The following is a 63271-nucleotide window of genomic DNA, read 5'->3' as shown; positions in this document are numbered from 1 at the left end:
GCTGTGTTACAATTTAACAACTGCAGTGATTGACTTAACAACTGTGGCAAGGACGGTGGTAAAATGGAGCAAAATTCACTGAACAAATGTCTCACATAGCACCAAAAATTTTGGCCTCAGATTTTGGGCTCAGTTGTGGTTGTAAGTCAAGGACTACCTTTATATTCAAATTACAAGATTCAGTTGCAACCACATAGCTTAATAAATCAGGACATAATTGTTTTCTTAATGTTAAACAACAATTCTGGACTACCACTAATGTCTTTATGTAGACCAGCATATCATTGTCGTAGAGTATCTGCAAGTGGTGGGGTAACAATCCCAGCATTTATCGACATCTTTGTAAACTAAGGTTTATAAAACACACAATTGGCCACATTTGGACAACATCACTTCTAACCATTGTATCTACATTTAGATTACCGGATTGTAATAGAAGCCAGCACTAGAAAGGTTTTTTTGCTCTAGAGCAGCGGTTCTCAACCTATGGGTCGCGACCCCATTTGGGGTCGATCGACCATTTCACGGGGTCGCCAAGCAAGGCTGTCCGCCATTTTTTTCCCCTTTTCCGGCGGGTACCTTACCTCCCTTGGGCTGGGCCAGCTGGTGGTCGGCCTGCTCCGTCTCTGCCGCTTGCCAGCTACGCCTTGGCCGGCGCAGGGGACGGAACCACGCATGCGCGGCGCTCCCGGGCAGGGAAAGTCCTCAACTTACGACCGGTTGGGTAGTCCTCAACTTACGACCGGTTTAGTCCTCGACTTACAATTGGTTTAGTCCTCGACTTACAACCGGTTTAGTCCTCGACTTACGACCGGTTGGGGGTCGCGGCATTAAAAAGGTTGAGAACCACTGCTCTAGAGGAGGGCTGGGAAACTATGACCCTTTATGACTTGTGGACTTCAACTCCTAGAATTCCTGGCTCAGGCTGACCCAGGAATTCTGAGAATTGAAGTCCACAAGTCATAAAGGGACCATAGTTCCCCACCTCCGCTCTAGACACTAATTTGTTTTATCAAATTATTTTAAACAGTTGTTCAGAATGTTCTTCTAGTAATTTCAGGCAGTGTTATCAGAAGTGTACTTCTGAATCAAGCTACTTGCCTTGATAAATATATAATACTTCAAAAATCAAAAGTGTCAAGTCTTAGGGCAGACATGTCAAACTCGCACGGGATAGTTTTGCCATTGCCGGCAATGGGGTGGGCGCGGCTTCCGGATGACGCGTCCAGCCCGTGGACTGGCAGTTTGACATCTCTGCCTTAGGATATCAGTTGTTGGATGGCAACGAAAGATGTTTTGTACCAAAGTCCTGCTTGCTAATTTCCTGATGTATCTAGCAATGAAGAATTCAGTAACATAGAATACTAAATTAGGCTTTGGACCTGATACAGATGGCTCATCGTACGGTAGAACCTTACACATTTATTTGGAATCATAAGCCTTAATGGAGGAAGATGAACCTTTGGTAAAAGGATGTGGAAATGAATAGTTGACACAGATTATTTATTCGATTCTTTAAACCACTGAAAATTGAAACTTCAGCCATATGAAAGGACATTTTAGCTAGACAGGTAGTCCTGATTTAGCAATTGAGACTGACAACTTGGTTGTTAGTGAAAGCATTCACTAAGTGAACAATCATGTGACCAAAACTGTGCTTATGATTTTACACAAGACAGCATGTACCAACTGACATGACACAGAGAGATAGGGAGAAAGATGGAGAGAAAGCCAGATGCTGTGAAGGTTGTATGTATGGGAATTGGTCACAAAGTTACTTTTTCAGCATCGTCATAACTGAACAGTCACTGTTCAGGGCGGTTGCTAAGTGAGGACTATCTTGCCTTCCATAGTTGGCCAACAGGATCTGAATGTATTAAAGTTGATAATCTGTTATTTCCGCCTATTTATAGATCTACATCCTTTTGCTCAACATTGGTTTTTATACTGTAAATCTCAAGTCTAGTGAACATTAAAACTCCACATTAAAACACGGAAGACAGCATTTTGTATTTATCATACTGCTTTACCATTCTTTACTTATGTTTTTATATTATTACCATTTGCAGCAATAGTTTATGTGGCAAGATTCATTGTACATCTTTCAAACACGAGAATCTCCCGTCCCAGTTGTATTTCCAGAATATAGATGGAGTTTCATGTGTGTCTACTGAATTTAATCTAGGATCAGATATTCCCGATCCAGCACTGGTTCATAAAGGCACTTCTTGTGCTGAAGGAAAAGTAAGAGTTTTCTGCATCTTACAACTGTGTAGCCTATCCGGGTCACACCTTGCTTATTGACCGAATCATTGGCTCAGATTGCACTTTGCCCGGAGTCACAATTTGTTATGTTAATTTGTTACTCCTAGGCACGATTTACATGCAGCAGCGGCTGAGTATTTTCTTTACGCTAAGCCAAAATCAAGAAGCTATGTTATTTAATATAAAACTTTATACAGAATTCAGCAAACGTTTCCAGTTGAGAAGTTGTACTTCTTCCTTCCCTGCTGGGAGTTGTAACAAGCACATCAGCAACATTGTTACACTTTCCAAGAGATGGGGGGTTAAAATATTTGGGTTTCAGGCAAAAGTATATTAAGTATATTTTATTCATTCATTCATTCATTTTTCATTTTCATTCATTCATTCATTCACTTTTTAATGACACATTAGCATTCAACCTCTGCAAGTCTTAGGTTACCCATGTTTTAATGTCTCACAAAGAAGACCATCAAAGTAATATCCTCTGAAATTTATAATCCTGCCCACATGATTCTGGAGGCGGAAGTACTGGTGACATCCTATTCATTATAGGTTGCCTGTTCACTATGTTGTATAAAACTATCCAGTGTTGTTTCTAAACTGTCTCTATAGCATAATGTTACACTAACAGTCGGGGAAGTAATGATATGTGCATAATGACATAATCATGGAAACATTGCAAGTTTATTTGTAGATTGACACAAGTACATAATTGTATTTGCATGCTGACATTATTGTACATGGGGCATCATTTGTCATCACTGTGTTGGATTGGGAAGAGATAAAGCTTAAAAGAACCTATATTACATCATTTGGGACTTGATCCATGCTTAATTTTAAACTGTAAGCCCTAAGTTCCAAATCATAGTGTCTAGATTCATACTTATATTAAGCTGAACCCAGACAAATTATATTGTTGCATGATGACAGAGATACAAGATTCACCTTGGTCCCATTTCCAACATCATCATTTTAGGCTTAGATTTGTCCATCTTTTTTGACCACGTTCTTTAAGAGGCTATAATTCAATATTAGGTAACTATCCATCTTGGGGAAGACCAATATGCTAAATTTGGTTTAGAGTTACTCTTGAACCTGACAGTCTCTTCTTGATACCTTTGTGCATTTGCAGATAAAATGTGCTTTCAAAGACCATTCTGAAAATTAAAAAAAAACTATTTTCCCCTCCTTTTTAGGCTTGTATTGATTACAGTTGTGTAGATGCAAGCTTGCTGGGTTACAACTGTGACATAAAGAAAAAGTGTAATGGTCGGGCGGTAAGTTAAAATATTATTACGATAATAATGTTCGCTATGGGACAAGATTATAATAACCAAGTATCTTGGCATATAGTACAACTAATGAATATGTATCATTGCTTTCTTTAAAAATGCTGAGTGGTAGTTCTTTGTAGTATTTCTACCCATTTATTTATGGGACATTATATCACAGCCAAAGTACTACCTCATCTAAAGAACATATAAGTTGGTCATGTTTATCACCAGTATCTTATTCAAGAAAATATTTTGCTTTGCAAAAAACATAGGCATATATAACACCTGGAGGTTTTGTCAAATGAAAAAAAAATCTGTTTGGGCTTGCATGCAACATCCAAACATAGTACAAGAACAAACTGGATGAATCTGTATGACAATGTCCAATACGCGCTTTGTCATTTGCTTCCTTTTCCCTCCCTTTGTATGCCTAGGGCAAGTTAAAATGTTTAAGTTCTGCTTTTTTCCCCTCAAAGAAATAAACACTTATTTTCAGGAAGGTTAAGTATGCCCAGTTCAGAAATAATGGGAAATCTAATCATACAAGGAACAAACCTTATGGGAAAATTAATTTCTACATTGTCATAGGAAAACAATTATTTTTGTTTTCCTATGACAATATGGGAATTATTGATATTAACAAGAGATGGATGGAAACCAGATGTCCTATCAGTGGTGTGCTGGAGCTGATTCATATTGACTCATGAGAGACAACTGTTACATTTCTTGTAATTTTGCATGCTAGTTGAGAGATGAGAGACCTCCAATGCCGACTCAATCACCTGTTTAGAGGCCAGTGGTGTAGTGCTATACCAGCAATGGAGCCAATAGAGCTGATTGTTAAATATTGATCTGCACACCACACCACATCACTGCTTCACATCCAAAAGAGGTGGGAGCGCAGGTGGGAGAAACCCACACCTGAAGCCCGTATAAACAGAAGAACATTGACATCCCCTAAACTCTGCTGAAGATGTTACTTAGCCTGGTAATGAAACATTCAGAAACCAACCCACACATTTGGAGAACGAACCTTCACCCTCATAGATCTTGCTGTTGATATTCAACTGTTAACAGAATTCTTTCATAATGGCATTTGAGTTTTTCTGCAATAAAATTCCTTAAGAGAAGTGCATGGATTCTTACAATACCTGTTTGGGGGAGAAACATAACATTCTAACCCTAATATTATTGTAATGTCTATAACTTCTTTAAAAGTTGTAATTTCATTACTTTGTTTCTTTTTTTGCTCTTGTAGGTGTGTAACAACAAAGGCAATTGCCACTGTGATCCTGGGTGGGCACCTCCATTTTGTGATGCGTCTGGCTATGGTGGCAGCATAGATAGTGGCCCAACTCATATAGGTATCAAGAATCATTCCTCTTTCTTACATTCCATCTGGTATTGCTCACTTCTGAACTCTAATTTTGCACCTTTTAAGGTAGCTTTATGTCTTATTTGTCGAAAGTCACTTTTATCTTTAAGTGAATAACTGTCACTTATTTGAATAACTGTCCAAAAAAAGAAATTCTAGTTTAAAAATGAAGACCAGGAATAAAAGGCAATGTGGCCTTTCCTTTAATGGATTTTATTTCCATTAAAATTAATTATTTTTAAAATCTGAATCTATAGCTGTAAGTTAGCATATGCCCATTTTAGCAGTTTGGGTCTTTTATTTTTGGAAGATGCGCTTCTTTTTTGATATTTTTTTATATATACAATGGTGCTTAAATGTTTGCGAACCCTTTTGAATTTTCAAAATTACTGCATAAATTTGACCTATGATCTGTTCTCTGCACAATTCCTAAAACTAGAAAAAGAGAGTCCAATTAAACAAAGGGGTCAAAATATTATACTTATTCATTTATTGAAAAAAATGATCCAAAAAATGCATATTTTATTTTGGTGAGAATTCAAACCTTCCTTCTTGTAGCACCACGGTCCAAATTCTACATTTAAATAAGTGTACAATGCTTATTTTTTTTCTTAGATACATCCCTTCGTGATGGTCTTCTGATATTTTTTTTACTTGTGTTGCCTATATTAATTCTACTTGCAATTGCATTTGTCAAGAGGAAAGAAATTAAAAGGCGTCTCTTCAGAGAACGTAGAAGACAAGAAAGGTACAAATTTCATGCAACTGATAATATTGAGAATGGAACACTGCAAGGTTAAGTCAAAAACTCAAAATAGAAACACGATCGGTAGTCCTAGTGACAGACAAACTAAATGTTGTGGTGCAAGCCATGCAGAAGCAACCTTCACTGAATTCAGTGGAATCTACTAAATAAATAATAAATAAAATATAAAAAGATTGAAGCCTTTAGAAATTATACCCTTACATGATTATCTATAGATGACAATGGGAGCAAGTTTTGTAAAGATTTTTAGGAATGTTGGGAGTGAAGCATGAAAAAGCAGATAGAGATCTAGAAAAATAATGGTGATGTTTTTTTAAAAAATCTAGGTTGTATTGGCAAGCCTGAAGAAGCAAGTTCTGTTCAAGGTTTTAAATTAGACTTTGTCTGTATAGGAGACAGGGAAGAGGTGTTATTCTCCTAAACTTGAAATCGATGGTATTCAGACAATTAATTACCTATTACTAGTAGTTTGCAATGTAATGCTTTGGCTTTTCATTTTTTAAAGAAAAATGTCTTAGAAAAGATTAGGGAGTAATTTCTCGTTAGTCACAGAACCAGCACGAGTAGAAGAAAAACTCTGCCAGTATTCTTCAAGAGTGGTTAGTTTTTCTCAGCTCCTGGTTTTGTTACTGATTCTACAAATTATGATTCCTCTAATACAAACTATGATCATTTCAGTAGAAAAATATATTTGCTGATTTTTTTACTAAATAATATTTTAGGCCAGAGGTTCTCAACCTGTGGTCTGTGGTCCCTGGGGGGGGCATGATATCATCAGAGGGTTCCACAAAGGCTTGAAGAAATATTATGATTTAAATCTTGCATTAGTCTTGGGGGTCCGTAACCGTGATCCAGGCCCACAAAAGATATTTAAAGGGGGCCCGTGGTGAAGAAAAGATTGAGAACCACTGTTTTAGGCTATTGGTAATGTTTCTTACTAAAGTAGCTCTTTGCTTTGCTTTTCCCTCATCCATTTTGATTTTTCAATCCTAGACTAGCTAGGCTAGACCCCTTACCTTATCAGACCAGTTATTTATGAAAACCAACTAAGTAAGGCACTCCTGAGGTCATCATCATAGTTCTTTTCTTAAACTGTTTGCCTGAATCCTTCTAAAAGAGTATTTATCTAGTTATCTATTTCCACATTTACTAACTGGGAAATTCCTGAGTTTTAAAAATTAAATTGAAAAAAACAACAACAACCAAAGCAAACATTGAGCATAGGAACTTAAACATTCTAATGTTCTAAAACTGCACCAGAATCAAACTCAAGTCTGATAGGTTGGGGGATGTACTAAGCCCATTTTTTGCCAGTTGAACTGAAACCAACCAACAGCTGAAAAATGTTTTGAGTTGCTTTGTTTCTGTCATCCCAGATCGTTTTCTTTCCAGGGAAAACAACATTTATATGCAAGCAAATACTTTTTTGTTTGTTTGGTTATATGTGCCATCTGTACCCTGCAGTATTTTTCAAGCAGGAATTGGTTGATTAGCAAAAACCTATTTCACTGTTATTGTGAATAATATAAAGGCACCTCTATGTGTCTTAGCAGTGATTGTCCTCCTTTCAATATTGTTATATACCAGTGATGGCGAACTTTTTAGAGACCGAGTGCCCAAACTGCAACCCCAAACCCACTTATGCATTGTCGGGTGCCGGGTGGGTGTGGCCCATTGGATGGGTGTGGCCACTTGGGTGGGTGTGGCCCATTGGGTGGGCGTGGCTGCGGTGGTAACGGCAGACTGGGTGGGACTAAAAAGTTCAATCAATCAATTCCAACTTTGCGAGAGCTTTTTTTTTTCCCGCGAGAAGTTGAAATTGACTCATTGATTGAACCTTTTTTTTTTTTTTTGCACACGGCAGCGGAGGCCTAAAGCGAAAAGGTTTTATAAAACCCAGCTGAAGGCCTAGGACTGGGGGAAGGGCGCGTGTGCCCATAGAGAGGGCTCCGAGTGCCGCCTCTGGCACCCGTGCCATAGGTTCGCCACCACTGTTATATACTCTCTCTGCATCCACAATGAATTTTTATCTTCTTGGTTTTTAGCTATGTCTGCTGATTTGGGGCAAGTAATGCAAGATGAGCATTTATGTTTATATCCTTTTTAACTATTTGTTTGAATTTCTTTAAGGACTGAAAATGCGCAGCAAAGAAGACCGCTACCTGCACACCAGAATAATACTCCAAGTAAACCAAATCCACCAGAGCCAATAAATAAAAAGCGGGTAAGAATATACTTTCAATTATAATGTACTTTCAATTATAAGTATTTTCCACCAGTAAAGGTCTTTTAGTACAAAACATCAGCTGTGCATTTTTTATTTATTTTTATTATTTTAGTTAATTATTTCCTATTCAGAAATTCAGTTTGCAAAATTTCGAACAACAGCATTTTGCTGGATTGTAAACATAAGTATGGGGAGTAATGGCTTAGCAGTTAAAAACGTGGAGCTTGTCAGCTGGAAAGCTGGCAGTCCGGGTTCGAGACCCAAGCGCCACGCAATGGGCTCAGCTTCCATTACTTGCCCCAGCTTCTGGCCACCTAGCAGTTTGAAAGTACGCAAATGCGAGTAGACAAATAGGTACCACTTCGATGGGAAGGTAGCAGAGTTCCGTGCACCTTGGCATATAGTCATGCTGGTCACATGACCCCCAAAGTGTCTTTGGACAATGCTGGCTCCCTTAGCTAAGAATTGGAGATGAGCACCGCCTCCTCGAGTAAGACATGACTGGACAGGGGGAAATCTTACCTTTTTAAACATAAGCATGATTTTATTTGTTTGTTTGTTTGTTTCTTTGTTTGTCTTATCTTTTTCAGCCTACTTCAAATTCGGAAGTCTTTACAATATCTCACTTTCCAACTCCAAGGTTTGTACTTTTTGATATAACTATATAGCAGAACCACACAGAGTATGTAGATGTAAATACAGATAGAACATGGGTCGGGACTGCATACTCTAAAGCAGGGCTTTTCAACCAGTGGTACGGGTACCACCTGTGGTACATTAGCACCTGACAGGTGGTACACGACCATCTTAGAAAAGTGGTAGCGGAGGAGGAGAATGAGCTGAACCGGTGGCAGCACCGCACAAGCCTGAGCGAGAGATGGCTGGAGCTGCAGGACTGTCAGGGCTCAGCGGAAGCACCAGGATCAGCGCTTCTTTGGGGCTGTCATGGCTCAGCGGAAGCGCCAGGATCAGCACCAGGCTCCAGCTGGAGCTCGGCGCTGATCTTGGCACTTCTGCTGAGCCCAGGAGAAGTACTGATCAGCTGGAATGTTACAGCATCTCCAGGGTCTTGTGATTTACATTCAGATGCTTGGCAACTGATTCATATTTATGACGGTCAGCGTCCCAGGGTCATGTGAAGTGACCAAAACCTGCTGCAACCACCCAGCAGACAGGGGGAATAAAAACCAAACACCCCCCACCCCTGCTGCCAATCCTCAACAGAAATGCTCACAACAATGAAAACCTCGGACAGGAGAAAGAACGCTGCTGGGTGGGCAGGCAGGTGTCTTGCTTGGCTGTGGCTTGGGGGGCACTTTTTTCAGTGCCATTGTAACCTCCAACGAAGCGAACTGTTGTAAGTCGAGGACTACCTGTACTTCATCACTTTTTTCCTTTTTTGGGGGGGGTTATCAAGTTTTTGACACCTTGCTAGGTGACTGGTGGTAGTCAGATATTGCCATATCCTAAAAGTGGTACAATGGGTGAAAAGGTTGAAAAGCCCTGCTCTAAAGCAATTTATTGCAACCACATGAGAGTAATGGCTAAAAATGGAAGCTGGTGTTCACCATTAAATTCAAACTGTCTCCAGTGATAAGCACACTTTCCCCATGTAATGAAGTGTGGTGATTAAGGAGTAGGAAGCTTTGATCCAATATCTTCTCTCAACCACAGAGTTCACTGGGTGATTTTGGGTCAGTTACTCTCTTTCAACCCCACAGGGTTTATATGGGAGGAATCTGAAGGCCTTGAGGCCTCAAGGAAACTAGGACTTCAGTGAATAAATAATAGTTCATATGTGCAGTTCATACATTCATATGCTCTAGTTATCTGAATGCACTTCATTCATGTCCTGCACAATGGTTTAGGTGGGTTTTATTTCAATAACTAAAATTTAAAAAAATGCTTAAGGCAGAGGTCCCCAACCTTTTGGGTACCAGGGACTGGTTTCGTGGAGAGAGGTTTTTCCATGGAGAGTCCGTGGTTTTGTGTGCTGCCTGAATCTCGTGGATGGGGCTTTGCTTGTTTGTGCTGACTGGTTGCTGGCATGCCGTAGCGCAGTACTGGTCCATGGACCGGGGTTGGGACTCCTGGTTTAAAGTAATTTAAAGATGAAGGCTTAGCTCAACTAGTGGAACAAATTCGTACCTGTTTCTCAGTTCAGATAGGGTATTGCTGAGTGCATGTGGTTACATCAGGTCAACTTCCTTGCACTTCGGTGCTCAGTCTCTTTGAAGGAGATGAGCGGTTCAGAAATGTGAAATAGAAATAAATATAAATAAAAATAAGTAGTTCTTTTTCAGGGCTATTTATACCTGCCAAAATCCGAAATCCTTATCCACATACTGTTTTCCTCTCCTTCTTTTAGGCCACCAGTACAAAATCAATTTGTTCCACCTCCACAACGACCTCCTGTACGACCACCAATATCACAAAGGCCTCCTTTAAGACCGCCAATTCCACAAAATCCTCCTTTAAGACCGCCAATTCCACAAAACCTTCCTTTAAGACCGCCAATTCCACGAAACGCTCCTTTAAGACCACCAATTCCACAAAAACCTGTTTTCTCTCCTCCATCTTGAAGAATTATGATGAAATGTATTGTACGCTACTAGGAAAAAATACTGTATTAGTGAACTGAATTAAAAGTATTATTTTTAGAAATATACAAACAAAGACTTCAGTTTAATTTCTAAAACAGTATTAAATTAAATTAAATTTACTTCAGGGTCTGCTGCCCTACCAAATCATTATTTAGGAAAGAAAAGGCCTTAATTATTAGGCCACAGGATATTGCTTTTATAAGTAATACTGGTCTCATCCCAATAAAGTTAAAGTCATTTACCTTAACATAGGGCCAAACTAGATGTTGTAGTAAATGTGATCAGAAACAATGTCAGACTTATAAAATGTAGAACATGTATGTGCAATTTTTATTAGGAGAAAAGGTGGTTAGGACTTTTCTTCTCTGGTTGAGGTTCCTCCCTTTCCTTTTCACTTCTAACATAGATTAATTATTAATATTACAAGAAAACACCTATGGAGGTTAGTAGAGAGTATCATGCCCATAAGGTCATGATTGGGGAAGGAATACTTAAATCTGTCACACAAATTCCCTTCTTGTACAATCATTCTAGTAAACGTTGGGGGAGACTGCTGCTCTTAACATCAATGACAGATTCACTAATTATACAGTTGCTCTGATTTTTTTAAAATGGGCAGTTGCTTCTTTATAGTCAATTGGTTTATTACATTAAGAAACAATGTGAAAGCACAAGACTCATTACAAAATTAATCAATCATTGAAGGAAGGGCTACAGTGTACTATTATCTACCTGAACAAAGATCAGAAAGTGATTTGTATTTGTCTAAAATCAACAAACATGACTTGACAGCCATTGGTACACTATTGTTGATCCACATGTATACTGGTCACAATTGCACAGGAGTCACACTATCCTTAAGTGTTCTTGTAGGAGATTTCTAAAGATTCCTTCAACTTCCCAGGTAAATTGTGAATATATTTTAAATGTTTCTAACACAGAAATAGATGATACTTCTGTTTTCATATTATACATCTGTGAAGGTTATGCATTTTTATTAATAGCTTTATCTGGCCATTTTGATAGTCCATTTTGATAATGAGGCCAGTCAATTGTGGTTTATTCATTAAATCATAGTTAAGGAAACATGTCTTACTATCATGTTTCAGCATGCAGTTGAGCTTTTGTAATAACATGAGCCAAAAGGTCAACTATATGCTGACACATGATAGTAAGACATGTTTTCTTAACCATGATTTAATGAATAAACCACAATTGACTGGGCTCATTAAGCATGTCAGATCATTTCAGGTTCATAATAGTAATTTGCATCATTTTTCAACTGCATTAAAGTGCAACAATTCCGCATTTCTGACATACCAGCCCTGATGGTAATTTTGCTGGAAACAGAATGACATTTCTGCACGGATTCATTAAACCAAAAATTTGATTAAAGAGTACTGTTTTCTGGTGAGCAAAAAACCAATTTGTATCCTGACAGTGTTACTGCTTTTGTTTAAAGTTACTTACATCATAATTGCAGCTTGCAGGCATATTATGAATAACCAATTCAAATTTGTAAATCAAAACTAACGTATATGGTCCACTAGATTTAATATATGCTCTTTTATGACAACCTCGTTCCACTATCAGGCATATATGAAATTCTATTCAGAGTTGATTTACAAAATGTTTTTGAGAAGTTTTTAATATCTGCATTTTAGTAATATAATTGTGTTGATGAACAAACCAATAGTATTATGCTGGGTACAAATGCCAAAATTTAGATATAAAATGATTTTTAATGTTTACATTGTCTGAAAATTTATATTGATATGTATTTTAGGGACTATTGAAAAAATTGAAATTTCCTGTAATCAATCAAATTTGTTACTGGTGCTTCCACCTCTAAGCTTTTTACATATATAAAGTTATTTGCAGTTTTGCACAAATCACTTTTGTAATTTAGTGGTAGAAAAATCAGTTGCACAATTTCTGTTAAAATGGCAAATGTTGTGAACCATTTTGTAAAATAAAATAAAATAACTTGACCTATAAATGGCATATCTTTAAAAAAAATAACCTGATATTTCAATGACATGAAAAATCGATTACAGGTTTAATTCTTTTACAATATTATTTTCAGCATGATTGCAGATAAATAATGTATGGTGTATAGGTGATTCTCACTTAGTGACCACGCCTTCAGCAACCTTTCAAACTTTCTGAGCCAAGTGGTACTGATCATTGTACCTTGAATTTGTAGCTGTTTTTGCAATGTCCTAACAGTCACGTGATCCCCATTTGCAACCTTTTTGCTAGCTTCCTACAAATGAAGTCAATGGGGAAGCTAGCAGGGTATTAAAAATGATGACTACCCAACATCCTTGCTTAATGACCCAGGATGATTCACTTAAGAACGGTAGAAGTGCCAGACCTCCATTGGTAAGTGGCATAACATGATGTCACGCTTTACAATTGTGTTGCTTAGTGACAATAATTCCAGTGCCAATTGGTATCATTAACAGAGAACTACCTACAGTTGAAGTTTTTTTAAAGGAATTTCCTCTTTTTAATTTGGCCTATTGTCATTAACTTCTTTGCCAACCAATTATTTTGATTCTGATTATTATTGCATCTATAAACCACTTTACTATTTTTACAATGAAAAAGGAACAATATTTCTAATAGGCTTACAAACAGGCCGGCAGATGGGTGAGTGCTACAAAGTGCAAGTAGGCAGGTGTTCAAATGTCTTCAATAGAAAGAATGCAAAGATAGTTTAAGAAATTAAAGACATATTTGTTAAAGCCTCATAACTCCTACTGAATATAGTTTACAGAAGGATTAGTCACAAATTCCAGTTTGGTTTCAAACTATTTCAAGTCCATTCATTCAATTTGTAAAATAGCTTTCATCAATTAAGATCCTTAACAACATGTGAAGTTTATACCTCATTTTTTAAAAACCTCCCTGGAACCCTATGCACAGAATTATAGAATTAGTTACTAGAATTATTTCTAATTATAGAAAAGATCTCTACATGACATTAAGAAAAGTCTCCCTCAAGTTGAGCTAACCTACTGTAAATTAAAGGATAATCTTTTGCAATGAATTCTAACCATTTATTAACCAAATTTGTATTGGAACGTACATTGGTTTAACTCTTTATATTGACAGTTCCTTTTTATTACCTGCCAGGTTTATAGTTGCAACATTTTCCGGTGTGTCTCAATTATTTAAATGAGTGGGATATTGCTCTGGTTAAAAATTAATCCTGTACAATAAGAGTTTGAAAAAGTTTTGAAATGCTCTAGAGTCTAGACTGCAAAATAAATTTATGCAAATTCAGTCATTGTACTAATAATACTTTTCCTAATTCATCAGTACAAATTCTGCATAAAATATTTAAAAATAGATTTTTAAATGTTTCCTTTTAATGATCCTATTCCTTTAATATCTTCGTCCTAGCGTTACTCCTGCACTATGGCAGGTTTCACTTATTCATTTAACATGATGCACATCGATATGTGTATATTTATGTAGCTTTGTGTACAATTCTTTTTTTTTTTACTTTACTTTTTATTCTTAGGTTGCTCTTTTTCCTTATCTTGTAGATTTTCTCTTGTTCCTCATTTTTAAAATCAGAAGCACTAGAAATTGTCTAGCTAAAGTTCCTCAAGTTGTTTCCACCATAGATCTGAATGTGATTCTTATTGTCAATTCATAGCAACTTCCTGCACATCTCTGCAATGAGCTACACAGCAGGGTGAGAAAACAACATTCTAAACACGCTGCAGGAACTACAGATCACAGGTATACAATTTCTAAATACCGATCCCATTTTGAGCCTCGAAAATCATTCCAAAGCAACAGAGTTGCTCAGAGCAAACACATAAAGCTTTATACCAGTGTTTCTCAACCTTGACAATTTTAAGGCATGTGGACTTCAACTCCCAGAATTCCACAGCCAGCATTGCTGGCTGTGGAATTCTGGGAGTTGAAGTCCACATGCCTTAAAATTGTCAAGGTTGAGAAACACTGCTTTATGCAGTGTTTTCCAAAATTGGTAACTTATAAAATGTGTGGACTTCAATCTCAGGAATCCTGCGAGTTGAAGTCCCCCTATTTTCAAGTTGCCAAGTTTGAAAAACAACTGCTTTAGTGTATATCCAACTGCAAGTAATTACAACTCCGCAAGTCCTAAGATCTTCCTTCGAAAACGGTTGGGTGGCGGAAGGGTGTTACCTCTAAGGTCAGCCCTAATCTTCAATCTTTTGCTTTTCACCCAATCAGAAGCAAGTTGGGCGCCGCGGATAGAATAGCTGTGGGCCAACAAACGTCTCTTCCCATTGGCTCTTCGGCGATTTTTTTGACTCCGTGTTTCTCAACCGTGACAATTTTAAGGCATGTGGACTTCAACTCCCAGAATTCCACAGCCAGCACTGCTGGCTGTGGAATTCTGGGAGTTGAAGTCCACATGCCTTAAAATTGTCAAGGTTGAGAAACACTGGAATTCCTGAAAATGAGCAAAGTTCTGCTTTGGTTTCGTCACCTTAATGCCGTTCCAGCGGTGTTCTCAGCTGATCGTAGGTCAGGTTGTGTGAACGTTGGAGGCAGGCAGCCTTTGGGATAGCTGCTTGTTTCCACGCCTTCGCTCTGTTTGCCAGGGAGAAGCAAAGCAGGCTATAAAGCTCGAAGTAGAAGACCGGCTGGGTTACATTGACTATACCAGGGGTAGGCAACCTCGGCTCTTTTATGACTCGTGGACTTCAACTCCCAGAATTCCTGAGTCAGCTGTGCTGACTCAGGAATTCTGGGAGTTGAAGTCCACGAGTCATAAAAGAGCCGAGGTTGCCTACCCCTGGACTATACGGAGCTGAAAATTTTATAATATTCTTGTTCTTATTCCCACTGCAGCTGATTGATTGATTTAGGTTTCGAGTTAACATCACATGTGTAAGCATTTACGTGCAGTTCCCCTTTTATATTCAACGGTATTTGTCGCACATTAAAACTAAATAGTGATTTGCTCATTTGTGGCTTAGTGCGCTGGGTGAATTTAGACCGCGTGGCTTATTGAAGGAAGAGGAAGCCACTTGTGACTATGATTTCAAATTCTAGAGCAGGGGTTCGCAGGGTAGACTTCAACTCCCAGAATTCAACGCGTACACTCGTCTGGACTTTCATAAGCGGATGATAGAGTCCCCCCCCCTTTCTGAAGATAGAGTGTCGCTTGCAGAAGCTCTCAAGGTAGAGACCGTGGTAGGAACAGCTGTTTTTTCTCCTGGCTGGGAAAAAGGGAAACTGCTGGCAAGGGAAGGTGGACGATAGAAAGCACCATCGGCGACTGCGTAAACAAGTTTGGGAGAGAAGGTAAGTGGCAAAGGGAAGATTTTAAACACTGGCTGGGCGATCCATTTAATCTGAATACTGAATTGACCCGTTTTCTTGTGTTTGCCCAATGCATTAAATAACCAAATAGGCTAAATCACGCCCGCCCGCCTGCCCCTGGAACCAGGCTTAACATTGAACAGACATGGTCTGATTGTGACAGCCACTGCCTCATTTTTCAGTGGCTTAGTTCAGCGAGTGGTTTGAACTGGGGACTCTGAAAATCCGGGGTGGGAATGAAGAAGACGCTGCTACCAAAACTCAGAGAGATGCCTACGGTCCTGCAAAATATTCCAGGGCGTTTACTCCTACCCCATAAATTCAAACATTTTAGAGTATTTTTTAAAAAAAAAAAAAGATAATGGCTATTCTGTTGCACATGCAAACAAGATAGATTAAGATGGTACACATTCCTGGTATAAATTCACCGTTTTACTGAAAAGTTTTGAAATTGCTACATCTGAATTCCCTAATAAGAGCATAAAGCAAGCGTCCATCCCATTAGTTCATAAATCTATCAAGATTCATCTTTAGTACCAATTTAAAAAAAATGAAATGCTCAGTAGTGAGGGTTATAAGACTGTGAAATATTTTTTTTCATTTAGCGCTGTTTTTAAATCACAGTAATTGGTGTTACTGAAAATTTGTTTTTTTATTTATAGATAACATCAGTAGGTGGCAGTAATGCCCATCTTATTTTAACTTTCTTTAATTTCTTTAAATTACTTTAAAAAAATTACTGTGGGTCATTGCACAAACAGTATGATAACAGTAAATCACAGTTCGTTATTGATTTTTTTCAATACCTATGAAAAATGATAAATGTGGGGAAAATAGGAGGTGGAAGGTGTCTATGTTCACCACCTTGAATTATTTACAAAGTAATAAATAATAAATATCAAAATGTTATTATTTTAAAAAATAGATCACCCTCTTTTCTGGTGTTTGCATGTGTTTTTTTATGTTCTGTCAATTATCTGCAACAGTATCAACTCAGGTTTCTCTGTTATTTATTATGAGCAATTGTCCTTGTTCTTCTAACTAGGAAAAGTGTGGAATGTTTTCAGATAAAGCAATTGTCCCTTCAGTTCTGGCATTTCTGATCATTCTTCATGTGAAACAGCAAACATGTGCAAGGTTAAGTTAATGCAGAACATCAAACAGTCAATTCCTTTGTCTCACAGAGGTTTCATCCAGGGGAAACCATGGAGCAAGAGAGAGTTGGAGGCCATCAGCTGGGATTGTGTGTGCTTTGTGGTTTACCAGCAGCAGGTAAAACTAGGACAGCACAAGAACTGAGTTCCTTCTTGAGGACGCGCAAAGAATGGTCTTGCATTCTTCTCAGTTATGACAATCTCATTCCTTTGGAAGCATTCAGTCAAACAGAGGTAAGATCAGGGCAAGAGATATAGCAGAGTTTATTTAATGAAATGTATTGTCATTTACTTCAGAAGACTCTGGGCAGTTAGAAGGTTTTCTCACTACGTGTTTTTTTTAATGCAAATTCAGTAAGTTAATCAACCAGAAATGGTTAGCAAATTATGAGAATAAACCAGGGTTAAATCCCAGCTTGATGTTTACAACCAGTTTGGTGTAATGAAGGCATTAAGGGTGTGTGTACATGTGTGCGTGTGTACACGCATTGGTTGTTGTCATTGCTCTGTTAAATTTTGGAGTTATTCATTGCCCTGTGGCATTTTCAGATTTCATATTAACTTTATACTTCAGTTAATTCAATATTTTATTTTTAAAATTAACAGGGAAGCTTATCTTGAGTATATGCTGTCCTAAATTTGCTAATACAAGTCTAATCTGTGTATAAAAGGAGCATATTAGTTTATCACTAATTCATTAAATCCTTAACATTAATAAAATGTCATTTTAGTTTTAATTCACATTTTCTGTGACTTTATTTTCATAGCAAATGTTTTACATTAATAGAATATATTAACATTTTCCGTAAAAATAATTAAAAACACATCAATCTTTTAAAATGCTTCTGTATATTTAATAACATGAACATCAATACTAGCTTGCATTTTTAAAGCATACAGAAATATGCTATTGGAAATAGTTTTGTATCTGAATTTTACTGTTTTGTTCTTTAATTGTAATATTTATATTAATCACCAGCATGATGTTAAATTTTGATAGTATTTTTATATATGATTACTTTGAGGGAATAAAAAGTAATGTTTGAATAAATGCATAATATTTAGCAGATTAACTGATACTGTTAGGAGAGTTATATTAATATACTGAGAGAAGTAAGAGTTTTACAGTACCTTAAAACATTGCTGTGTAAGCTTTTACAGAACATCTTCTTATGCCCCTTTTCCATTATTGAAATTAATACGTATTGTATACATATTAATGGGGGGAGTGTGGCCATCATAACTTCAAAAATGGGTATTAAGTAGCTCTGGAAGGTCTGTTGTAACTTCAAATGGTTGTTAAGTGACTTGTCATAAGTCAAGAACTACATACCGTACATACATACATGTGTGTACAGTGTTTTCAGAAAGTATTCAGACCCCCTTCACTTTTGTCCATTTTGTTATGCTGCAGCCTGATTCTACAGTTGTTGAGATTCATTTTTTCCTCATTAATCTACACTCAGTACCCCATAATGACAAAGTGAAAACAGAATTTTAGAAATGTCTGTAAATTTATTAAAAAGAAAAAAACTGAAATATCATATTGGCATAAAGTATTCAGACCATTCACTCAGTACTTTGTTAAAGCATCTTTGGCAGCAATTACAGCCTCGGGTCTTTTGGGTATGATGTGACAAGCTTTGCACACCTGGATTGAGGGATTTTCTGCCATTCTTCCTTGCAAATCCTCTCAAGCTCAGGTTGGATGGTGACTGTTGCTGGACAGGTCCCTCCAGAGATGTTCAGTAGGGTTCAAGTCAGGGCTCTGGGTGGGCCACTCTAGGACATACATAGAGTTGTCCCTAAGCCACTCCTATGTTATCTTACCTATGTGTTTAGGATTGTTGTCATGTTGGAAAATGAACCTTTGGCCCAGTCTGAGGTCCTGAGCACTGTGGAACAGGTTTTCATTGAGGATATCTCTGTACTATGCTCCATTCAGCTTCCCCTCAACCCTAACCAGTCTCCCAGTCCCTGCTGCTGAAAAACACCCCTTCAGCATGATGCTGCCACGATCATGCTTCACTGTTGGGATGGTATTGGGCAGGTGATGAGCAGTGCCTGGTTTCCTCCAGACCTAACATTTAGACTTGAGGCCAAACAGTTCAATCGTGGTTTCCTCAGACCAGAGAATCTTGTTCCTCGAAGTCTGGGAGTCCTTCAGGTGCTTTTTTGCAAACTCCAAGCTGGCTTTCATGTGTTTTTCACCAAGGAGAGGCTTCCGTTTACTCACTCTGTCATAAAGACCAGATCAGTGGAGGGCTGCAGTGATGGTTGTCCTTCTGTAGAGGTTGTTACAAGAGCTGTACAAAATATTTGAAGAGGTGTTTCCCAAATATGGACATAAGCAAAACCATCCTTCCTCAAAGAATTAAAGCCGCCGCGTATTCCAGAAAGCTTAGCTGCACTGCTTTTTGCAAGTCTATGCATACACAGCTTGCTTCCCAGACTGTTTCAGCACACATGTACATGGAGATAATCTGAAAAGGCATTCAAAGCAATTGAGCCGAATCTTCAGAAAGATGCTTCTGTGCTTTGAGGGAGGGCACTTTCTTCATGCGCGTGCACTTTGCAAAATGCCCCTTTAAATGCTTTGCATTGAATCCTTTGTCCAGTTGTGCATGTGCATTTTCAGAGGGTTAGCTGCTAATCAGTTCCAACAGGAACAAGAGTTTGGTGGTTTCTCTGAAAAGACTTTAGCAGTACCCTTATGGTGAAATTGAGTTTTCTATCAAAATATGTATGTGGGGGAAGGTCTAAATTAAATAGAATGAGGTGGCTAGACAGAAAAAATTGCCAGTGACCAAAATATGATGAACACCGATCTCCATTTTACACTGAGGTAAATAACAGTGCGTTTGTTGCTGTTGATAGCTCCAGATTGCAGCCAATCTGTAATCTAACGTGAATAATTGTCTTCTTACGTTATAGATTTCTCATTGGCGATCATACCGGCATGAATTATTATTGTACCTTGAACACTTCCTTCAGGCTCTTATTAAAGGATGCCATTACTTTCCTCCTTCCAACAGAACTGAAGCAATGTGGAAAAGTTTTGTCTCCTGTTTGATGGAACAAGGATTAATATCTGCAGGAACAAAAGACTCTGCATCTTGTCAATATTTAATAGATTTCATTCCACTCAGGCCAATATATTTTATTTTAGATGACAACTTTTATTATCAGAGCATGAGATATGAAGTGTACCAGTTAGCTCGCCAGTGTAAGTTTGATTTTATATTTTACACCAACGATTCAACCTTACAACTCAGCAATGGAAACCATATGTTAAGCTATTGTAGTTAAAAGGTTTTTTTCAGAGAGTTTGGATGGTTTTATAACTGCTGAGCAAATTCCCTGGCCAGCAACTAACTAGCTTGGTTTTTCTCTGGTATTGAAACAAATTTGGCCTTAGAGACCGACACCAAGCTTTTCTCATTTGAAGGAGAATGTAATCCACTCACTTAATCCACTCACTCAGGAGGGGAAAACTGATCACCTGTGGTCCTGTTCAATACCTTCAGTATTCCAAAACTATTTTTCATGTAATGCATATATGCATTTTAAAATTCTCTTGCTTGCATATTGACAAAAGAATTAACCTGAAAAACTTGTTTCAATAGCTAAGCAGATTTTTGTGTGTGATTACATTTAATAAATATTTAATTGCCCCTTAACCCATTGTTTAATTTTTAATTTCAGTAAAGATTTTTGCATCTTACACAGTCTATGTGCAATGAGTTTTAAATGACTGTTTTTGATACACATATTTTTTTTATTTTCTAGATTCGTTGGGCTTCTGTCAATTGTTCCTAGACTGCCAGGTTGAAATTTGTTTAGAGAGAAATGCTCAGAGAAAGCAGCCATTACCTGAAGAAACCATATTTGCAATGGCACAAAAGTTAGAATGTCCAAATCCAAAGAAATACACATGGGAGCAAAATAGCCTTATTCTGAAAAGTGCTGAATTTTCATTAGAAGATAAGTATGTGATCTCATTGGAACAATGATTTATATTCTTTTTATAATGGTCTCTGGGCATTCTCGGTAGAATTCTTGCTTCAGAGGAAAGGAAAACTTCTCACATAGCCTACTAAAAGTCACTTTTGGAAGCTATGGGGGAGGGGGAGGGGTTCTCCTTGTAGAAAAATTCATATTCCTCTGTACTGAATTGCAGTTTGTACATTGAACTTTTTCAGGGTTTAGCTTTTTAGATGAATGTTATTGACCCCATTGGTCTCAGACATTATCCTTGATGCTAGTCATTCATATGCGTGCATTTGCAATTTAATTTTATATTTCTTTTCAGTCTTCAGGTGTTTAATTTGTTATCTTCTGCTTTGGAAAATCCAGTAAAACCCATGGAAGTGAATACAGAAGAAAAGGTACCTTGGATTCTGTGGGTAACAAGTTCAGGAGATTTTCTATACGTAGGAAGCCAGTTATGGGGATAACATATTTAGCCCCTGACATTATGGGTAGAAATAAACAAGAGAGCTGAAAAGTTATTCATTGTTTTACACCAGGGGTGTCCAGTTTTTTTTCTAAAATGGAGGATTGCATTTTTATTTATTTATTAAATTTATATGCTACCCATCTCACTATAAAGTGACCCTGAGCATCTTGTAACATCATAAAAGGGTAATGTAGAACAAGTGTCGTTGACACTTAAGAAGCAGGTGAAATGGGATAGATGCAAAATCCAGATTCATTTTAATTATATTGTATCTAATCAATGTTTTGCATTTGTGTCACGTGTTTGTTCAACTAATGGAGAGGCTTTAGAGGCCACACTCTTTGAAGGCCACAGATTGCACACTCTATGGAAGCCAAACATTATTTATATAAAAATATAAATCTCATTTACTGTTTAATTTTTGATTCCCAAAACCTGAGTAGAATAAAAAAATGATTACAACTCGTAAGGCTCTTAATACACTTCACCTTATTGCTTAAGTGGGTGTCAAACTTGCTGTGTCATATGACGTGTCGCGGCGTGTCACGACTTTCTTTGCGTTGCCGGAGCTGGGGTGGGCACGGCCTCTGCATGATGCAACTGGCCCACGGGCCGGCAGTTTGACACCCCTGCACTAGAGATTCGGATGTGTTCTGTTCTTTCAATTCAATTGATAGAAAGTTGCCATGAGAAAAGATTGCATTATGTAATTGTATGTGGGAATAACCTTGAGAGAAAAAAAGGAAGAGCTGCAGCCTAAACAATGATCTGATAAACAGAATTTTAATCTGAAGCAGGAAGATTGGTGAAAATGCCTCAGAAGTGCACCTCCCTAGTTCTGGGCAGAGAAAACCACCCAAAAGTTGGATCTTGGTATCTTTCCCCCTGTTGCCCCATAGCCTTTGATGCCATGAAACTTCTACTTTTTCTCAAAATTGAATAAACAAATTTCTGGACATCAAATGAGGTGGAAAGGAATGACAGAATTTTTAAGGCTTTAAGAAGCTTGTTCATCATTGGCAAAAATATGTAGTGATTATGTGGAGAAGGAATACAGGTAACAAAATGCCTCATTTCAAGAATTATTTCCCGTTTTGATTACAATATCCTTATTTAAGCTAAAGTTACAGAGGTGAAGGCAATACTGTTCATTCAACCCTTGTGTATAAAATTAAATTGTGAAGGGAACTTGCTGCAGAATTGGAAGAAAGAGCAGACACTTTGGGGCTATGCCAAAACTTGGCAGGGAAACCGAGTAACTTTCAGAAAGTAACCTGGAATTGTTCCGGTGTTATGGGAATACAAACTAATCTGTATTGTTAATTCTTAATTTATCAAATTTATACACTGTCCATCTTACTGTCCAGAATTCTGGATACCTACGATGGACCAAGAATCAGTAACTTTTATTAAAACAATCTTGGTTGATCTTGGCTAGGAGATGGATCGGGCTATATGTGCAGGCAATGTTCTTCATCAAGCTGATCAAGCTCTCAGGCGAATAATCTCTGAAACAATGCAAAACGCTAAAGGTATGTTGAACAAGAGATGACTTCACTAGAAGCAATATAACTTTTTTTTTTTCTTCTGAGCATTTTATGCAAGGGCAGGGTCCGCGTTTTTTCAGATTCACTGAGTGTTGATCCATTGGTTGCAATAGGAATTGACTGACTGGCTTGTCTCTTGAGCCTAATGTCATGGGCTGAGGGAGGGTGACTGTCCCAAAGTCAGCCAGCAAGCCAGCTTTCACGCCTAAGGAGGAACTAGAACTTACAGATTCCTGTTTTCTAGCCTGGCACCTTAGCCACTGGAGTGAACTAGAGGGAATTTAACTATTGCTCTGAATGCTAATAAATGCTAGTGCTAATAAATGATGCCTATGGAACATTTTATTGCTGAGTGTTTTCATACACAGAAGAGATCATATATATTATTGGCAATAGAAAAGTACTTGGCACATCACTGTTTTGCAGTAGCAGATCTGGTTTATATATTACGCTAGACTTTTCTAGCCAGAACATCAGCCCGCTGGACTGGCTATAATATACTGAGAAGGATAGTAATCTCACAGCTGAAAGGTTGGTTGTTTTTTATTGGGAGGTTGGGTATTATAGGAATAAAATTAAGCCTCAAAAGCTTAGTATATATTGGTAGTACCCTATGGAGTTGATAAGCTGATTTATAGACTAAGCCACAACTGGCTGGCTTTATACAACACATGAAACATATTTTTTATACTACAGTGGCCGATTGTAGAACCTCCAAAGCCAAAGGAAACAAACCACATTATGACCTAGTTGATCTATTTTATAGTTGTAGCCATGTTTCTTTTTAGATAATAGCTTTTCCTTCTCAAATGTTAAGATAATATAAAATTTAAACTACAGCATTTCATCGTTTGTTTTGTTTTCCAGCCAAAAGTCTTACTCCAAGCGAGATGAAGATTTTGTCAGAGGAGCTCAACAAGCAGAAAATAAAATTCTTAGAAAATTTAAAACAAAAGACTAATAAAGAAAAGCAGTTCTATGTAGAAAATAGCATATTTAATATAACTTCTGTATTTTCCCAAGAGACAGATGATATTGTTAAAAAGTATTTAAATAAACAGTAGCATTTTATTTTGCTTCATAAAGTGGTATCAATTGTGTGATGGAAATTTAACAACAATAAAACTATAATAGATACAGTTTCCCTGTGTAATTTTAAAAGCGGTTAAATTTAGTTCTGAATGGTAGAATGTATTGTTCAATTTGAGGAAGTGTTATTTCCTGCTTGAAGATGTTTAAGGGGCATTATTTTTTTTCTGCCGCCTTTCCATATTAGTGGCCTATAATTATGGCTCTTGTAAAGATAGACAAGTCTAATTCTAAGCTCCTCATAAAAGCCAGGCAAACAGGCTGAAAGATCCGGATACCTTGCTAAATAAAAGCAATAAAGTATTAGGATAATTTTTAACATATGTGTACTACACCAATTTGTTCATAATGCCTAATGGATTCTGGCTGATCAGAAAAAACCCAAAACAATATTAGACATGCTTAATACCTGCAGGCAAATTCACTAAGAAATCCCAGGAATTTTAAAAAAAGGCTGAAAAAGGCAGTGATCAACCACTTCCATATTATTGCCAGGATATCTACATGTTACCAGATGAGCTTAATATGAATAAATGTACTTTATTAGCGTCCTAATCAAAATAATGTTTAAAGTATTGTGGTTCGATTTTTCATCCAAAATGGCTTCCTTTTGTTGGTGGCAAAAATAGGAAATCCAGGTTAGAATGTATTCTTGCATCCCCTTTATATTTTACCATATATAAAAAAATACATACTTTCTGATTTCAGGCAACTCACTATTCTCTGTGGTGTCCTACCTGCCCCATTTTCCTGCTTTCAGTACGATGTCTAGTCAAGGTTGGTGATCATTAATGCTATTTATTCTTTTGATATTACTGTACAGGTAGTCCTCAAATTACAATGGTTCATTTAGCAACTGTTTAAAGTTAAAATGACACTGAAAAAATTGAGTTGATTGTTTTTCACACTTATGACATTGCAGTATCCCCATCGTCACATGATCAAAATTCAGACACTTGGCAACTGACTCGTATTTATGATGGTTGCAGTGTCCCGAGGTCATGTAGTCATCTTTTGCAACATTCTGACAAGCAGTCAACTTAACTGCAGTGATTCACTTAATAACTGTGGCAAGAAAGATTGTATAATGGAGCAAAATTGTCTCACTTAGCAACAGAAATTTTGGGCTCAATTGTGGTCATAAGTTGAGGACTACTTGTACATAATAAGGATGTATTTTTTTCCAACCACATATTTCTCAAGCCTGAGCGTGCATGATCTGCAATATTCCTTATTATTGACATTTTTCATCATATATTATCTGTCCTAAATACAACATCCATCTCTCTCTGCATTGTCTTGCTTATATATGTTCAACCTTTATTGTAACAGCTTCTGTTCTTTTGGTCATAACTTAGTCATTGTCCATGCTTCTATTTGCTACGAAAGTACTGGCAAGACTTAAAAGCAAACAATCTGTCAACAGTGTTTTAATTTTTTTTTAAAAAGCCATCATCTGTTTAGTAGTTTCTTCATTGCTGCATGGTCATTTGTTGTTGAAACCTATAATTGTTGCACTGACTTTTTTTTTGCCAGTTAACGTATCTAATTCAGTTATTTGATTGTGCCTACCCATCCATGCTTCTGAGTTATTTCAGTTCTTAAGTTAATGAATTAAAGAGAAAAGAAATAGGTAACATCCCATTTTCATTTCTTGGGCTTCGATATTTTAAAATACAAAATTCATAAGTGCAGTAAGGCAGAACACACCCAAATTGTTTATGAGTGAAGTGCTAGAATGGGACAGTACTGTCAATGATCCTGTCACTTGCTTCCCTAGTATAATTGGCACCAACTTGCTACTGGCATTTTTCTGTTAAATTTGCCCTTCTTACCACCTAGCAAAACAGGAGGAATGAACTGGTTATCAGTTAGTAGATTACAATAATCTAATTGACAAGTTGTATTCTGTATTTATCCATTATTGCAAGTGATCACTAGTAATTATATAGATAAAAGATGTTATATGAGATAGATGGAGAGGAAACAGTGTGGATATTCAATAGTACAAATTATTCAAAATAATTATCTGTTGTAAGAAGATTATATAAAAATATTTTCCAAAATCCAGGTTTTTTTGTATGGTTATAGAAACAGCCTTTTTTCTTTGGAATAGAAACTAAATATTTTTTTAGAAACAACGGCAAAATATCATTGTGAGAAAAAATATTTTGAGACTGAAAGAACTTCCAACAGGGAATTTGCTGAGGTTTTGAATTTATACAGATGGAAAACCTGGCTAGCATTTTTTAAAGTTATATTCTTTTGTCAAAAAATTAAGAGTGTAACAAAACAAAACAAGGCTATGTGCTTCCTGACTAATACTATAATTGGGTTAAAAACAGCACAGCATTTTGGTTCCTATTACAAAAGCACAAACATACTGACAGTTCCGGGGAAGCTGAGTGCTTTGATATCTCATGCAAATATGGCTTTTGTTATTGAAATCATGGACTTTAAATAAATTTACTGATTTCTCACTATTTTTGGCAGTTGTACCCCATTCAGCTTTAAATTAGATCTGTATGACGGATTTCATGATCCCCCCCCCCAGCAATAGCAATAGAATTTACTGTAAGCTTATATACCACCCCATGGTGTTTTATAGCACTCTCTGGCAATTTACATTTTTTTGCATTGTGCCCCCAACAATCTGGATCCTCATTTTACCGACCTCAAGCTTAGAAGGATGGAAGGCTAAGTCAACCTGGAGGCTCATCAGGATCGAATTCCAAACTGTGAGCAGAGTTTGCCTGCAATACTGCATTCTAACCACGAACCACCAGAGATCGTATCCTACTTATCAGTCTTTGTGTTACAGGCAGCAGTTCACAATCAATAGGACTGCAAAAGGCATCAGGGAAACTCTAAAATAAGTGGAATTGTCCCTTGGGCAGCACTGCCACCTTAATGCCAAAGTCTAAACTCATTTGAATAAAACAAAAAAAATGATAACAGAATATTAAAAGTATTAGCATTTATTGAGCTTTTGCTGCAATTTTATTGATGTAGAACCCAATTTTTAAATTTCTACATTTCCTAAGGACCTATTAATGAAGATATTTCATGTAATGACCCTATCTGGAAGTTGTACAGATAATCAAGAGATCACAAGAATTGGTACCTTAGACTTGCACTGTCTACTTAGTGGAGTCCAGTATAACCTAGTCAGTAATTTTGGCCAGACTGGTCCAAGTAGAAATCTTTGGAAGCTGCAAAATTATGTAGTGCTGTTATAGGGATCCAAAATATCTGCAGATCAGCTTTCCCTAAAGAGATCATCGATAAAGACTTTCTCATAAATTCCTATGCACACACCCATATGTACTTTTAATCCTCATTAAAATGGTAGAATATACCATTTGTATTTTAATTTGGAGGTAAACCAGAACATTAACTCTTTCAAATGCAAGACCTGCAGAAGTCTTGGATCCCTGTATCAGCACTACGTATTTTGAAACTTCCTAAGGTTTCTGCATGGACCAGTGTGGCTATACAAAGACCAAAATCACTGACTAGATTATAGCTGACTTCTGAACATATGTATCACTGGAATCTGCTAGAAAGGAACGTCAGGTAAGTAGATAATTATGTGCTGTTAAAAAAAAACCCTGCAAATATTTAATGTTTTACTCAACTGTGAAGCTATTGAATATTACTTCTCATAAAAACATTTACAGCATTTTTTGCAAATAAAAGTATCAATCACTCAAATCTTTACCATCATAGACGAGCAATGCAAATAAGACTTGAAATATACTTGGGAGATACCCCCCCAAAAAAGAAATAACTCCCACTCTGAAGAAATATATGAGTCTGATTTGCTTTAGGCAAATGGGGTCATCAACAGCTATCCTGCCTGAATCATAGCTACTTACCAGATGCTTCTACCTTTCATGGTTTACTGCAGATGGGCAACATCTAAACCCAACATTGATTAGCAGATATGTCCAGCAGTGATGGGAATTTCAGTGCCAGGCTGTTTGTGACATCCTTTTGCAAGGGATTTTAAACACCACTGGTACCTGTGGTAACCAGCAAAACCTCTAATAAAAAAAAAACACCAGGAAATTCTAAAAATGCTGACCAGAAACTGCATGTAAGAATATCTCTAAATAAATGATACCTTCTTTCCTTATACCCTGTACTCCTCCTTCCAAAGCTTTTCCTCAAGTTCTGGAAAGATCCATTTTTCAGAGGGACCAAAAAGTTTGAAGATGAAGCTTGTAATCACATTCCCAAACATGAAAAGAAGCAGGGTTTTTAAACAGTTCAATAAATGCACTCTATCATATTTGAAATGGGTTTGTATGTGCATATTTACTTGTTATGCAAGGGATAGCAATATAAAGTATATTTTTGTTTCCTGTGAAATAAAAAAATATACAATAAAAGTGCATTTCAGTGTTTTTCTTCTGTATGCTATTAAAGAATTATGTGCTATAAACTAGTATTCTGTAGTCTCTACTAGCATAATTTGTTTAAAGTGCCTATTTTTTTCCTAAGTATTTTTTAAGACAGAAGTATTGTACATCTTATATCCACTGCAGTTCATTAATGTGATTCTGTATATTTGCATCTTGCCTTACCATGTCCACAATCTTTCAAGAAAACCAAAAGTCTAGACTATTCTTTGTCCATTGTTACCACTATGACTAGACTGCTGTTTCCAAAAAAAGAAACGGTTTATGGATAAAATGACCACACAAAACCTGAATGGGTCATTGAAATCATGTAACTTTCTTGCTGTTTCATTTCCAATAAAAGACGTTACTGCTTAGAAGGCAAAGGCAAAATAGCACAGACATCTGCACTTAAAGGCAATGAAAATATTTGTAATGTGCTGCAAAGCTAGTTAAAAAAATTATGGTACATTCTTTTAACACATTATCAATTTTGTTCTAAAGTTTTCTTTTTCCACAGTTTTGAAAAGTTGCAAATGTTTTAACACCAGGCATTGTTTGGTTGTATTCTGCCCCCCACCCTCAAGAACAGAATAGTAGTACTGGAAGGTGGATATTTTTGTACTCTTATTTCACATTATTACTTCCACAATGTACTATTACAAAAGGAACATCATTAAACACCTGACTGCAATTACAGGATCTTGGGTGTAGGGAATTCTAGATTTTCTTGTAGACCTTATATTTGCTGGTAATGCTTAGAGAATTTTCTAGCAGTTTAGCATGTGGCCCCACACATAAAATCTTATAGCCCCCATACTGACTGTATTAGGCTAATTTAAGAAAAGCAGAACTATAGGCTATTTTGTGGCATAGGCTAACATAAGGAATTGTAGCTGTGCTAGAACTGATCCAAGATTTCGAATTATATAAAGCAAATCCACATTTTGTTGTTCTAACAAACCTGTTTAGAAGGTATGATTGCACTGTAAGCCTCACTTTTGTTTTAGGAGCTCAGTATAAAGAATACCACGACTAGCAAACATATCGGCAAATTATGACGATATATTGTCTGCATCCAACATTGAATTGTTATCTGGATTCCTCAAAAGGCAACTTTCCAATTTATGTAAGAAACAGAAATGTGTTCAAACAAATAAATAAAAGAAAGCACAGTGTACGTTAAAAATTCAGTCAATGCTGGCTATGTTGGCCTCTGGCAAAATGGCAAGCAAAGTCATACTTGTTTTTACACTTGCAACCACAGATGTTGCATTGGAAAGGGTTCTCAAATCCATGGCATCCCATATGAATAGTGTACAGGATATTGTCAGCAAAATACATATCACAGTGCTGGCAGTGATGCAGAAGCTGAGGATCTTGAACCGGAAGAGTTGGTGCTGGCGTACTTGGTTGACTGTTACTGATACTTGGCGTGCTGGCCTGGGCACTGTGGTCACTACTTGGACCAGCCACCGGACTGTAATTTCTTTGCGAATGTACAGGACGAGGATCTGGACTTGTGGGGGATGAGTTCTGGGGAATACTGGTTGTTACAGCTGGAACAGAAGTTGCCGCAGCAGGTTGCTGCATCATAAAAGGCTTTTCATCTTGACATGGTACAACATCAGGAGACGGTGGGTTCTGGTTTTCAGGGGGGAGACTAGACAACTGTCCTGCTAAAGTAGATAGCTGGTTTAAAGGATTATCTATCATAAGGTCTTGTGAATCTCTCGGCAATCCACTAGTCTCTGTTGGCTTTGTTATACTTTCGTAGGCTTCAGCCTGAATATTTGGAATTTCATGAGTGAAATCATTAAGATAGTCTGGCTTCTGAACCACCATGGAAGGTGGACTTAAGTTAATTAGTGCTCTTCGGCTATACCCCAAGTTACTGGTCTTTTTTTGCAAAACACCCCACATCTTCTTGCTACTAAGTGAAGGCCTTGTACCCTTTATTGGCACCATTTTATGTTTGCGTCTCCGGTGGTGAGACAAGTTGCTTCTGTCACTACAGCGGAAGGAACACAGTTCACATTTGTAAGGTTTTTCACCAGTATGAGACCGCATATGAGCTTCCAGGTGACGTTCATAGGCTGATGCAAAGGGACATAGGTGGCATCTATGTGGCTTTTCACCTGGAGAAACAAGAAGAACGCTTTATTTTGATCACTTTTTTATGGCAAAGCACCCTAATAAAGCAAAGGAAGTAAGTAACTACAAATAAATCAGTGGCTGAAAGAAGGCATTGAAGTGAGATGAGTTCTAAGGTCAGGACTTCTACTTTTAGCAAGTTCTAGGCAGTTAAGACACCTAGCAATTACAAGAACCAATTAGATCCAAAATCTAAATTGCAGTCTTATTTCTAGAGTAACAAAAAAAAAATTAAGAAGTCTGCCACATGACAAATATAATGTGGTATTTTTCTTGGCTTAACTTATATTTAAAGTTTAAGCATTTGTTGGAAAATATAACAGGAAAACACATAGCTCACATGCAATGTATTGAAATGTACACTACGAAAATATAAAATATACAGATACAATGATACCTGTGTGAATTCTGATATGTTCTATGAGTCGTGCTGTTCCTTTGCTGGCATAGTTACAATATCGGCATTTTAATTTCCCATCAAAAGTTCTTTCAAAACCATCTACTAGCACTCCTGAGTTTTCATCCAGTGGAACTTCTACTGAAGGATGATCTAATCCATTTTGATCACCTTCTGTCCCTGCTGTAATTAACAACAGAAAGGCACATCAAGCTTCTTATTGGGAAACATTCTACAGATTGCAGGGAAAAAGGAAAAAGGAGTATTTTTTAAACACTGAGCCTCTTTTCATTTATACAGATGTATGAAAGCTCAGCTGCACCATGTTAACCTACCTCCTTGAAGTGTCTCTGCATCTTTGTCCCCACTAACAGAGCCTGAAATCATGTTCACATGGTGAGTCTGTTGAGTTAGGTATTCCTGAAAATCTTTTACAAAATCCAAAGGTTCTGGTTTCTTTTCACCCATAGTCACACTACAAATTCACCGTGTTGCAAACCTAAAACAGGACATCAAGTTAAAATTTATACCCAAACTGTTTCAGGATTTTTAGTACAGTAATTTGTTGCAAAAGTACCATTCTAACTTACACAATAAAAAAGAAGGTGGTAAGATAAATATAAGTGTCATGTGTGCATATACTTCCTTGTTGCTTTTTCTAAGACATTTTAATTTGAAAAAGAAAAACAACAAAATGAAGAGCTAACATTTTGAAAGGCAACGTGCCAATATCTAGCACCATTTTCATTTTCCGCAATCCTTCTGGTTTATATAGAGACATTCTTAGAAAAATAAACAAATGGGGGCACTCCAGTAATTAGTTTAATGAAAAGAAGGACTAGGGGTGACATGATAGCAATGTTCCAATATCTAAGGGGCTGCCACAAAGAAGGGGTGGGTGGGTCAACCTATTCTCCAAAGCACCTGAAGGCAGGACAAGAAGCAATGGACGGAAACTAATCAAGGAGAGAAGCAACCTAGAACTAAGGAGAAATTTCCTAACAGTGAGAATAATTAATCAGTGGAATGACTTGCCTCCAGAAGTTGTGGGTGCTCCAACACTGGAGGTTTTAAAGAAGAGATTGGACAACCCTTTGTCTGAAATGGTATAGGGTTTCCTACTTGAGCCCTGGATTAGAAAACCTACAACTCCCATCCAACTCTGTTATTCTGTTAATTCATTTGTATATATGTCCATCTAACCAATTAAAAAGATATGGGCAAACTGGGCTAGTAAAGATGCTTACAGGACTAAAGCTGCAGTGCCACCATACCAGTTTGCCTTATGGTAAATAGGCTGCTTCTAACTGGGCCAGTCATAATGACAACCATTTTATGAATAAGCAAGTTCCACTGGTTGCTACTTGGTGAGAACACATCTTACTCTCAACATTCTAAACAAGCCCAAATAAACTGTCCACCCAACAGAAACTGGCTGGGTTTGCAGAGCAAAGCCAGTTTTGTAATAGTGATTTACTGGAAACTACAATTGTTAATTGTTAAGTCACAATAAAAAGCAATCCCATCATGGCTTAAGTGTAGTACATGAAACCAGTGATTTACCACTCCGTGAGACTGTTTACATTAGATCTTTATAAAACCATTAACTCTATTTCTTCAACACAAAACATTTTGCAATGACTGAAGTCTCGCATATGTGTTTTATGATTATATAAGAGTTACTATAAAATTATTGAACATTCCTTGAGCACTTAAAAATTCATCGCAATCCCCAAATATGCATTTCATTTCATTAAAATGGATCCTTAAAACAAGACTGGCTCTCCAGCTGGTGCTTAACTAGAAGGGCTGAATATTGCCCACCTCTGTGCTATGAAAAAAAAAAACCCCATGATTTGAGTAACAATTAAAATGTTTGTATGTGCTTTTAAAGGCAAGATCTCTAAAATGACAATTTTCCTATTAGAAATATCATACCTGAATTTGTTATGTTGAAAACATTGTGAATTCTTCAAATCTTACAAGATTTCTTATGAGATATAAAGCAGATGTGTCCCACTTTTCCTAACAAAAAAAAAAATCAGCAAGAACATATTAGCTAAATTAGCACATCTATTCTTTGTAGTTCAACAGTCATAATGCCCTATATCACATCAAAATTATAGAAAGTAGAAATAAGCTACACCGTAATTTTCAACTTAATGGATATTTGTGAAAGTTCATCAAAATGTACAAATCAACTTAACCGCCAACAATAGAAAGATCACAATCCACAGAAAAGTAACCTTCCCTTATACATAAGGAATCTCATAGATCAGTGATGGCGAGCCTTTTAGAGACCGAGTGCCCAAAAACTGGCCCCGCCCCCGCCCTGCCCCCACCCCACCTGCCCACAGGGCCTTCAGAGCTCGCCGCAGATCACCCAGCAGTGCCATGGCAGCCACGCCTTCTGCCCGCGCCCCGCAGCATCAACTGTGCGCGATGGGGCATGAGGGCAGTGTCTTGTCTACGCTGCCTGGCTGCCATGTCCTTGACTGCACTGCTCCGCGTGGGCCATGCTCGGGGGAGACCCTTCTCCAGGAGGGCTGCTGGTAAGGAGGCTGTCATGGGGGGAGGCAAGTCTGGGGCAACGGCACGTGTGCTCACAGAGAGGGCTCCGAGTGCCGCTTCTGGCACCCGTGCCATAGGTTCGCCACCACTGTCATAGATCATTACTAGATCAGTCCCATCATTTGGAGTAATAATAATTTACAAAGCAATGAAGTCACCACAAAGCACCACTAAGCAAACCGAAAAACCCTGCAACAAAGGAAAATAAAACAGAAGTTATCTACAAAATAAAATAAAATAAATGTAGGCAAACAACACTATATTGGATGAAATAGCAAAAGATAGCTAAACATATCCACAAATGGCAACTTGCTGTTAAAAGGTATGACTCGATTTTATTAATCACGCTCCTGGAGGATAACTTCTTAGAAACAGTAGAACTATTACAACAAGCCAGATTGAAAAATGCAAGAGTTTTTTAGAAATATGACACTCCAACCCGGCAACAGACATAGAGCAGGGGTCCCCAACCTTGGCAACTTTAAGACCTGTGGACTTCAACTCCCAGAATTCCCGAGCCAGCCAAGGTTGGGGACCCCGACATAGAGGATGAAACTCTTAGCTATGGACCTGTCAAAAATATAATCAAGGTCCAGTAATAGTAGGCCAACTCAACACCCAACAACATTCCTTTCATCACACAGCAATCGGTCAGCACCTACAAACTAGACTCATCTCCTTACCACAATTATAATTACAATTCAAAAACCATACACAAAAAAGAATGTTATCCTCCCAACAGGCTATCCCTTCATACAGCTATAACATAGGAAACAATCAACATACAAATAGAATACCAGTTAAATAATTTACTAACAAGTCATCACTTGCAAAACAACATCCACCCACCATATTACACACAAAGAAGGCAAGATAGAAAGATATATAACCTCAGTCAGTCAATGAACCTTGTCTATCCAAAATTCCAGTGCTGATGTTATCTAGTAGGGCAATGAAACACCTACAACCCAAAACCAACCTTGGAAACTGCAAAAATTCAACATGCCAAGACTGAACTATATCTATTTATTCCACTGCAATATATGTTACCATCAGAAATTTTGTCTTGTCGGACTTCACTTTGATCCTACATTTTGCTATCTTCTTAAAACTTCACTATCACCTCACATTATGCTCTCTCTGTTTCTTCTTCAGTTGTTTCCTTTTATAAGCAAATTCCTTGGGATTTACTTTTTCCTCAGCTTTTCAATAGACCAACCTGTCTCTGTTTCAACATTACCTGCAAGTCCCAGTCTAATCTTTAAGCTGCCTTTTCACAGAATCGTGCCTAGAACAGCTACAATTGATTTAATCCCAATATAAAGAAACAAAACTAAACATTACAAAGCAGATGGTGACTGTGAAGGAAAATAATAAAATAAAGCTACAAACTCTTCTCCAAACTCCTTCCCCCTTTTTCTTTGTCTTTCTTTTTCATTCCCATCTCCCTGCATCTCCAATTGCAAATTATTCATTTCCTCTGCTGTCCCTGCTCACCCTCCAACTTGCATATGTAAACTAGACCAGCCCCAGGCTAATGCGTAACTTAGACATGGCTGTGTTTCCACCAAAATTGCTTTTTAATCCTATCACAAAACAATGAAAATTTCTCACCTAAAATAAGAAGAGAGACCACAGATAGCCCATCCTCTTAACAATGGAATTCTTAGCAGCTTTGCTTTACAAATACATTTTCCTTTGTTTAAATATCTATCTTTCTTGCTCAAAATGTGTCCATGAATCAGCTCAAGATTTTCTGCTTATCAACCCCAAAATGTATAAAGATCTCTGCCTTTCTATTATTTAGGATCTTTCTTTCTTGCAAAACAGGTACCCAATGATCACTGAATAAAGATTGGCCATTTCTCCTCAGCATTATGCTCCTTTCTTCAGCTAAAATTTCAGGACACTGACAATATTTTTGTTCACGCTCCTTAAAATGTTTTACTCAATTGACAGAAAAATGCACAACACAGGAACTGATTACAGACACCAGATGAAAACAAATATGAAGTAGTCATTACTACGGTAGCGCTAAACTTTTTAAATTTGAATTATTTCACATTTAAAATATATCACTTGAATGTGATTCAAAACAACTGTTTCATAGGAATACAAGTTAAAATAGGCAAGAAAATGGTAAGAGAGCATCTCTCCACTCTACACGAGTTCAAATCACCAGGTCCAGATGGATTACACTGCAAGGTTCTGAAGGAACTGGCAGACGTGAACTCAGAACCACTGAACTATATGTTTCAAAAATCCTGGAGCACTGGGAAAAGAAATGATGTAGTTCCCATCTTCAAAAAAGAAAAAAAAAATAGATCCAGGAAACTACAGACCTATAAGCCTGACCTCAATACCTGGGAAGATTCTGCAAAAGATAAGCAATGAATCTGCGAACACCTAAAGGCAAACAAAGTCATAACCAAAAGCCAACATGGGTTTGTCAAAAACAGATCATGCCAGACCAATTTTATTACATTCTTTGACCAAGTGACGAAATTAGTGGACCAGAGAAATGCTACAGATATAATTTACTTGGACTTCATAAAGCATTTGATAAAATAGACCACAACCTACCACTTGATAAAATAGAAAATTGTGGGCTAGACAGCATCACCAGCAGATAGATTCATAACTGACTGACCAACTGCACTCAATGTGTAGTCCTCAACAGAACTGCATCTACATGGAGGGAAGTATGCAGTGGGGTACCCCAAGGCTCTGTTTTAGGCCCAGTACTCTTCAGCAGTAATTTGGATGAGGGGATAGATGAGAAACTCATCAAATCTGCAGATGACACCAAGCTGGCAGGAATAGCCAACACACCAGAAGATAAGCTTAAGATACAGAAAGATCTTGACAGACTTGAACATTGGGCGCTATCTAACAAAATGAAATTCAATAGTTAAAAAAGTAAGGTTCAACATTTAGGCAAGAAAAACCAAATGTACAGGTATAGCATATGTGGTACCTGGCTCAATAGTAGTAACTGTGAGAGGGATCTTGTAGTCCTAGTGGACAATCAAATATAAGCCAGAATGTGCTGCCAAAAAAGCCAACACAGTTCTGGGCTACATTAACAGAAGGATAGAATCAAGATGACACGAAGTGTTAATAGCCCTTTATAATGTCTTGGTAAGACCACACTTTGGACTTCAACTCCCAGAATTCTTAAACATCTTAAACAGTTGCCAAGGTTGAGAAATACTGCTTGAAACTCAAAAAGGATTGTGTGTATCTGTATCTCTAGTCTTTATACTGTTGGTGTATTTTTGGTTGCTTTTCTTTTTTAAAGTTTTATTTTTAACTTAAAAGGTTAAAAAAGCTAGTAGAGATTTCTCTGCGGACCGGAGGGGACGTGGTTTCATGTACTGCCTGTATCCTGCGGATGGGGCTTTGCTTGTTTGCGCAGACCGGTTTCTGGCATGCCGCGGGGGTTGGGGACCCCTGGCCTAAGTTATCTAAACATTAAAATAGTAATAATATATAGGTAGTATTATTATTTGTCTTATAACAATAAAACAAATCAAAATTAAAAAAACTATTCAAAGTTATATAAATTACCTTAATTACTTTAGTCCAAATCAGCTTCAAAGCACTTACAGAGGCAAAAATCCACTCCTGAGATTTATGTTCCATCATACTTGGACATACATTTTTCTCATTAATGCCTCTACAATCAACCTGCAAGAAAATGAAACCAGGACATATATTTTAATTAAAAGTGACATTTGCTTTATGTACTTTTAACAGAAGGATAACTTGTATTTTTACTAATCAAGCTTTTAATATAACTTAGGAAATGTTAGTAAGGTCTCAGAAAAAGGAAAATTTCCATTACTCTGGAACAAACATTCATTCATTCCAATGCTGTATATCTCATGTCTCTCATACCTTCTGGTATGACAATTACAAAAAGACATTAGAAAAGCCATTCTTTTCCACAACAGTTAATCTCAACAACAACAGCCAGCCAGCCAAACAACCTGAAACCAGACCATGACTCAGAGGCAACCAAAGGAACAAACACCATTTGCATCACACAGACGATACTTAAACACCAAAGACTATGGCCCAGCAACAAAAACCAACCAATCAAACAGCCGGAAACCAGACCATGGCTCAGAAAAGTCGGGACAAATAACACCCAGACCAATTTACATCACACAAAAGGGTATTTAAAGGCCAATGTCCCGACAGGCTAGCACAATTCAAAGTGCACTGAAGATTCCCCCCCCCCCCAATGGAGACGCTCGGAGATTAAACCAACAGCCCAACTACCAACTACCAACCTGAGCTACTAACGTTCAAACACATCTCAGTTAAAATTTATTTTTATTATATTTTTATTCATTCTTCTCCAAGGGATTTCATATTGCTAACAGTTCCCTTGCTCTCGATTTTATTTTAGCATGAAATAGATTAGGCTAAGTGACTGATAGCTCAATGTCATTAAATGAGATTCACAGCTGAGTAAGATTAGATTTTGGATCTTCCTGATTATCCTTTGACACTATCCTTGTTCAGACATGATACTGTCTTACGATTTTTTTTCTGTATTAGAAATTCATAGTTATAGCAGATAGCTAGCAGAAAAAAATGTGTATGATCCTTGAATTGTTCCCAGCAAAGACAAACTGCCATCTTTATAGTACCTTTCCTGAAATAATTGAAATAGCTCATCTGATAAGAAGGGCAATTATCTGAATTCACACACGGAGAATCATGTGACTGTCCCCCCAATAATAATTATGGTATTTAATCTTCAATAACTTCATACAATTACAGATATTTCTTATCAAAGTCAAGGAACACCTTGTTTGTGATCCTTGTACCAGAATGTAGCCTATAAACATCAAGAACTGATAAAAGTATGTTGCATTCCTGATTTTAATCTAAAGCCCCTAATAATGCCAAAACAAAAAGAAGTGAAAATGTTATGTGTAATACATGTGTAAATGGAAGAAAAGTATTATACTTTTTAAGCTCACAAAACACAGCTACAGCTTCATCCTGGGTGTATACAAGCAGGACAGAAGGAAGGACAGATACTTTCCTGTCTCCCTTGAGCTTCTATTTCTTAAAACCATTTTCTTTTCCTTTACAATCAATCTGAGAAGTTGGTACAGGAGGGAACGAGGATGAACTGTGCCATCTATAGAGATGGTCTATGGCAGCGGTTCTCAACCTATGGGTCGCGACCCCATTTGGGGTCGATCAACCATTTCACGGGGGTCGCCAAGCAAGGCTGTCCGCCATTTTTTCCCCCTTTTCCGGCGGATACCTTACCTCCCTTGAGCTGGGCCAGCTGGTGGTCGGCCTGCTCCATCTCTGCCGCTTGCCAGCTACGCCTCGGCCGGCGCAGGGGGCGGAACCACGCATGTGCGGCGCTCCCGGGCAGGGAAAGTTCTCAACGTACGACCGGTTGGGTAGTCCTTGACTTATGACCGGTTTAGTCCTCAACTTACGACCGGTTTAGTCCTCGACTTATGACCGGTTGGGGTCGCGGCATTAAAAAGGTTGAGAACCACTGGTCTATGGAGATTCTCAGTCATCCAGGTCATAGTTTTCCAAAGGTGCTTTTTCAAGAGGCAACTGGACTTTCTTTTTCTTTGAAGATGTTCCGCTTCTCATCCAAGAAGCTTCTTCAGCTCTATAGAGATGGTATTCTACTTTCCGTGTTGGGATATTTCTTCCAGTCCAGATTCTCCCCCTAATAGATCTGAATTTCCTAATATTAGCAAGCCATAAATTGAAGGGATTTCCAAAGGGATTGGAAATCCTGTCTCTACCCTGGAACAAGTAATTCCAGACTATCATGTTTTATCCACACCTCCACAAAAAATACTTCTATAGTATTATAAAATTAAAATCCAAATAGAGTAAATCATAAATTTTGTGATCTAACAAAAAGAGGTTATGCACAAAACCCTAAGAACTGAATATTACCATTTACGTGAAATTACCTACAAGATCTAGGATGGTTATGGCACAATATTCACTAACAACAACTTTTGAAACAACCACTCTAGCTGGTTGGCCACACCTAACAATTTTGGCTGATCAAAAAAAAACAAAACTCACAGATGGGAGACCACCAGGAAACCTAAGGTAGTAAACTATCAGGAGAAAAATATAGAGGTGGCCTAGTCATATTCATTGAATAAATAAATTGCATATCAAATGTACGAAAGAAAACTGAACAGCTGTGAGAAAGGGGAAGATCAAGAAAATCATGGCTGGATGGAACTGATGAGATTGCAAGACAGAATAGTGACTTTAAAAAATAAAAGGCAATATATGGAATGATTATGGAGATGATGGAAGCAAGGATAGAAGTGTAAATGATATTGAGATAAACTAACTTTAATTTTCTTTTTCCAAGCTCATGTCTTTAATTTCTTTGGCCTATAGTTACAGTATCTTACTACTTTTCTGTGCATGTGTGCGTGTTCTCAAGTATGTGATGTATATGTATGTAATTTGCCTTTAAATAATATGGCAGAGCAACACATTTCAATAGAGTTGGTATTAAGTTACATATCATGTCTGTAGTAGTATAAATCTGGTAATCTCCAGTACTAACAGTCTCACTATAATGCATAAAATCTATAATATCAATATAAACTATCCCTGCACTAATTTTCCAAGGTGGGGGGATCTTTTTTCCCCCCTATATTATCTTAATGGGAAAATTCTTTCAGCCAAAATTCAAAAATAGTGTATACAAAAACAATCTAGGTTGTAGACTGAACATGATTTTTTTTTTAACTCTGAGGTTTCTGTAATGTAACTGAAGAATTTGCTTTGTATTGCATAGTACAGATATAGTAGTTTAATGCTCATGTCTCTTTAATTTGAAATTTGTCTAAGCTTGTCCATATCTATGTTTATGACTCCTTACTGCTATTTTTTTTTTTGCTAAAATAATTTATCAAAACTAAAATGGAGATAATAAAAGAAACAAAACATGCAAAAAGATACACCATTAAAGTGTTTTGGGAAGGAAGACCATCATTTTTTCCTTCATTATAAAATACACTTTACTTTATTCACAGTAGCTGACTATTTCCAGCGAAAAGGAATAAGCAAGTTACATCACCTCTGCTTCAAATCAAAATCCACAGACATCCAGTTAGGAAATGTTTCTACATCTTTGATTACATGGTACAGTTTAATTTCTTATTTATAGGTTAAAGTGGCACTTAAAGCAGAGGCAGAAAATTACATTACGATTATGGTAATCATTCTATTCTTCCTTACAATGTTCATTCAACAGAGGATACTGTATTGATTAAGGTTTCATTTGGATGATTCTTTCACTTCAGTGGCAATCTTCTGGAAATACTTTTTATGCACGTTCAGACAAGCTGAGGGGCATGAAAACATCTTAATGCCTCCAGGAAAACTGTAGTAGTCAAAACACCCCTTTGCACAGCCCTAATAGCTGCCACTCTTACCCTTCTTGGTAACTCTCAGCCTATTTCCCTTCCTTATAGAACATAGTCAATAAAACTTGAAAGGATAGGAAGCAGAGGAACCTACTGTACCTTCATCAGTACCTTGAGAGTTCTGCTGAATGAATTATGCGCAATCCTGTTAGAAAAGAACACTTCATTTGCTAGCACCTATTCAGTTATTTTGCCTGTGCAATCCTGTGCAGTTATGGTTACAGTCACTTTCATATAATTACTCTACATAAAAGCTGGGGAGACCACACAGCGGATACGTAGGCAGTTGGAATAGAACTCAGATTTTTCATTCACCAGAACTCCAAAGGCCTTCTCTATGACTTACTTAGCCTCTGGTCTTCCTTTCTTCAGGCCCACACAAAAACTGGCTTACTTACTACTGCTTTTCCACCTTACCAGAAGCTCTATGCTTATAAACAGCGAAAGCAATTCCTATTGCTTCTATTCTCATCACTAAGACCACCGGGTACTTTCCTTCCCTTTTGGCTTAAGCTGCCAGCCAAGACCGCGTGTTTGGCCACACACAAATTTGTGGACATATAATCAACAGAACCAAAGGCTGGGTAGTCGGCTGGAGTGTTGCTGTGTGTCTCCCGTTTGTGTTCACAGAAAGGAGAGTGTGGTTGTCTGAGGTGGTTAAGTGTGTGAGAAAGTGAAGGTCTAGTGCAGGGGTAGGCAACCTTGGCTCTTTTATGACTCGTGGACTTCAACTCCCAGAATTCCTGAGCCAGCACAGCTGGCTCAGGAATTCTGGGAGTTGAAGTCCACGAGTCATAAAAGAGCCAAGGTTGCCTACCCCTGGTCTAGTGGTTAAAAAAAAAGGTTGTGTAAAAATGGCTGATCAGTAAGGAAATGAAAAGGCATATGAATAAGAAAGCAACCGTGGTAAATGTCCATTGCATCTTTATCACTGTTCCTTATCCCCTCCTCTCCCCACTCTGTAAAAATGAACCTACAGTCAATGCTTTTACCACTTCGTATGCCTTCTCATTTCCTTACTGACCAGCCATTTTTATAAAACAGCCTTTTCTTTAACCACTAGATCAGGGGTAGGCAAGCGTGGCTCTTTTATGACTCGTGGACTTCAACTCCCAGAATTCCTGAGCCAGCCATGCTGACTCAGGAATTCTGGGAGTTGAAGTCCACGAGTCATAAAAGAGCCAAGGTTGCCTATCCCTGCGACTAGACCTTCACTTTCTCAGACACTCACACTCCCCTATTAACACAAACTAGTGACGCCGTTGTAGACCCCTGCAGAGACATAGAGACACTATATAAGAAGAAAAAAACATTCCTGACACCCTCTCGACGTTTGCAGCTCTCCGGGATTTAAATTCTGGCAGCGGCAGTTTTCTCCCTCCAAAGTTGGGCATTTCCTCCCTCTCTCTCGACACACACACACACACACACACACACACACACAAACCCGCTTCCAAGAATGCAATCCCGGGATGGTCACCAGGGTGACCGGGGTGGGGGGCCTGCCTTGCAACCGAAGGGGGGAAAAGACCTTTCGGCTTTCCTCGCTTCCAGGGCTCGACGGACTGCCGGGATCCTCTTTTGCACAACGGGGCGATGGAGGCTGGCCGCAGCTGGTCGTTTCCCTCCCGGAAGCGCTTAAAAGTCACGCTCCAAACTCATCCCGGAGCTCCCTCGTCCTTTTGCCCGCGGACATAGGAGACTCTTCAAGGCGCCTCTCCCGGACACCAGCCTTTTGCCCTTGACTCGCTATCTCCCGCCAGCCACAAGAAGGTAGAGCCTGCCACCTTCACAAATAACGTGACAGAGGAGGAGCAAGGAAGGAAGGAAAAGACTCGGAACAAGGAGGACGACGCTGCCTTCCCCGACTCACCGCCGCTGCACTTTGCAGTCACCTGGGCCCCCAACTCTCGTCGCTACCGCCTCCATGTTTGTTGTGTCTCTCGGAGCTAAACGTAACTCATCGCTTCTCCTTAACCAAGTCCCGCGAGAGTTCGGTACGGTCTGTCCCGCTCGGCCAAGGGGGGAAAAGAGGGGCTGTAAGGAGGATTTCCCAAAGAGTTCGCTTGGTTCATGGTTTTTACAAAAGTTTCCGGCTCTCGAACGGAGATTGCCTCCGGAGCGTGCGGGAGAACCACGCACTAACCAGTCATTTGGGTTGGCATAAACACCGTCTATCTGAGCATAATTTTAAGCAAAGGTTCGTCGCTTGGGCAGATGGCAAGATTTCCTCTGGAAAGGACGACACGAGTGGAGCCGCCATCATTCTTGCCCCGCTGATGCTGGATTCCAACGGGAACCAGAAGTAAAAAGAATAGCACCATCTCCTATCTCTTTGAGGTCCTCAATGCAAATCTCTGATTATCAAACCTCGCGCGGCTGAGCGGGGGGGGGGGGGAACAACCTTGAAGGCGAATTGGGATACAGCAGTAGCGAGAGTGCTTAGAGATATCAACGATGGCACCCGCGGGAGCTTTGGCTTTGCTGAGATGCTGCAGGAAAGTAAGGGGCTGTAAAACTTGGTGGGGCGAGATGCAAAGAGCTGCCGCCCTTGATGGCTCCGTGGCAGAGCGCGAGTTTAACGCGCTGAAGGGTCGCGGTCGGTGCCTGGCACATCCAGATGTTCAAATAACTAGGGCATTGGGGAGAAAAGTTGCTGGTCCAAGTATACAGATCGAGACAAACCCGTGTCCTTGCCGTGGGCAGGAGGCGAAGAAGTTATGAAGCCTGTTTTGCCTACGGGGAGACAAATTCTGAGATGTAGACTCTAAGCTTGGGGTGTTGTGTGAAGCAAACGTTGTGGCTTGCAACACATAATTAATTGCCTAGGCTCTAGGCACTAGAGCAATAAATGAACCTTGACAAGGAACAAAAGCTGTATTTATTGGACCGAGTATGTAAACCGATGAGAATCCAAACGGGACATGTTAAGAGTAGAGTTAGTTCCCTTGCTCTGTGTTTACTCCAAGACGTGGCCGCGTTTGGTTGCAGTCCACAGCTTTATGTTCCGAGATGGCAGTGTTCAGGGGATACAGCATTAAAGCATTGTCACCTTTTAAAATTAAGAATGTATTGATGTTGTATGTAATGAAGGGGTACGGATAAGGTTAGGGTTGTTCAACGAGAAACTACAAGGATAATAAGGTGAAAGGAATATCAGAACTTTTGTATGGCTGTGCTAATTTTCATAGAAGTCCAGTTGCTGAAATTTCTCCTTGTGCACTTATTAAAGATTCAGAAGTCTTTTTGATTTGCTTGATGCGGCCCTAAAACAAGAGTAAATTCTCTCCAATGCTCTTTTCACAGCGAGGAATCTGTAATAGGCAAGCTTTAAGCATATGCCACATTGGCACGTCAAAGGCATACAACATAGTATATTCTTTTCCATTTTTCATTAATTGCAAAAGTGAACCCTTACAGTATTGCACTTAAGAATGAGCCCTGCATGCAGACCTAATTCTGAGTAAAGAGGCTCAAGATTTTGTTATAAATCTCATTTTAAAAATAAAGTTGTGTTTACATTTTATAATACGCTCATTAAATATACCTTGTGTTTATCCAGTTCACTAAGGAACTCTAATATATTTACATAGACCTAAGCAAGATAGTTGAATTGAGAATGAAGTAAAAGGCATAAGAGAAAACATTTAGTCATTGTAAATTAAGATACTTTTAGCACCTTTTAAAATAAATACAGGTAATCCCCAAGTGACTAGCGTTCACTTAACACTCGTTCAAAGTTATGTGATGAGCGCCCCCTTAGTGCTTACAAGCAAGTCCCGTAGTAGATTGCACCAGGCAGTCGTTCGCCCTTTTGAGCAACCATAGAGGCTCTGCAACATTCACCCTGGTTATTCTCTCCCTCCCCACCCCAGGTCTCGCTAGGCACCAGGCCTTCAATACTCACCCAGCGAAGATCAAGATCCTTCGCTTTCTTGGTTGCTCCAGGCCTTCAGTGCGTTCGCAGAGAATGGAGGCCTAAAGTAACGCAAGATCACATAAGATCAGTGGGGCGAGATCTCACGCTACTGATCTCGTGTGAGCTCATGGTACTTTAGGCCTCTGTTCTCTGCAACGGAGAATGGAACTGAAGCTGGGGGACGCTTCCACGTGCCTCTGGAGGCTGGATCGGGGCTCCGGAGGCCTCTTCCAGGCCACTGCGGCTTGGATCTAAGGCCGGGGGAGGCTTCCGTGCCCCCTTCGTGGCCCGATCCATGCTCCAGAAGCCATTTCCAAGCTGCTGCTGCCCAGATTTGAGTCCAGGGAACGCTTCCACCACCACCCCGTAGCCCAATCCGGGCTTTGGAGGCCTTTTCCAGGCCCAACCGGGTTATCGGGTATCTTAGTGGGTCAGGGAGGCCTTGGGGGCCTGTTCCAGCACTAGGCCCTCCATGGCCTTCCCCACCCTGAGATACATCATGTTCACTTAACGAGCTGCGTGTGTTTTAACGAGCAAGGGAGTGATCTCGTACCTTGAACAAGATTCACGAGTTTTTGAGTTATGAGTGGAATGGGCAGGCTCCATTACACTTGTAACTCGAGGACTACCTGTATATTACCCATATGTTTAAGGCTTATATATATAATCTGTAACACAGCCATGTGGAACAAATTAGAAGTTCAGATTTTATATGAAATATCATTATTTGCTGAATCTAATATTAACTAAATATTTTCTTTTTTTTTCATCTTAAAATATTTTTGCCCATAGACAGGATGGAACATGCCGCTCTGCATAAATCATTGGATGACTCATTCTTGTCTCTCTAAATCTTTCAAATCAGAAGCTTTGCCACATATAGTCAAAGAAGGATTAACTTGTGCTCCACTTCAGACATTTACAGAAGAAGAGTTAATGATTAAAGAATCAGGTAATGTGTCCAGTGTAATTAAACAGATTCAAATTCTTTCAGCAAAATCCTCTATAAATTTGGCAGGATTTCCACTAGTGATTTAAACAACTTCTAGAATTGCTCAACTTTTTTTGTGCTGATACAACAGTAACAAGATCAGATTTTGGAAAACCTCAGTGATGGAAGCTTGATTTTAAAAGATTATATAAGTACCTAATAGAGAAATACCCCAAACCCAGTATTTATAATAGTTTGTAAATGGGTTAATTTATAAAATATTTGCTCCTACCTGGGTATTGTGCAAATAGCAGTCTGTGTAATTCTGAAGGACAGAACACTGACTGTTTATGCTAAAGGCATGCTAATAATATGAGTGCAACAAATTCAGTTCTTCTAGCACTGTTCTTCATAAGCACGGGTGTCAAACTCGCCATGTCACATGACGTGTCATGATGTATTGCAACTTTTTTTGCATTGCTGGAGCTGGGGTGGGCACGGCCTCTGTATGATGTAACCAGACCATGGGCTGGCAGTTTGATACCTCTGATCTAAAGACTACCTTACATGCCAATATATTGTTGTTTGTATCCCTCAGCTTGGATGTTTGTGCAGTGTATTGGCAGTCAGTCAGTCTGCTGTTTAAATATATATATATATATATACATTAAAGCTTGATTCCTTTATATCCTTGTTTCTTTTATTTAGTAAAAAAATTTGCTCAAGAGCAAATTGTTCCATTAGTACAAAAAATGGATGCCGATGCAAAAATGGATGATTTTTTATTTCAAGGACTATTTGAAAACGGGGTTTGTACATTATTTTTTATCCTTAAAAATGACTTACGCTTCTTTTTCAACTTTAACTACAATGTGAACATGCTAGGTTTTATACAGTATGAACTCTATGTACGTGCAGTATATTGGTTGTTAGGTATAATAATATGATATATTAGAGTATTATAATCTAAAAATGAATTATGATCATTGCTGAGTGAACATTGGGACAGAATGCTGGTTTTCATTTTTTTCTGTAGATTTTACTCTTTATCTTCTACTTAAAGGGCAGACAATTTAGCAAATTGCTTCAGTGGAAATAGATTGGGGAAGATACATGTGTAGTGTGCAACAAGCATTTTGATTATTCTTTAATAAGAATAAAGATCTCACAGCAATCAACAAGAGTGGTTTATGTATCACTGATTTCAAGGTCTGCTGCCTAATAGTCCATTGACTTACTAGATTTAATCCCAAGTAATTATACAACTAATTGTGGAATTATTTAGAAATTCAATTGGATGTCAGTGGCTCTTGCTTTGACTAGAACTTTTGATATTGGAGTATAAATCTCGACTTGTACACTTTTCTTCTCCATAAAACAAAAACTTATCCTGTTTTTCTTAGTTAATGGGTATTGAGCTTGAAGCAGAATATGGAGGAACTGGATCTTCTTTCTTTTCTACCATTCTGGTTGTTGAGGAGTTAGCCAAAGTTGACCCATCGGTATCACTTGCGTGTGAACTCCAGAATACTTTCAGTAATAAAATGTTTACAACATATGGCACAGAAGAACAAAAGAGAACCTATTTGCCCAGGTTGGCAAAAGACATGGTAAGTAAAGTACATTCATGAGTAAGTTAAAACATAAATTTACAAAATAAATGGCAGTAGTGCCATTTACTATTACTAGTAGGTGAGTAATATTACTATTACTATTAATATGAAATTAAGATCCCAATCAACATGCAGGTTACACTGAAACACTGTGATGTTCAGGTTAACATTAGCATACTCCCAATTGGAATTGCACAGGCAGTCCTTGACTTATGACCACAATTAGAACCAGAATTTCTGTTGCTAAGCAAGGCAGTTGTTAAGTCGCAGCCAGTTTTACAACCTTTTTTTTGCCATGGTTGTTAAACTCCTGCAGTGAAGTGAATCCAGTTTGCCTCATTGATTTTGCTTGTGGGAAGCCAGCTGGAAAGGTTATCCCAAATATACTGCAAGCATCATAAATACTTGCAGGTTGCCAACCGTCCGAATTTTGATCATGTGATGCTGCTATGTTCGTAAGTGTGAGGATCCATTGTAAGTCACTTTTTTCAGTGTGATTGTAACTTCGAATGGCCGCTAAATGAATGGTTGAAAGTCGAGGACTACCTACTGTATGTAGAGTTGCTATTGATTTATTAGACATTAAATGTCTGTGTTTTAAAACATAATCTCTTACTTAGATTCACTGTCTTGGATACTTGCAAATTTTGAAGTTCAAAATTATAGCGTATTTCACTGAGTAGAAAACCAAGGGCAGTCTGGTGGTTTTTGACAGAAGTCTGAAACGTTAATTTTAAATGTTACATTTTATTAAATTATTAAATATTTCATTTTTTTATTTATCACATTTATATAGCCGTCCATCTCAATGAAGATGACTCTGAAGGGCATACAATAAAAAACAGACCATAGAAAAACCAAACATTAATAAATAAATAAATAATATTTAAAAATATTAGGAGGGAGCATCTTTACACACATTTAAATTAATAGCTTTGACCTGATCAAATATGCAGTAAATATATGTGTGAAATAGAAAAGGTGGCATGGCTAATTACATTTAAATAGCATATCCTTCAAAACTATTGTAAAGAGAAAGCTTTTCAAATGTTTTTCTTGATTGACTACCTGCCTTTATCATTATATCAATGGCTAATTGTGCCAATACAATAGTAACCAAGCCTTTGCCTCTGTATTTTATAAATTGTCTTGACCTTTTTCAAGGCCAATACCATAAAGGGAAAGATTTCTCTGATTACTTTGCCAAACCTAGATGTTCAGTGTCCAGTGGAATTAGCTGACAACTGAATTCTATGTTAAATGGTAGATGGGCGCCATCTGCATTTCTGAATCAGGAGCTGGCAGTGATGCTTTCTCCATGAGGACTCGGGCTGAAAAGCAAGGGGATTACTACATCATCAATGGATCAAAGATGTGGATTAGCTTTGCAGAACAAGCAGGAATTTTTTTAGTGATGGCAAATACAAATCCTTCAGCAGTAAGTAGTTAAAATCACTGTAATGTGATTGTACATGTATTGCTATACTAAGGTTAAAAATATACGGTAATGCCAACCTTACATCTTGCTTTTTCCAGTTGTCATTTTCACATACATCTTCAGTTTATAGAGTATCTTCATCTGCTTGGAAACTTCAACAGACAAATAGGGGCAGAAATCGTGGTCTTTGCCTCTGTTCCAGGGTTTTCCCCCCATTAATCTGTGGAGACCTGCTTGTTCAGACCAATGGTGAACAGCAAAGCCTACTATGCTTGAAAATAAGGTGTTGGTACTTTGTGACCACACTGAAGATTGAAGTTTTGACCATTTGCAGGTGGCCTAAAGGATTATTCAGGAAGGGACTGTCTTTGATCCAATTACAATGCAAACAATAAATAGCCTGCTTTTCTTTGCTTTGCTTCAATGTTTTCAAGCTATCTTGGTCTCAAACAGTTTGCTTCTAATCAGAGGCTGATACTCTCTTCACCTATCCAGGAGAATGTTGCAGATCTTATGCTGTAAAGCAGGGGTATCAAACTTGCAACGTCATGTGATGTGTCGCGACGTATCGCGACTTTTTTGCCATTGCCGGGAATGGGGTGGGCGCGGTTTTGCTATGATTCATTGGCCCGCGGGCCGGCAGTTTGACACCCCTGCTGTAAAGTGACAAACACAAATTTTTAGTGCAGCTGAAGTTTCATAAAAATGCCAAACCTCATGAGAGATAACTCCTTGAATCTCATTTAATGAAACAAAATCTTATGTAATTTCAGATTCCTTGCCTGAATGAGCAATTTACACTGAAGTCTCACAAATTTTTGTAGTTTTTTATTCATTTGAGGTTTGTATGTACAGTATATCTGTACAGATGATCCAGAAGTGGTGTGGAATGGTACGGGCATTGTGTCGCCAAACCAAACACTATTATATTAACCACGGTGCTTTTGCTTAGAGAATCCATGCGAGTCTTGATATAAAATACGATGCTATGGCAGGAACTGCAGTTGGATCACCACTGTAGGAAAAAGTAATCCCCAATTATGGATGCTCAAAGAAGGATCCCCTTTTTTGAATAGAACTTTGAGTATGAATTATTTTGCAAGGGTTGGAATATATTTATCTGGCATATACTCACCACATGGTTAATGTATTATTGTATCTACCTTTTTTCCCAGGGCTATAAAGGAATTACATGTTTCATAGTAGACCGTAATACAGATGGCCTGCATGTAGGAAAGAAAGAAGATAAGCTGGGAATCAGAGCAGCATCTACATGTCCTGTAACATTTGAAAATGTGAAGGTAGAATAAAACTTGTAAAGCAGTGTTCTGAATTTCTAATTCTATCAAGTAAGTTATAGGAGTCCATGAATTTGGAAAGAGAATGATGTATTTCAGGTTTGCATTTTGTATAGATGGGTGATAGCCTAATATATTAAATATATTATCAATTGGAAGGCACATGGCCATAATTTATAATTAACCAAGCTTAAAGCCAATTTCTGAATATCAAAAATTGCACCATTTTGGTTTTCTGCTTTGTTTTTATTTATTTATTTCTAAAATTTGGATATCGCCATTTAAAACTAGATTTTCCCAGAACTGTTTTTGAATGCAGTGTCATAATAATGGCCTTTTTATTTTTGGAAACAACAAAAAGAGTCAATACTGATTATATATATATATATTTTTGGTTTTTTTTTATTTTGTTTTTGTAGGTTCCTGAAAGCAATATAATGGGACAAGTTGGTCAGGGTTATAAGTATGCTATTGGAATGCTGAATACAGGAAGAATTGGCATAGCTGCGCAGGTGAGTAAACTGGAAAATAGTTGCCATCAATGGGCAAATCACAATAAAAGAGGAACTTTAACTCTAGAGTTCCCCTTTGATTTTGAGAATAATTGCCCTTGCAATAGTAAGCTGAAAAAGAAGCTCAGTAGTCACACGCAGAGTTTAAATGCATGAGAGAGTCAGTTAAGCAGGAATGAGAACAGTAAGTATGGAAACAATCCTGACAGTTGATTCCAAAGAAATGCATATTTAGGGATAAAAGTGTTGTCCATACATAATAGAACAACGAATAATTTTAGGCATGCTCAAAAACCTGACTTTGGATTTTTGCCTTTTTGAACTACAGGCAACTGTCACATACTACAATCTACCTTTGAAAATGCCATCTGTTTCAGAAATCGCTTATTATGAAAAAAGGAACTATTTTTATTTTTAATGTAATTTTATTGAAAGTTTTAGAAAGGAGGAAAAATGAGTTCAGACTAAAATAGAATAAGAAAGGGAAATGGGGAAAAAAGAAAAAGCCAAGGTAGAAAAAGAAATGAAAAAATATATGAAAATTAGAAAAGAAAAAAAATGATATAAAGTTGTGACTTCTGATCTTCTTTATGGTGGTTACAAGTACAATTGTACATTTACCTCTTTCCATAAAGTTATGCCGTGACTCTGTTCTTCGTATATACTATATAATCAACAAAAGAGAAGGGAACTATTTTTCAATCAAATGAAATCATAGCTTCTTTTGGGGGCATGGAATTAGCTGCATAAATTGTTGAATCACAGCTGCTGTCTAATCTTAATATTAAATATTACAGTTACTCTTTGTATGGATGATAAATGATCATAAGAGATCCATCAAAATTACATTGATAGAATAGTTATTCTGCTAAGACAATCCTAGAAATTCCAATATGTATCTATAGCTGCTCTGAATAGTCCATTTGAAGTCTTGTAACTTTTTCCTGGATTTAATTCTTGTGAAAGACAGTTTATCATTCTTGCGCTACATTTGGGTTCTTTGTGAAGTTCCATACTTGGCAGATTAGATGTCTTTTGTTGTGCAGAAGGACTTTATTTCAAAAGTACCGATCCAAACCTTTGGAGTAAAGCAGATAACTCTGTAATCTATTCTTTGCCGCAGTACTTCTCTTACTCCTCATTAATTCTTTTTTTAAGGGAAGGCATTTTATGGCTTCCAGATGTTTCTGGATTACAGTTTCTTTGTTTCATGGCCCTGGGTCATATTAGCTGACTATGTTAGGACAGCATGCCCGCTCTATTTTAGGATGAACAAGTCTAGGATTAAGTTACCTGGCCTTCTGGAACCGCTATTTAGTTATAAACCTATTTCAATAGTTTCTATGAAATTAAGTCGCTATGTGTGAATTAAGGTGCCTTGAAATAATTTTAATGTTTGTTTATCTGCACACAGATGCTGGGATTAGCACAGGGGTGTTTTGATCATACTATCCCATACACAAAGGAAAGAACCCAGTTTGGAAAAAGCATTTTTGATTTTCAGGTATTGATTGATGTGTTCTGTGCAAGAGATATAAACATAAAATATAAATAATTATGACTGGTAGAGATAGAGATAAACATTATAAACCATACTGTAATGTTACTATTCTACAGCAGCTAATACTAAGTATTTACCACAAAGTAATATATTGCTAGTCCATGTACGATATGCCATAAACTAAATAAATAATAACCACAAAGTATTAAATTGAACAACATATCTAAAATGTGACTACCGTTCCAGATGAAAATTCTTTACCTTTTATTATTTCATATATCATGACAAAATTGTTACAGAATTCATCTGCATTGTCAATACTGATAGCAGTTGTAATACATATTATATATAGTACTGTATGTAACACATTTTGATGAATGACAGTGACAACAGTGATTTCCCCTTCTTTGTCCAGTTTTTAATTCAATTTTGGCCATTCTAGCCACTGACCTTTACACACTCACTCATAACTAAGCACTTTCAAGCACAATTAGATTTATAACTGAGTAAAGGATTGCTTAAGAATTGCAAAGATGCTACCATAAGATTGAGAACTCCATGTATAGTTGATGGTCATGAAAGGAGATTTAATTTTTCCTGAAGCTAATGTTTCAATATAAGTTTTATTTCTAAGGGACTGCAACATCAGATTGCTCAAGTGGCCATTCAGATTGAAGCTGCAAGGTTGCTGGTCTATAATGCTGCCCGATTTGCAGAAACTGGGAAACCATTTATAAAACAAGCAAGCATGGCTAAATATTATGCAGCAGAGGTAAGCTCTCTATTTTTTTTTCTGTTTGAATTTTAAGCAGAACTGAAGGGGAATTATTGTTTCTTTCAGGTCTCAACTCTCTTTGTTTCAGCCAGCTACTGTATGTAGAGGAGAAAAATGGAACCTTAAATATATTTTATAGGATTATTTAAAAAAGAAAGAATAAATTATTTCCTACTTTAAAAGACAGAAATTATATTATAAATTTCGATTTTGTGTGTGTTTCTTTGCAAACTAGATAGGACTTATATGCTGCTCTGGTCCCAAAGGACTTCTGAGTAGAGTTTTGTTTTTGGGAGATATTTTTGCTGCCTTGGACCACTCCCTGCAGTTTTTCTGGCAAGGTTTTTTGGGAAGTGGTTTGCATTGCTTCCTTCTTAGGGCTGAAAGAAAGTGACTGGCTCAAGATCACCCCACTAGCTTTGCGCGAAAGGCAAGATTAGAACTCACAGTCTTCTAATTTTTAGCTTGATACCTTAGCTACTACACCAAACGGGCTTTCAGTGGCTAATAGTCCCTCTTAAAATAAGAAATTAAATACAAACAAATTAGAGTGTGCTATCACTGCAAATTTTATCTTATTGAAGACTGTAAATTGAATCATATACTGATTTGTTATCTCTGAAATAAAATTCAAATTCAGGTTGCCATGAGATCAAACATTTAGTTTGGTTTGGTTTAAGCATCCCCATTTAATTTTTTGTCATATGAATATCAACAGTTCTTTGTCAGATTCTTCCCAGGTTATATGGCAAATTTCATTATTATTTCATAATAAACTGCTATGATCAAAAGAATTGTAGTTTAATTTGAAGATATTTGGTTTGGGGAAGGAGGATAGATTATATTTAGAGAAGGTATGAAAGTGACCTATATATTGATTAGAGTTAAAGTATGTTTATATTTGATTGTTTTTATTTGAGTTAAAGTATGTTTATATTTGATTGTTTTATATGTGGGTAGTTATATTTAGATTGGGGATGATGTTTATTTAATCCTGTAATCAGCTCTGGGAAGTCTGGGGGGGGGCTGGGGCTGGGAGGGAGGGTAGAAATAGAAATAAAATAATTAGGAGTTTTGATGTATGGTGAGAAGTAGAAATGTGTATTAAATTAGGAGTATTGATGTATGGAAAAATAGAGAATTTTGAGTGCTCGGCTAGCACCTCCAAACCGTGTCTGAAGGGTGGGAGGAGGAGAGAGGAGAGGAGAGATAGGAGGAAAGTAGGTAGGTAGTAAAGAGGGCGGATGTGGGGAGGGGGTGCTGCCGAGCTGACGCTCGGCTAGCGCCCCTAAACCGTGTCCGAAGGAGGAGGAGAGGGAAGGAGGTGGGATGTGTAGGGAGGTTGAAGGAGAAAAGAGGGCGGACGCGGGGAGGGGGGGCTGCCGAGCTGTTACTGAAGTTGTTATGTTAATGTATGCTTATATTTGTATTTGTATGGGGGGGGTTATTTTAAAATTAATAAAATTTATATATATATATATAAAAAAAGAATTGTAGTTTCCCAACCGAAATCCATAAGCTTTAGAGCTCTTTAATTATGCATCATTAGCTTAACATGGCATTATTTGATTAATGTTTTGTATTTTTTGTAATATATTTATTAGAGGGGTGGTTAATAGTAGAAACCAAAGAGTTCATAAACCCTCACAACAGTCTTACTGTATATCTTAAAGGTTGCAACTCTAACAACAAGTAAATGTATTGAATGGATGGGTGGAGTTGGCTTCACGAAAGATTATCCAGTTGAAAAATTTTACAGGGATTGCAAGATTGGTAAGTTGTATATGATGCATTTCTATGTTGCATTATATTGAATTCAGAATTTAATTATTGCAAAGCTGTTAAGCATCAATTTTAAGAGTTTTCTGATAGATATTCAGTGGCAAATTCTTCATTTATCTGAAAAGAAGCATTTTTCTTTTCTTTTTCCTTAGTAATTTTCCTTTAAAATGGAATTGTTAGCTTAGATGAGTTGAAAATATGGTAACGAAAGCTGATACATTTCTTCTATCTAATTTTCTTAGAGGAGGAGTAGTTAAAGTTCACAGTAATTTTCCTTTGTATGCATGTTTATGTGTATATATTATTCATTAGATTTAGTTATTAGATTTTTATCCTACCTTTATTACTTTATAAATAACTCAAGGTGGTGAACATACCAAATACTCCTATTACATCCATTTTAGCCTTTTCATTCATCTCACTTCCCTGAATATCCTCATCAGTTCTGTGAATAAATGTTACACCACCTTCATTCAGTTCAATTACATCCTTTCTCTTAATTTCACACACAATGTATTTATTTTTCTTCCTTTCATTTGGTTAATTAATTCATATCCTTGTTAAGTAAGCCATGATGGTTTTGTTCACACATAATGCTTTAAATCATGGCTTATGGCTGAGCTGATACATGATCAATCAAAATAAAATAAATCACGTTATGCTTTAGAACAATATATAAATCCAATCATTGTTTCATCAGTAAACGACTTAGTGATTAATATATCCCTAACTCCACTGAACTGTCATTTATACAGGTTGTCATTGAAATAAATTTAACAATTTCATCCATATCAATGTAATAGCCTGTGAGAGATAGGAGGAGGAGCTACAGACTAGACAAACAGCATGTAGAAGATTTCTCAGAACCAGGAGGGAGAATGGAAAATCAGAAACTAGTCCCTAGTTTTTCAGGGAGTAAAAGGAACATAGAGGAGAAATATTTTCAGTCCTGCAAAATTGTGTTAATGTAAGCTTATAATAAAGATAAAGTTTGTACTCATGGTTGAGCTTCGTGTCTGGACTATACAAAGGACTAACAGCAGTTGATTGCCTCCCTTACATTTACCTTGTGATAAAGTTTTACGTATCTACTGAAAGGCTAACAAACTGCAGGTTGCAAACATTCCTATTAAAATACATTACAGAATGTTTAGCTCGGCCTTGATTACATATTGAATCTTTACAGAAGGGTGTTTGCTGAAAGTGCTTTAATCAGTTTTTGTATGCCTCCCTGATTCATTTTTTTCCCCCTGATGGTTTGTTTCAGGTACCATATATGAAGGAACTTCAAATATCCAGTTAAACACTATTGCAAAATGCATTGCCCAAGAGTATTGAAATTCCAGGAATTAAGTGACTGTTGCCAACCTGATTACTTCTCAGAAAGTTAAATATGGTTTTACTTCTTTGTGGGTTGCAGATTGCTGGTTTTAGAACAAGGAAACAAATTACAGTAATTTTTAATCGTTGTGCAACTTTCTGTACAAGTGTACAATGTAAATGGCTGGACTATTTGGAATCAGTAATACGACCCTAAGAATTCTTACTTGTTTTTCCAATCACTGTGAAATAAGAGGTTATGCACTTCCACACTCCCTTTTAAACAAACAAAGAAACAATCTTGTCTGCTTTTGTACTAGACCAGTGGTTCTCAACCTTTTCTTCACCATGGATACCCCTTTAAATATCTTTTGTGGCCACGAACCCCCCAAGACTTAACTCAAGATTTAAATCATAACATTTCTTTAAGCCTTCGCGGACCCTGTGACGACATTGAGGCCGCTCAGGTCCACGGACCACAGGTTGAGAACCACTGTATTAGCCTGTCAAATATTTAGGACGTCTTTATAATTCTGTTTATCAAAGTGATAAGCCTGAGCATATTCAAGAATGTTCCAATACTCTGCAGCACTTGCATGTTAGTGCTAATAGTAACAATCAGTCCTTGAAAAGATTATCTTACTATTTAGAAAATGACAAAGTAAATACTTAAGAGCTGTGGTGGTGCAATGGTTAGAATGCAATATTGCAGGCTAATTCTGTTGACTGCCGGCTGCCAGCAGTTTGGCAGTTTGATTCTCACCGGCTTAAGGTTGACTCAGTTTTCCATCCTTCTGAGGTCGGTAAAATGAGGACCCAGATTGTTGGGGGCAATAGACTAACTCTGTAAACTGCTTAGAGACGGCTGTAAAGCACTGTGAAGCAGTATATAAATCTACGTGCTAGTGCCAGCTACTCAGTGATTGGGTAACTGGGGAGATGAAGCAGATTTTTATCCTATGCTGTTCAGATAGTGATACTGTATGTATGTATGCATGTATGCACGCATATATATTTGTTAGTAGTATGGTAGATTTCCTAACGGGAACCCTGTTACCTTTGTTTGAAGTGTCCAGTGTTTAACGACAAGATGAAAGTCATTCAGAAGCAGCAGTTTTATCACTTTGTTCCAGGTTTCTTAATCCCACCCAGTAGAACCAATATTGTAGGGTTTGGGGTTTTTTTAGGAGCTTCAGAGTTCTAAATTTTCTCCATCAGGGACATAGTTGAGGACAGGGAAAATTTTGGTTCTTATATACAGTATACAAAAGCCTGCCAATTTTATCCTGTTTCTCCTTTCCTTATGCCAGAGATTTTTCTATGAAGGCAGGGAGCGGAGATACTACTTTCAATTCAGAACTCTCTCTTAAATCTCAAAGAGGGATTCCCAGTCTTTACTACAGTCCTGCAATTGCAGCCCTTTTACACTCTATGTTTGATCCTCAGCATTCTGTATAAATTAAACATAAGTACCAGTATTCCCAATTAAACATTAGTTTCTGAAGAATTCTATTTATTTTGACATATGAACTGTTGCAATGTATTCTAGAATAATGTGTTAGAATAGAGGCCTCCAACCTTTTGGGCACTAGGGACCGGTTCCATGGAGAGAGTTTTTTCTGCGGACCAGAGACTGTGGTTTTACGTGCTTCCTGCATCCTGTGGATGGGGCTTTGCTTGTTTGCACGGACCGGTTTCTGGCATGCTGAGGCCCAGTGCCGGTTCGTGACCAGGGGTTGGGGACCCCTATGTTAGAAAGCATAGATGATATACTGTATAAAGACAACAAGAACTTGTGTTTTACATTGAACAATGTGTGGAAATGTTGGCTTCTTGAAAGTGCAAATAAGAAAAAATACAAGTTAAATCAGTGAGCTTGCCTTAGCTGCCATCACAATCTTTGCCTTTATTGGATTATAGAATGTATTCTACCTCATTGGGAGGAATTGTGGCAACAGACTTATCAGATGAAAGTGCCTGCTTTATTTAGTGCCATATTTGAAATATAGATGTGTCTTACATATATAAATCACCTATGTATGATATGTGCCCCTACTAGTACTCACGTTTCCCCAAAAGTAAGACTTACCTCGAAAATAAGCCCTAGCTTGATTTTGGGGGGTTGGCCTAATATAAGCCCTATCCCAAAAATAAGCCCTAATTTTGGGGTGAGGCACACACCTAAAAATCAAGCTGGGGTGAGGGTGTGGAGCTACCCCATACGTCCTGTACCCACTTAACTTGCAGCCAGGCCTCTCCTCGCTGGTCTACTTCTTCTGTGGCATTCCAAGGCCTGCATTTCACAGTCAGCGTCCTTTCCGGAAGGACACTGCAGCCGAGAACCGAGCTATGGATTCAATCCATAGCTTGATTCTGCAAGGTTCTGCAAGATTGAATCCATAGCTCGGTTCTCAGCTGCAGTAGCCTTCCGGAAAGGCCTTTGACTGCAAAATGCAGGCCGGAGCTCCATTCTTAGTTGCAGAATGAAGCTGCTCCTTTGGCCGCAGAAGGAGTGGGCCGGCTGGGCAGGGCTGTTGGTGCCAGAGGTGAATGGAAAAGACACCCTCCAAAAATAAGATCTGGTGCCTCTTTCAGAGGCAAAAAAAATAAGACCAGGTCTTATTTTCGGGAAAACACGGTAAGTAAGACTGATCATTTGAAAAGGGGATTATTCATCGCATTTGCACAGAGGAGCAAAGAAGACAAAAAGGACATGAGAAAAGAAGCAACCGTAGAACATTGGGCAATAAATATACTGACATTGTAAACTGTCCAGAGATAGTTATAAAGCACTATGGGGCAGTATTTAACCTCTAAGTGCAATTGCTATTGCCGTTCAACATTCCTAAATGCTTATTGGCCCAAGCCTGTTAGAGAAGGGAGTGAAAATGAGATATGATTTGCACAGGGAATGTAACATAATCTCTTGTAAACGGCACTTGTGAAAGTTGCTTAGCTTCCGCTGACATTTTATATGCCTGGCTAGGAAGAAGTGGTGCGCTATGGAATCATCGTGTGTTTTGAGGTCCCACGGATGGTAGGAGAGAGACAGTTCTAAGGATAAGAACGCAAAGTCTCCAGAACATATGCAGGCCTATTGGTTATGTCTTTTAAATGTCAAGTGCTACAGCACTTTGTCTCATTTTTAAATTGTCTTCGGGGATGAGTAACATCCTACTCTTGACTGGGAAAGATATATACTGTATATACATGTGCACATAATACACACATATGTATTCTACTTTTTCTCTAAATCTTTAATGCTACATGAAAAGCCTTTGCTTGCCTCCCCCTTCTCAAGTAGCTCTGAGCCCAACAATAACAGAAATATAAATACAAATTAAACTGTGTGTCAGATAGCCATTTTGGAGAGTTTTACATCTTTTTAAGAAGTTTACCTCTGTTGTTATCTATAAAAGTCAAAAAATATTTTCCAAGTGGGAAATATGGTCAGCGGATGGATCGTATGTGCAAAAGCAATTTTTCCTTCTCTATTGTAGGCATCAGCGTCCTCCCACTCAATATTTTGGAAGTTTGAACAACTCTAAACTGTGTGGGGGAGTAGCTGAAGGTGGGACCGTTAACTCTTCTATGATTGTTTTAAAGAACGACATGGGTCAAACATGACGACTGTCCGTTAGAGGAGATCTGGATCTGTCGATTGAGATTTAGGTTGTATAATTGAAAAATAAACTTTAACAAAACATAGTTCGTAAGGAACGAACCTATTTATAATAGGACAAATGAAACCAGATGTACATTACTTGACATAAGATTTTTTAAAAAAAAAAGATTTTTTTTTCCAACTTAGCGGTACATTTTGCAAACAGAACATCTAATACGGGCATATGTTTGTATTGCTTGTATGTGTGTATTGGTGATGCAAACTTGATTCTTGGATATGTATTTTGTAATTTTCACATAGTGATTATAAGCTTCATCTGCAAAATAATGCTGTGAATCTGAAAAGGTAATTAAATGCAAAAGTTAAGTAAAAGAGTAATGAAATCGTATAAGGTATGTGGTCTCTACACACAAGGATCACAAACAGCACAAAGTGTTTGAGTTCCATGCTTCTTTACCTTCTTCCTATAGCATAGACCTCATTTGCCTCTTCCATTCTTCTTGCCAGCTATTCATAAAAAAATCAAATACATGTCAGATGTCTCATCTAGTTTATTGTATCCTGAAATAGCCGACACACAACTAGCCATAGAGAAAGTGACATTGGACATAACATCCTAGTGCGGGATGGGAAACTTGCTTATGTTAAGGACAACATATGGTACTTAGAACTGTGATGGCGTAGTGGTTAGAATGCAGTACTGCAGGCTCCAGGAGTTCGGTTCTGAATGGCTCAAGGTTGATTCAGCCTTCCATCCTTCCGAGGTTGATAAAATGAGGATCCAGATTGTTGGGGGCAATAGGCTGACTCTGTAAACCACTTAGATGACATGGTTCCGAAAAGAAGTAGCTTTTCAAAGAACTTTGAGGCTTATTTACCTTAAAGAATCCTTTATTAGGCTACATAGCTTCGGCACGAACAATAAAAAGCCAAAAACTGAACCTCCCACCCCACGAGCACCCGTAACAACGCATAACTCACTCCTTCATTTTACAGTCATCAATCATATGCTCCAATTAGTTTGAAGTGTGAATTTCTCCCTCCCTATTTCTCCTGTTACGCTGACCTTGGCTGTGCTATGCTGAGATATTGTTATGATTAGCTGGCATACTTTCCCACCTACTAGGCTAGTATTGTCTGCTTTAACTCTAGAAGTGATATGTAGGCTAAATAAAACATGTTTGCTTCTTCACATATGGCAAGCAAGAACATCCAATGTTAGCAGACTTGACATTAGAGAAGACTGTAAAGGACTGTGAAGCGGTATGTAAGTCAAATGCTATTGCTATTATGGTAGGACAGAGGTTGCATTCATTCAGTCCAGACACATGCACACACAGAGTGAAGTGGTTTGCAGGCTAACTATTTTTGCACACCATGGCCGTTCAAGCTACATTCCCATTCCCAAATCCATGCTGGCAGCCTATCAGGCATCCATATATTCAGTCACGTAGTTGCAGCAATGAAGGTAGACAGCATTTTTCTTTTCAAATTCTGCTGGTTTATGTATGTATTTTTAATGGGATACTAAAAAAAACCCCATAAAAATAATGTATTGTAAATAAATATACAGTAAATATTTTAAAACTAACTTTTAGGAACTTTTCCAAAGAGCAGTTGATACTAGTATCGTGGATGAAAAAAGATTGATTCCAGCTGAGTGGATATCTGAGTTGGTTATTGTGTGTCTTTCTCATATGGTTTATTGAGTGAGGTTTACAGAAAAGCAAAAATACCATATTAAGGTTTTTAATGTTTGAAGTTATTTGAAGCCTGTCCTCTCTTGATCCCAATACAGTTTAGTCTGCTAGGAGGAAAATTTAAAGATTTTCTGTTCCTTTGCACTTCTCTGTCATCTTCTGATTTACCATTGCTGCAGCCATTGCTATAATGCTAGTTTTCCTTAACAAGACATGCTGACCATTGAACATTCTTATTACAGAAGTAAAGCATTGTTTGTATCAGTATGGATAAGACTCTGGAAACTGGGTCTTGCAAAAACAGCTTTCCAGAAAATCAGCTGCAGTTGCAGTATCAGTAAGTCAGGAAAGGGCTGGCAAATGACAGAGAGCAAAGGCTACATCAAAGGCCCTTGAGGGCTGCTGGTTGCCCACCTCTGACCTTATATAAGATGGGAATGTTGTTGAATCAATTGGAAAGAATGAGTATAACATCATCAAACTTAATGTATATTTATGTGGAAAATTGCCAAGTAAATCCAAAATAATTCCTTTTGACTTCAGAAAAGGAAACTTCTCAAAAATGAAATTAAAGCCAAAAAGGTCAAATGTCTCCACTGCGTCTGGGGTTACTCAAACTGCAGGAATAGAAACTCAGCTAGGATAAATATTGCAGGTCAGGAAAGGTCTCCACAAGTCCACCAGCTCATCAATGCAGTTAATAAGCAGCGGCAATAGTGCCAAGGAAGCTATTAGAGAAGGAAATTTTTCCTTCACAAAATAAAAGCAACATATCCACCAAAGAGATGCAAGTAGAAAAGAGACGCCAAAAAGAGGTTTTTGAAGAGTACATAACAAAACAATTGGAAAAGCTTCAAATGCATCACAACTAGGAAACCCATCAGGGAGATGGTTGAACTACAAATCTTACTTCCACAGATTTGTATACTGCTCAGTTTAAAAACCTCCAAGATAGTGTTACGATAAACTTACAATATATATATAACAGAACGTCAACCAAATAAAAATATCAAAGGTATACATTAATATTAATGGACAATAACAATTTTTATCATGGAAATTGCAAAGTAGATACTTCAACTGAAAATTTCCCAGGAATGGAATTGAATATTTTATTTGGCTACGTGTGATTAGACGTACAAAGAATTTGTCTCGGGTGCAGAAGCTCTCAGTGTACATGCAAAGCAACATCATCATCATCATCATCATATTGAGCATTAGGTTTTGAATTATTTCGACCAGTTAAATCCATCCAGTTGCTATCTGTTTTTTTAACTAGTCATATTGATGCATTTTCTTTGTTTTCTTTTTCTTGTTTATTTTCTTGTGCTATCTATTTATTGTTCTATTACTTTTGCTTTGTTCAAACTTTCTTTTTATTTCTTCATTTTTTATGGTTGTGAGCAAGATAGGTGGCAAATAGATTTAATAATAATAATCTAACCAAAATATTGAGATCAAATATAAAATGGTTTACATTTATATAATGTGTTCTTAAGGTTGGCGTTTGTACCAAAACACTAAAATGTAGTTATAATAATATTTTTTTTATAAAGAACCGGGGTGATGCATAAAATTGCTGACCCTTTTGATGAAATGTGCTGTAAAATGTAACTTTGTAGAAGGAGAAAGCTTGCTGAAGAAAACTTGCTTCTTAAAAAAATAAAAATAAATCTTGCATTACTAACTTTTAAAATTTGACCACATCAACATGTATGTGAATTGGTGTGATTCATTGGCACTATTTACTTGGACCCCTAAAAAGGTTCTGATTAATTCTCT

The 63271-nt window shown here is 37.7% G+C and overlaps 4 protein-coding genes across 4 annotated transcripts in view; 3 read left to right on the top strand and 1 right to left on the bottom strand.

Moving 5' to 3' along the window:
* Nucleotides 1-10562, top strand: part of LOC107285947 (disintegrin and metalloproteinase domain-containing protein 9) — a gene marked incomplete in the record, with an annotated part of 35456 nt that extends 24894 nt beyond the window's left edge. Inside the window, 7 exon segments of the mRNA XM_029283787.1 lie at nt 2070-2244; nt 3462-3542; nt 4798-4903; nt 5530-5662; nt 7811-7904; nt 8498-8547; nt 10276-10562. Coding sequence (XP_029139620.1) covers nt 2070-2244; nt 3462-3542; nt 4798-4903; nt 5530-5662; nt 7811-7904; nt 8498-8547; nt 10276-10489 — 853 coding nt within the window.
* Nucleotides 10563-15673: 5111 nt separating this feature from the next.
* PSTK (phosphoseryl-tRNA kinase) lies at nt 15674-24140 on the top strand. The gene is made up of 7 exons (XM_015814219.1): nt 15674-15826; nt 17029-17232; nt 19933-20224; nt 20788-20986; nt 21311-21386; nt 22896-22989; nt 23872-24140. Exons 2-7 carry the CDS (start codon nt 17050-17052, stop codon nt 24066-24068), a joined length of 1041 nt encoding a protein of 346 aa, XP_015669705.1. The 5' UTR covers nt 15674-15826; nt 17029-17049; the 3' UTR covers nt 24069-24140.
* A 4254-nt stretch (nt 24141-28394) lies between these two features.
* IKZF5 (IKAROS family zinc finger 5) lies at nt 28395-43042 on the bottom strand. The gene is made up of 6 exons (XM_015814218.1): nt 42949-43042; nt 37189-37308; nt 32986-33072; nt 31383-31546; nt 31048-31230; nt 28395-30634 (listed from the first exon to the last, which is right to left on the bottom strand). Exons 4-6 carry the CDS (start codon nt 31513-31515, stop codon nt 29691-29693), a joined length of 1260 nt encoding a protein of 419 aa, XP_015669704.1. The 5' UTR covers nt 31516-31546; nt 32986-33072; nt 37189-37308; nt 42949-43042; the 3' UTR covers nt 28395-29690.
* A 429-nt stretch (nt 43043-43471) lies between these two features.
* ACADSB (acyl-CoA dehydrogenase short/branched chain) lies at nt 43472-56455 on the top strand. Its single transcript, XM_015814217.1, has 11 exons — nt 43472-43577; nt 45787-45946; nt 46634-46734; nt 47329-47535; nt 48806-48976; nt 50152-50277; nt 50694-50786; nt 52201-52290; nt 52922-53059; nt 54736-54835; nt 56112-56455. Exons 1-11 carry the CDS (start codon nt 43533-43535, stop codon nt 56180-56182), a joined length of 1302 nt encoding a protein of 433 aa, XP_015669703.1. The 5' UTR covers nt 43472-43532; the 3' UTR covers nt 56183-56455.
* Nucleotides 56456-63271: the final 6816 nt, after the last annotated feature.

Source organism: Protobothrops mucrosquamatus, unplaced genomic scaffold (assembly GCF_001527695.2).
Source record: "Protobothrops mucrosquamatus isolate PMUCROS unplaced genomic scaffold, P.Mucros_1.0 scaffold229, whole genome shotgun sequence".
In the NCBI taxonomy this organism is placed as follows: Eukaryota; Metazoa; Chordata; class Lepidosauria; order Squamata; family Viperidae; genus Protobothrops; species Protobothrops mucrosquamatus.
The sequence above is the reverse complement of the archived record's forward strand: the minus strand, read 5'-3'. Positions and strand labels throughout refer to the sequence as shown.

What these genes read in the sequence shown, in the direction of transcription:
- IKZF5 (XM_015814218.1), bottom strand. Translation starts at nt 31,515, where the DNA reads ATGGGTGAAAAGAAACCAGAACCTTTGGATTTTGTAAAAGATTTTCAG. An exon ending in TGCAGAGACACTTCAAGGAG is followed by an intron (nt 31,231 to 31,382) that starts GTAGGTTAACAT and finishes TGTTAATTACAG; the next exon opens with CAGGGACAGAAGGTGATCAA. An exon ending in ACATATCAGAATTCACACAG is followed by an intron (nt 30,635 to 31,047) that starts GTATCATTGTAT and finishes TTGTTTCTCCAG; the next exon opens with GTGAAAAGCCACATAGATGC.
- ACADSB (XM_015814217.1), top strand. Translation starts at nt 43,533, where the DNA reads ATGGCACCCGCGGGAGCTTTGGCTTTGCTGAGATGCTGCAGGAAA. An exon ending in TGCTGAGATGCTGCAGGAAA is followed by an intron (nt 43,578 to 45,786) that starts GTAAGGGGCTGT and finishes TTTTGCCCATAG; the next exon opens with ACAGGATGGAACATGCCGCT. An exon ending in CTAAATATTATGCAGCAGAG is followed by an intron (nt 53,060 to 54,735) that starts GTAAGCTCTCTA and finishes TATATCTTAAAG; the next exon opens with GTTGCAACTCTAACAACAAG.
- PSTK (XM_015814219.1), top strand. Translation starts at nt 17,050, where the DNA reads ATGGAGCAAGAGAGAGTTGGAGGCCATCAGCTGGGATTGTGTGTGCTT. An exon ending in GTACCAGTTAGCTCGCCAGT is followed by an intron (nt 20,225 to 20,787) that starts GTAAGTTTGATT and finishes TTTATTTTCTAG; the next exon opens with ATTCGTTGGGCTTCTGTCAA. An exon ending in AAGTGAATACAGAAGAAAAG is followed by an intron (nt 21,387 to 22,895) that starts GTACCTTGGATT and finishes GATCTTGGCTAG; the next exon opens with GAGATGGATCGGGCTATATG.